The sequence below is a fragment of the Mus caroli genome, chromosome 7, assembly GCF_900094665.2.
Source record: "Mus caroli chromosome 7, CAROLI_EIJ_v1.1, whole genome shotgun sequence".
Lineage (NCBI taxonomy): Eukaryota > Metazoa > Chordata > Mammalia > Rodentia > Muridae > Mus > Mus caroli.
In genome coordinates this window covers 139,490,901-139,555,662 of record NC_034576.1, presented here as the reverse complement: position 1 = coordinate 139,555,662, position 64,762 = coordinate 139,490,901, and the positions used below count along the sequence as shown (strand labels likewise).

The window sequence follows — 64,762 nt, the reverse complement described above, 5'->3', positions numbered from 1 at the left end:
CTCACTTTGTAGACCAGGCTGGCCTCGAACTCAGAAATCCGCCTGCCTCTGCCTCCCGAGTGCTGGGATTAAAGGCGTGCGCCACCACACCCGGCTTAATGATGGTTCTTAAACATTTTAACCTCCTTTCCCACCACCCACCAGAGATAATGGAAAAGAAACAACACCTGGCGGTGGGGGGTGGGAGATTAGGGTATAGGGGTCAGAGGGACGTGGACCTGTTTAGAAAGATTCTTTGAAGCAAGTCCTGTCCGTGTTGTCTGGAAATCAGCAGTTCAGTTCAAAGGTTAGCAGCAGCAGCTCGACCCACTCGCAAACACCTTACAGATAGGATACACCAGCAGTCCAGTTTGTTAGAGTTGGTATAGCAAACACGAATCAGGAGCAGTGGCACTACCTACCAGACAACCAGGCCTCAGCCTCCACACAAGTCAGCAGGAGGGACCTGGAAGGACAACAGAAGTTCTTGGCTGTGCCAATCTCAGGGAAGTGAAGATCAACAAAGATGAGAGAGACCCACAAGTGTTGCTCAGCTAGACCAATAAGCAAGCCAAGCTCAGTCCCTATCACTGTCTGTTGAGTCATAGATATACTCTCCAAACATCACATATCTCTCACGGGTCTCGCCTCAGCTGACGTCACTCTGCCAATCAACCCAAGTCTGTGGAAGCAGCAAGAAGCTGCAGTCAGGTCACCACCAGAAATTTTTTTAGAGTGTTTTTCCCTATGGAGTCCGGACAAATGCAGCTCAACTATGCACTGTAAGGCGTCCCAACAGATGTGTGTCGCTAGCAAAGAATCCTTCATTATGTGTCCTTTCACGTGCTTGCTTTAGCAGAACATTTTCTCTTCCTGTGTCGGCTTCAGCTAAACATTCCTTCATATGTTTGCCCCAGCAAAACACCCACCATCCAGCCAGCTTTCCACAGAACCCTTAAGTTTCCACTTCAGGGTACTTGTCAGCAAGAGTACCAAGCATCAGATGATAAATGAAGAAATGAAATGTTTGTGCTTTGTTGGTGGGAATGTTACAGCTACAATTGACATGTGGTTCCATTAGACTGACAGACAGAAAGACAGAGCAGTTACACGCTAGCCAGCAATTCTTTTTCTAGAAACACACATCAGATACTTGAAGGCAGAGACCAGTGTTTCTAGCAGCACTTTCCCACAATACAGAAAAAATGAAAGCAAGCCAGGGACTAGTGACAGATGGATGCATGCACAACGCATGGTTGACCCCTAAGATGAATGTGGTTCTGCCTCAGGAAGGAGGAAATGTTGACAGTGCTACAGTGCTGATGAACTTGAAGGCGTTTGTATTTAGCAGAACCACTCCAAAAATCCAGGTACTCTAACTCAATTCATAGAGGTTATAAAGGCTGGTCAGCTTTACAGACAGCTTGGCACGGTGGTACACAACTAATGTCTATACTCAATGAGGTAGAGGCAAGAGAATCACTCTTCAGTTTGAAGCTAGCCTGGTCTACATAGTCAGGCAGTCAGGCTTCTTTCTCTCTTTTCCTCTTCCTTCCTTCCTTCCTTCCTTCCTTCCTTTCTTTCTTTCTTTCTTTCTTTCTTTCTTTCTTTCTGTCTGTCTGTTTGTCTGTCTGTCTTTTTTCCTTCTTCCTCTTCCTCCTCTTCTTCTTTTGGTTCTCTATGTAGCTCTGACTGTCTAGGAACTCATCCTATAGACCAGACTGGCCTTGAACTCAGAGATCCATCTGCTTCTGCCCCCAAGCTCTGAGATTAAAGGTGTGCTCCACCACTGACTGGCATTATCATTTGTTTTTAAGACCCTGCTTCAAACCAAGTGAACAGGCCCAAGCTTATAAAGGCAGTGGAAAGGAGGGTAGGAACAAGAGTCAGTTTTTACAGGAACATTTTTAGCTGGGGAAGATGAGTTATTTTGGAGATGGGAAGAAATTATATTTGCCTACACTGTGAGTGTGTTTATCTACTGTGCATCTCAAAATGGCTAAGATGAACCAAGTTTGATGACAAATTCAGCATTATGAGGTGGGTACAGGAAGCTCTCTGTGATTTTTGTGGCCAGCCTACTCTATACAGAGAATTCCTGACCAGCTAGAACTATAGAGACTTGGTCTCAAACACCATCAATAACAAAAACTTAAGATAGAGCTATTTAACAGAAATCTGATACACATCTTGTGGTCAGTTCTGAAATGACTAGTGTTTGGGAAATACCATCTGAGCTAAAGCTCATCTTCTACAGCACTGGGGATCTACCCTGGGCTACTACCACTGAGCACATCTCCAATCCAAACTATACCTTCCTACAAATACCCACTGCTGTACCCAGTTCATGGGCTAAGGATGTGGGGAAATGGTTCTGGAGTTAGCTCAAGCATCTTTTAAAGAAAAAAGCGCAGTCTCAAAGTGGAGCTGCTCCTGAAACAGTCCAGGATTCCAGACACTTAAGTAACTTATCTGTAGACCCGACCCTCTGAGAGATCAGCAGAAAGTCAAACTGCAGTGAGCTGACAAGATTTACAGCCTACAGGGAAGGGATCTTGATCAACTTGGTATTCTCCCATGCTGCTTTTCTTATTTTTTATAGAAAGATATATCTTAACTCTAAATTTTTGAGGGGCATGTATGTGAGTGCCAGCCCAAGATGTTGAATCCCCTGGAGTTTTAGGCAATGAGTCAGGTGGCATAGGTTCGGGGAACTGAACACATGTACTCTGCAGGAGCAATAGATGCTCGTAACCAAAAAACCATCTCTCCAGGCCATAGGTTTTTTGTTTGTTTATTTTGTTTTGAAACAATGTCTTTCTCCTTAACCCTGGTTGGCTAGAACTCTCTATGCAGACCAAGCTGGCCTGGAACTCACAGAGATCTGCCTGTCTCTACATCCCAAATGCTGGAATTAAAGGTGTACACCAACAAACCCAGCCCTGTTTTGTTTTGTTTTGAAGATTTATTTATTTTTATTTATACAAGTACACTGCAGCTGTCTTTAGACACACACCAGAAGAGTGCATTGGACTCCATGACAGATGGTTGTGAGCTACCATGTGGTTGCTGGGAATTGAACTCAGTTCCTCTGGAAGAGCAGTCAGTGCTCTTAACTGCTGAGCCATCTCTCCAGCCCCTGTTTTGTTTTTAGGACAGTTTCTAGTAGCCCAGACTAACCTCCATCTCACTCTGATGATGACTTTTGAATTTCTGATCCTCCTTCCTCCATCTACCTTCCTGTTTTTTTGTTTGTTTGTTTGTTTTTGTTTTGTTTTGAAGACAGGGTTTCTCTGTGTAGCCCTGGCTNTCCTGGNACTNACTNTGTAGACCAGGCTGGCCTCGAACTCAGAAATCCGCCTGCCTCTGCCTCTGCCTCCCGAGTGCTGGGACTAAAGGCGTGCGCCACCACGCCCGGCTCCTGTTTGGTTTTCTAGACAACACCAATGAACACACTAGGGAAGCACTCCAACACCAAGACACACTGCCAAGCCTTGTAAAAAATTCAATAGATTCATAATTCCAAAGATACACCAGGTAGGAAGGGTGTGTGACACGAGATTGCAACAATCCATCTCGTGTTAAACTTCACTTCCCACTAGCATTGCCACTAGCTGTCCTCGTGATGTGAAGGCTGCCATCGTCCCAGGAAGCTAACACTACACTGGAACTGGAAAAGGGGATCTTACTGTCTCTGCTCCAAGCAACGTCTCTCCTTCCCACTGGTTCAAACCAGTTCACAGGCCCACGGCTAGACAATCACTGCCAAAGAACTGGCTCTAATTTAATTCGTCAATAAAGCATGGGGGTCTGGGAGCTTTGGTAGAGAACAGTTCAGAACTTTGCGGTGGGCCCTGGAGGGAGGGAGGGAGGAGAGGGAGAGCCTATTCAAGCTGCAGCAGGAACCCTGGCATAGCTTCTGAGAAGTCAAGTGTGTAGTTTTCCGTAAAGCCAGGCCGAGAGCCACTCCGTAACCCCGACGCCTGTGGCTGTCCCTGCCCCAGGTCACCGTGTTCCTGTGTATGCTCTCGACCCGCCAGCAAAATCACAGCAGGGCTCTGCCCACTAGGCCAGGTTGAGAATTCGAGTTCTCTTGTACCATAGAGCAAAACTGATAGCTGTCAGACTGCAACTCCCAAAGACAACGCCCAGCGCAGCCTCAGGCGTGCCGATTGGTCCGTGGATCTACTTATCAGGACTCAGTAACCAATCACAAGGAAGGAGAGGAGGGCGTGCCTCCCGCGGACCAAGGGTTGCAGAAGGGTGGCAAATCCTAAACAAACGTCCTTTGGGACTGACTTTGTGAACCGAGAATCGACAAGCCACTCACGGCTTGGGCTTGCGAGGCATCGACCTGTGGCTGCTGGAAGAATTCCCCGCACTTCAGCCCGTAGGAGACTCGGGTTTCGGCTACTCCTGCCTGCAGCCCCTCTGCGAGGGCAGTCAGTGGATTCTAGGCTACGCCCCACGCTTCCTCATTGGCTTCTTCAGACACGTGGTCGAGTGGTTCCCGCCTCGGAGTGGCCTGAGAGGCGGTACGCGAAGCCGCATGGACAGCCTGGCGCCGGGCCGCTGGAGACGGCGGAGGACAGAGGAGCTGCCAGCGGCAGGGGACGCGGTAAGCTCCGGGCAGGGCGTAGGCAGAGGGAGGTGGCGTCCTAGCTGGCGCGCGGCGCCCGGGGCGTGGTCCTTCCGGATGACCGGCCGGCTGGACGGCGGAAGCCTGCTGCCGAGGCGGGGCCAGGGGCGGGGTCTGGGTGGAGCTAGGCAGAGGACAGTCCCGCCTCTCCCGCTGCGCTTGCGCAAAGATGAAGAGCTGTCTGCTCCCTTGACTTAAGCTGTAGTATTCTGAGTGTTTATGGAGTTTATGGATCACAACTTGTGCCACAAGTCCGCTCTGGCGATCTATCCTCATAAACAAACTGAAAGAGCCAAGTTAAAATTGGAAAGCGGGAAAAGATTTAAAACAGCTAGTCGGAAGAGGAACAAAGAGATTGAGGAAATCACTCCTAGTCTGACTCAGGAGTCCCGAAGTGAGACTAAAATTGAAATAGAGAGCCAAGAATATCTAAGAAGTCCGTGTCAAAAGTATAGTCTAGCCAGCATTGTCTAGGCTTCAGTGTCTTTTTTTTTTTTGGTCTTTTCTCTGTGTAGCCCTGGCTGTCTTGGAACTTACTCTGTAGACCAGCCTGGCCTCAAACTCAGAAATTCTCCTGCTTCTGCCTCCCAAGTGCCGGGATTAAAGGCGTGAGCCCCAATGCCCCGCACCTTCAGTGTCTTCTTGTGAAGGGGTCTGACAGAACTGTGTGAAATCTTTCTTTGAGACAAGTACCCCACCCCCACACCCCCACTCCCCACTCCCACCCCCATCCTGCTTTGGGACGCAGGTGTGAGATTCCTGGAGAAATTACCATTTCTTTGGAATCCATTGTTTGAATAGTCTGATAGTTGGCTAAGAGAAGGATCTCTGTAGAATGGCCTCATTTCTGCCAAGCCTATAAATGGAGCACTTTGAAAGCCCAGGTGCTCAGTCTGTCGCAGATACCTAACTTCCTGCCCCAAACCTCGGGAGAAGGCAAGGGGAAGTTAAGCATTCCTTTAAGGGGAGGTGGAAGTCTTTGGGTAGGCTAAGCTGGCTGTGCCAGGTGCTGCCCAGGAGCTGAGCATGCAAGGCATGTGACATGCAACAACCTCTAGAGTTCTCACTAGGTACCTGCACAGTTGAGTTACAAAAAAAATTACCAATAAAACAAAACAAAAGAACCCTCAATTGTTGCAGGATATTTGATCACACTCTTAAACCCCCAGATTCTGTTATTTACTGGGAAAACAGCCCAAGCACACACCTTTCATGCAAACGTTTTCAGCTTGACTGTTGTAAACAGGATAAAACAAAGTCAGCCATGGTCAATAGGCAGAACAAGCAACCGGTTGACAGGAAGTGAACATAGAAGTATTAAAACATCATAGAGAGTAAGGAGGAAGGCAGGAAGATGGACAGAGAGATACACAGGAAGTAGAAGAGAAGGACACGCAGTTAAAGGGTATCTTTGATGAAGGTGTGGGAGAAGGGGCATGGCTTTTGGGACATCGACTGAGGAGGAAGGTCAGCTGGGTGTTTTCTCTGTTTCTGAACAAGGAGACTTTCGTGCCAGCATCTGGCTCCCGAGTCTTCATTGGTAAAATGTAAGGATTGATTTCCTTACAAAGACTTAAATGTACTTAAACCGTAAACTTACTTCAAACTGCACTCAATGTTTTTTTTTTTAATATTTTTTTTATTACGTATTTTCCTCAATTACATTTCCAATGCTATCCCAAAAGTCCCCCATACCCCCCCCCCACTTCCCTACCCACTCATTCCCATTCTTTTGGCCCTGGCATTCCCCTGTATTGGGGCATATAAAGTTTGCAAGTCCAATGGGCCTCTCTTTCCAGTGATGGCCGACTAGGCCATCTTCCGATACATATGCAGCTAGAGACAAGAGCTCCAGGGTACTGGTTAGTTCATCATGTTGTTCCCCCTATAGGGTTGCAGATCCCTTTAACTCCTTGGGTACTTTCTCTAGCTTCTCCATTGGGAGCCCTGTGATCCATCCGATAGCTGACTGTGAGCATCCACTTCTGTGTTTGCTAGACCCCGGCATAGTCTCACAAGAGACAGCTATATCTGGGTCCTTTCAGCAAAATCTTGCTAGAGTATGCAATGGTGTCAGCGTTTGGAAGCTGATTATGGGATGGATCTCTGGATATGGCAGTCTCTAGATGGTCCATCCTTTCATCACAGCTCCAAACTTTGTAACTCCTTCCATGGGTGTTTTGTTCCCAATTCTAAGAAGGGGCATAGTGTCCACACTTTGGTCTTCATTCTTCTTGAGTTTCATGTGTTTAGCAAATTGTATCTTATATCTTGGGTATCCTAAGTTTTGGGCTAATATCCATTTATCAGTGAATACATATTGTGTGAGTTCCTTTGTGATTGTGTTACCTCACTCAAGATGATGCTCTCCAGGTCCATCCATTTGGTTAGGAATTTCATAAATTCATTCTTTTTAATAGCTGAGTAGTAGCACTCAATGTTTTAAGTAAGTTTATGGTTCTGTGTTGAGGCTTATGCATGGAAGAGGTTAGGAGTAGGCAGTTTGTTAGCAGAACGGTGCTACCTCTACTCCTTGCACATTGACCAGTTCATACTCAGTTTTCACCTTCATTTACTACCTCTTAGTAGTTTTTTGAGATAGAGTCTTCTCTAGTTGAGGCTGTCCTCAAATTCTGTTACATAACCCAGAATGGCCTTTCCTGAACCTGCTGCCTCCTCTCAGAGCTGAGATGACAGGTATGCAGCATTTAATTTTCCTTGCTGCTACAAGGCTGTAGACATAATGCATGCTGCTGCGTCTTTCCAGTCAGCACAACAAAGTGTTACTTTTACTTTAGGTTTCACTTTTGGAGACAGGATCTTTCTACCTATCCCACAGTGGCTTGGAACTTCCTCCCTTTGTAGCCCAGGCTGGTTTGGAACTCTCAATTGTTCCTATTTTAGCCTCCCCAGTGCTGGGATTACAGACATAGCCACCATTTCACCAGCAGGTAACTTTGAGGTTTTTGTTTTGTTTTGTTTCCTTTTTTTTTTTAAGATTTATTTATTACTATACATAAGTACACTGTAGCTGACTTCAGACGCACCGGAAGAGGGCATCAGATCTCATTACGGATGGTTGTGAGCCACCATGTGGTTGCTGGGATTTGGACTCAGGACCTTCAGAAGAGCAGTCAGTGCTCTTACCTGCTGAGCCATCTCACCAGCCCTTACTTTTGTTTTTTACCATAAGAAAGACTAGGGTAGGCGTGGCTCAGTGGCAAAGCAGGTACTTAATATGCACAAGGCCCTGGGTTCAATCTCCAGCAGCACTCACAAGAGAAAAGATGGAGCTGGGGAGATTAGCCAAGGAAATTCTTGTGAGTTCAATCCCCGGAGGTCAAATGAAAAAACCACGTTTGTAACCGCAAATGTCTCTGGGGAGTCAGAGACAGGCAGGTCCCTGGGGCTAGTTGATCAAAGCAGCCTAGTTTACTTGGTTAGCTGTAGGCCAGTGAGAGACTTTGTCTCAAAAAACAAGATGGATGGTGCCTGATAAATGATACCCAAGGTGGTCCCCTGGCTGCTTCTTAGCCTTTTATCTAATAATCCAGAGTGGCTTAGTTAAGTAGCTTCTTGTGCAGGGGCTTTCTGTCCTCTCCCTCCCTCACCTCTGGTGCTCACATGCAAATGCTTTTGTTTGGTTCCTGTAGAGCTGAGAATGGTCTCCAGCTTCTGCCCACAGCTCTGTGCACTGTGTACTTCTGCACTTTGTGCAGCTGTGCTGGCTAGTATCATGTCAACTTGACACAAGCTAAAGTCATCTGAAAGGATGGAATCTCAACTGAGAAAATGCCTTCATAAGACCAGGCTGTAGGCAAGCCTGTAGGACATTTTCTTGATTAGTGGTTGAAGGGGGAGGGCCTGGCCTATTGTAGGTGATGCCATTTCTGTGCTGGTGGTCCTACATTTTGTAAGAAAGGAGACTGAACAAGCCATGGGGAGCAAGTCGGTAAGCAGCACCCCTTCATGGCCTCTGCATCGGCTCCCACATCTAGGTTCCTGCCCTGTTTGAGTTCCTATCCTGACTTCCTTTGATGATGAACTGTTAGGTAGAAAGGTAAGTTGGATAAATCCACTCCTCTGCAACTTGCTTTGGTCATGATATTTTATCATAGCAATGATAACCTTAACTAAGACAGTAGCCACCAGCAGAGCTGAGAAAACACTTTGGCCAGAATCAGCATTTGGCAAGTGGTTCTTAGGCAGAGCAGAGCCAGTTGGATACCAACTTCTCATAGTACTCAGTATCCTGGCCTTGTAAGAGAAGTTTCTAGCACTGAGAATAGCTACCGTGGTAGCAAGTGTGGCAAATGGATAGCCACAGTGTCCCTCTGTTCCACTGGGCACCTGCTATATTCCATGCATTGCTGTGGGCATTGGTGATGTGACAGCCTTGGTTAGGTTAGGTTTCCTCTACAGAAACCCTGTGCCATTTGCACGGCATTGTAATTATTTTTCTATTGCTGTGAAGAGATACCATGATTAAGGCAACTTATAAAAGAAAGCATTTAATTGGGGGCTTGCTTGCAGCTTTGAGGGGTAAGTCCATGACTGCCATAGTAGGGAGCACGACAGGAATGGCACTGGAGCAGTAGCTGAGAGCATACATGATGAGATGACAACCACCAGACAGAGAGAGACAGAGACTGGAAAATGGTATGGGCTCTTGAAACCTCAAAGGTTGCCCCCCAGTGACACACCTCCTCCCAAGGCCCCACACCTCCTAATCCTTCCCAAACAGCTCTACCAACTTGTTCAAATATGTGAGTTTATGGGGGCCATTCTCATTTAAACCACCACACTCAGTCACAGGGATTAAGCTGGTCTGGCTGCTCACCTGTTGAGGCAGGAGAGACAAATTTAGGAGAGAGTCTGGCCCTATGGAAAGGAAGGAGTCACAGAGGTCTTTACTTGGTTTAGAAATGTGCAGGGCTTCCGTAGGGAAGAAAGGGAGCAGTAGGGCAGGGAGCCACCAGGGGTGTCTCCTCTTTCTCTGGACTGAAGTTTACCAAGGAGCGGTGTTGCGAAGGCCATGTCAAGTTGTGTGTGTGCGACTCTGAAAGATTTAGCAGTTCACATCAGACCATTTGGGGTTGAGTGCAGAGGAAGGGTTACAGGAATGACAGCAGCCTTGCAGAGTTCTGTTAAAGACAATCCCTTGAAGAGCTGCTCTGTGACAGACAGCACCACATAGGTTTATTAGTCACGTTGCCTGCCCACAGCATATGAATGTGCTTGCCACCAAGTTTTCTGTCCTTGAGTCCTCTCAAGACAGCTCAGTTCTGGGCAAGACAGTGGGGCAGAGCCAAACCTGTGATGCCCTAGTGAACCAAAACATGCTTCTCTAGCTCGTGAGTTCCAGGGAGAAATGACTGCTTCCTCTTGTAATTTTTCCATTTGTTCTTTAGAAACAGATTCGAAGAATATGTTGACTTCATAGTCTTCTGCTTCTCACTTTTACTTTTTTTTAAATTTAGTTTTAAATATCATGATTAAATTATTATCAGCATATGACCAACTCACATTAGGAAGGCATAGCTGGGTTTTGTGCCCCCCACAAATGCTAAGTACAAATATGAATGCACATGTTTTCCTTCCTTCTGGATGTAGGATGAGATTGAGATTTATAGGGGCTATGGTAAATATTTGCTTAGTCATCTAAAGAGCTTCCAGATTCCAACACCAAATGGTTTTAACACTGTCTGTCTCCCCAGCTGGGAGCTAGCTCCCAAGTCCTCCTCACCCCTGTCTTTTTGAGGAGAGCCTCCTAGCTTGGCGCGAAGTGTGATCTCATTGCTTTTAATATGCATTTCCTGGGCAGTGACCTGCTGTCTCCATTACTTCCTGGTCATTTGTCTGTCTTTTTAAGGACTTCCTCTGCCCAAACCTTGGTCCTCTGCAAGAGCAGCAGATACGCTGAACCACGGGTCTATCTCTCCACCACTATTCCTCTTTTTTATATATGCTTATAGAAGTTCCTTACCAGATTCATGGTTTGCAGAAACCCTCTCCCACCTTGAACCTTTGTGTTTTCTTGTAAGGAAGTTAGTTTTGACTCCTTCATTTAGATCTGTGTTCCATATCCACCAGCATGGCACAGAACAGGCTCAAAACAACTGGGTTGTGTTGCACTCAGTACTAAGTTCTCAGCACCCTTTGTAGACCAGCTTATTTTCCTCCTCCCAGGAATCACCTTGGCAGCCCTGTCAGAAATCAGTTCTTTGTAGATGGGAGAGTTTTTCGTGGACTTTCAGTTGATGCGTGCATTCATCTTTATGTTCGGACAGTACAGGCTTAGGCAGTACAGTATGAAAGGGAGTTCCCTGAAAAGGGCACGCCCGCGCTAAAGCTTCCCCACATTGATTGAACTTCTGTGACTGGGGAGAAGTACAGTGTTGCAGATCGACAGCTAAGATTCTCTTCAGCTGTCCTGAATAGCCACTTATCACCTACCTCTTTATCCTATGTGACACTCTTTTGCTATCAGATTAATGCGTTAATTTGGGAGACCGTTAGCTTCCATGAGCCCTCAGAACTCTAGAGGCTTCTTTACCTGCCTGCAGCATGCCTACCTGATACACCAGCGTGTTTAGTAAAAGCCTTGAGCTATGACTGTCTCTGCTCCCACGATGGACACATCATTCAGAGTCCATGGAGTCACCCAGAATAAACCATTTTTTCCCCCTCTGAAGTCAAAGTTGTGTTTTGCAGATCCTTTACGTAAAGTCAGTGTTGAGATCTGTAAATTGCAATTTTATTTTCACTTTGTTCTTTTTGTAGACTATGTCTGCTATTCTGGGTGCCTTGAATTCCCATATGAATTTTAGGGTCAGCCTTTTAATGCCTGCAGACAAGCTAGCCAGTGTTCTGCTGTGCTGAGGAGTGAGCTCAGGGCCTTGGTATGCTAGGTAGGTGGTCTGTAATCGTGGTCAGCTTGGAATTCACTATGGGGAACAGGTTGGCCTCAGACTTGTAGAGCTCTTCCTGGCTTTGCCTCCCGAGGGATTTTCTGTTGTGGTTTGCTTTTTGAGGCAGGATCTCATATGGCTTGGGCTGCCCTTGAATTCAGGATCTAGTCAAGGATGACCTTGGGTTTCTAATGCCACCCCACTGCTTCTGCTGAGCTGGGGTTACAGGCATGTGGCCTACTGTTTGTTTTCCACTTAGGTGTTCTTTGCTTATTTTGCCTGTTTTCCTCCTTTGTTTAATGGAGCATTCTTGTTTGATTGTGTGCTAATTCCCTCACTGGTTGGTTAGTTGTGGTTTTGCCGGTTGCTTGTGATCTAGTGTGCATCTTCAGTTTACACCACCATTGTGATCTAGTGTGCATCTTCAGTTTACACCACCGTTGTGATCTAGTGTGCATCTTCAGTTTACACCACCGTTGTAGGCGTCATCGGATCACCTCATGGCGAAGAAGCTCCCATCTCTTTCCTCTCTGTCTGTTCTTCTCAGTTGTAGTCCTGCGTTTTACACTGACCTACGCTCTCTGTGCTGTTCCTGTTTTACTCACCCTGGTCTTAATCCAATTGGACCCTGTTTATCTGTCTGGATTAGAAGAGATCTGATTATTGAAGGTGCCAGCTCATAGACTTTGGTTCAAGCCACTATACTTTAAAGAGGTTTCCATGGCAAGAATCAAGAGACCATAGATTTACTCACAAAATTCCATCATAGTTGAATTCTTCTTTTAGTCCATATTTCCTTCTGGATGTTGAGGGTCAGGGATTGGTTTGCATGTCTGTGTTGGTGATTGGACCCTCACATCCTTGAATGGGTGGTTGTATCCTTGGTACTCTAATACTGAGCAGAAATATATAATCCATTTCCTCCTGATTATTTTTTTGTCTGTGTTAGGAAATCAAACACTAGGTCTTGTACATGTTAGACAAGAACTCTACACTGGCTTTCATCCCTGGATTACTTTGAAAACTTCTGGAGGACAGTTGCTAGGGACCATATACAAGGCCTCATTTGTGGCAGACAAACGTTCTATTGCTAAGCTACATCGCCAGCTTTCTTTTTGAGACAGGGTCTCACTACGTTACCCAGACTGACCTTTAATCTGTCTGTAGCCAAAGCAGGCTTTGAACTTGTAATGTTCCTGCATAGCCTCCCAAGTGGCTAGGGTTAGAGGCCCATGCCAACAGGCATAGCTTGGTGTCTCAAACTTGATGGCATCTATAACCCTAGAGGTCAGCGAATCTCAATAATTCCAAGCATGGACATCATGAAGAAAATGGTGGCAGAGACAGCTAGTGAGGAAATTGCTCAAAGGTACTGATAGAAAAATTTAGAAGTAGCCAGAGACAAAAAGACACACTGTGTACTGAGACACAAACATACAGCTGCAACTTCACACTGGAAATGCTCCTGCAGGACAGTAGAGTTTCATCAATGACAGAAAAAATCCTGTCTATTTAGAATTCTGTACCCAGTGAAAGTTATCTTTTGTGTTCAGTTTCTGAACTTCTATTGCTTTTTTTTTTAAAGCTCACCAACCTTTTCTTTGAAAGTGTCTAATTTGCCACTAATTGCATATAGTGCATTTTTCATCCCAGGAATGATAACTTTTGATTTGGATCATGTACACACACATAACTCATGTCTAACATTTTGAGCATATGCAGCTATAGGAACTCTTTGAGTGTTCTCTGTGGGTAGAGAGGAGGGGACTGAGGATGAGATGAAGGCTTTAAGGCATACCCCATGACTTACTGTCAGCCCATGCATCCTGTTAGCTCATCAGGCTGTGATTCCACTAATGAGGTTAATACCCTCACTGTCCATCTCTTGGAACATGGTCCAAGTACATAGTCATGTGAGGAGAATTCTTAGTGCTTGTGAGAAAACTCTAAGAAAACAAGACAAGAGTCTTGTGACTTCAGTTTCTAAAAACAGTGGACTTATTCTTGGAATGTGTTTTCAGGCTCCTCCCAGGTATAGCAGATAGGAGTGAGTTGACTTCAGATTACTCATTATTGCTGCTGCTGTTAATCCTTTTATGCCTCTATGGAAAAACATGTTTTTGCCACGTGCAGATTGTCCTTGTGATTCTATACCACTGGAGAGAACTTAGGTTATTTTTAACCCTCAGAGTATAAATTGTCTGATGCTCTGGATAAAGTTGACTATTGCATGGGACTTTAGTCTGCCTCATTTATGGGCTCCATTCTTCCAGGTCCCACCACTGCTACAGTGGTAAACACCCATCACTCCTGGGATCCCATCTCAGAATACTGCTGCACTGGGATCAAGCCTTCAGTTCATGAGACCCTGGGGGACACCTAATAACCAAACCATTACAAATTATTATACCTAGTAATTTTTTATTAGTCATACATTGCCAATTAGAGATGTGGTGGTTTAAATAAGAATAGTTCCCCCATAGGCTTACATGTCTCAACACTTAGTTACCTGGGACAGGCACTATTTGAAAGGATTAGAAGGATTAGGAGGTATGGCCTTGTTGAAGGAAGTTTGTCACTGGGGTGGGTTTTGACATTTTAAAAGCCCATGCCAAGCCCAGTGTCTTTTGTTATCTCTGCTGTGGATCAGGATATAGCTTTCAGGTACTGGACTAATCCTCTGATCCAATTAATGCTTTTTTAAAATAAGAATTGGTCGTTGTGTCTCTTCACAGCACTATAACAATGACTAGGACAAGAAACATGGGTGACATCTACATTAGATAAAGCTCACCCCAGTCTGGTAGTGACTCTTGAAAGCTGCATTCCTGGAGCTCCCTGAACAGTAAGCAGGCAGTCCACAGAGTCTCTTGTTCCCAGCAATTATTTGCTGCTTATATAAACTCAGGGAGGGGCCTTGTGTATCTTGTAATTTTCTGAGCTTCCCAAGTCTTATAAAGTTGAGCTTCCTGTTTTCTTAGGTTTCTTTTTTTTTTCTAAGATTTATTTATTTATTATATGTAAGTACACTGTAGCTGTCTTCAGACACTCCAGAAGAGATTTCATTACAGATGGTTGTGAGCCACCATGTGGTTGCCGGGATTTGAACTCGGGACCTTCGGAAGAGCAGTCAGCCCTCTTAACTGCTGAGCCATCTCACCAACCCCTTTCTTAGGTTTCTAAAAAAGAGCTTCTCTCCAGGAGATATATTTCAATTCATAGGAAATGGCTACACCACACAGTTGTATCCAGTAAAGCTTATTCTGAAGGACTTTTTAAAAGTTTGCGCTGGACTGGAGAGCGATGGCACACCATGGTTAGGAGCATTGGCTGCTCTTTCAGAAGATTCCCAGCACCCATTTATCAATCAGTTCATGACTGTAACTTCAGTTCCGGAGTATCTAATGCCTTCTTCTGGCCTCAGTGGCCACCAGGGGCAAGCAAATGGCACATAGACACATATGCCGGCAAAAACACCCATATATGTGAATGAATGAATGAATGAACGAAAACATCCATATATGTGAATGAATGAATGAATAAAAACATCCATATATGTGAATGAATGAATGAATAAAAACATCCATATATGTGAATGAATGAATGAATAAAGACATCCATATATGTGAATGAATGAATGAATAAATAAATAACATTTAAGAGCTCTTAGCCCTAGAGTTTGCTTCTTCAGAACTCTTGAGCCATGGGGTCCAGGTGGATGAAGAAGCCAATATGGGGGTTGAAGTGCAAAGATGAAAGATAAAGTGTAGGTCTGAGTCTGCTATATGTACCCATGGAAGCTGAAGGAGCAGATATAAGGGATGCTGGGGCCAGGAACCATGTTGCGAGTTTTTAGGCTACCTGCTGCTGTCAACAGCTTGTCATCAGTAAATCTGGAACTTTTGTCACCATCTGATCACCAAGACCAGGATCACCAACATCTGCCTAGTTCATGACCAGAGCAGCCCCTACCCACCTTTGTGCTGAATCCGTAGCATTCTAGCCACCTCTATTCTCAGGTATGCCTAAATGTAACATAGATAATAAGAAATCACCTCTTCTGCTAAAAGCACAAAGGCTGGAGACTGCCAATTTTAAATGATTTCTACTTTTTTTGACTGGAAATATTTTAAAGATTGCCTTAGAAGTTCAGCTGCAGGTACTTCACAGCTGGCTAAAAGCACCAGGAGCCTGACTTGCTCCCCATCTGGCCAGGTTAGCCTAGTGACACTTAACCCTTGCTGTGGTCTCCTCTCTGAATTCTCCCGTGGGCAAGAGCAGCAGCGTGGAGAGCAGAATAGCCTCTCCTTTCATCTGCATCCCTAGCTCGGCAGGCCAGGTTCTTGGTCCAGAGATCCCAGACGTAAGGATCCGGAGAGGTCAGATAATTTTCAGTTCCAACCTGGAGGATTTTTAATGCAGTTTCACAGACTGATGTGAATGAACTGGAAGGCTTCAGTCTGCCACGTTCACCGATTCTTACCATCATGGACTGGTTTTAAAAGGGTGGGAAGGGGGAGTAGGTGGGTGAGAGGGGGGACTGTTTTTTCTTTTCTTTTCTTTTCTTTTCTTTTCTTTCCTTTTCTTTTTTTTTTTTTTATCCATTCATTCAGTCTGTGGGTGACTTCAGGACCTACCTTTGCTAACACTTGGGAAATTATCCAATAAAGCCAGTAGTCCTTGTCAGCAAAACCACTTAAATGTATTGATGGCTTGAACACCATCCGAGAAACCCTAAGGGGTCTAACTTAAAAGTGCGAAGATGGAGAGCTGAATCTGCCCGTTTCACTCCGTAGGATGCAGATTTGATAGCTCATCTGCTGAGTGCCGTCCCCAGTGGAAGCCTAATGAGCACTCGCTGATGAGGCCGAGCCCCTCCAGCAGAACCCTTTGCTTTGCCCTTTGGTGGTCATTAAGACTTTCTTTCTCAGTCATTATAGCCCACTCCTCAAGAAACAAGCTACTGAGCCGTCAGCCTGCTTCTTTCTCTTAGAAAGAATCTGCTGAGCTGAGGACCATGCCTTACTGGGTTTAGTTTTGTTTGGCCGTGCTTCTCCTTGGTACAAGAAATGGGTCAGTGGTTCATCTTTGATTGTGACCTAAGTTAACACTTAACTGATGGAGGTTGTGTGTTCTCCTGCAGAGAACAGAGTTCTCTACAGTTACAGCGTGTCAGTACTTACCAGGTGGAGACAGATGTTGTTATAGATGCACAGAAAAGCAGAGGGGAGCTAAGGGCCCACAGGAAGACGGCTTTCCCCTGCTAGGGTACCTCCTGCATGGACGCTGTGTCCAGCAGCCACCCTGGAAGGAGTGTGGGTTGGCTTCTTGAGCAGGTACTCAGCATCAAGAGAGGTATGTAGTAGGTGTTCTGGGAAAACCACTTGTTTGCATGACTTGGGAGGGCACATGCGTTTAACAGAAAAGAAACGGAGGAGGCCTAGGTAGATGTGTCAAGTCGCTGATATTTTCAAAACATCATCTATTTAGAAAAAACTAGAATTCAGGTGTGTCGTAATGAAATGCAGTATCTTGTACACTTAATACACACTGGTGAAAAAGACAAAAAAAGCAGCCCGTGATGCCAGCAGCTGGGAAACCAAGGCAGAGGGATCACCATGAGTTCAAGGCTAGCCTGTGGAACATAGTGAGTTCAGGTCAGTCAACACAAACAAAAGACTGTCAGTGCTGGGTATGTGCTTTCCTATCTGGACTGTAGAGTGCATCTTAGAGTTTTCAAGACCATGATGTTAGATAAGCATGGAGTCTTTTCCTCTCCTCTCCTCTCCTCTCCTCTCCTCTCCTCTCCTCTCCTCTCCTCTCCTCTCCTCTCCTCTCCTCTCCTCTCCTCTCCTGTCCTTTCCTTCTCTTTCCTTCTCTTTTCTTTCCTTTTTTAGGGCTGTGGCTCCAATAAGCTGACTCTTCCCCTTCCAGAAGCTATCACATGTCCTCAAGTAGCATTAGGGCTGCACGAACCCTTTCCTACCCCATGCTAAAGCATTGACTGACTGGACCTTCTGTAGCAATTCTGTGAATTCATGAGTACAATGGACCTGTCATGTCCAGAGGACACGGTTTCACTCTGCTCTTCCTGGACTTTTGACTCTTACATCCATTCATTTTCCCACAGTGACCCTTAAGCCTTGGTGAGAGGGTGTGTCCCATCTGTGGCTGAGCTTTGACCATATGCGAGTCAACCAGAATCCACTACACAAAGACAGTTCTCTGCTGAAGCTTGAGAGCATACAGATGTAGGAATGTTAGGAATAAGAATTTAGAGAAATTGGATATTCATGTCCTCGTTTCTTTTTTCACCCATAACATCCTATTTAAGTTATTAAAAAAAACTTACCTAAAAATATATTTTTATTTTATATTCATGATTATTTTACTGAATGTATGCTTGGTATCTGCTGAGGTCAGAAGAAGGCATTGGATCCCCTGAAACTGAGCCTCTAGGTAGGTGCTGGGAATCAAACCCAGTGTCTTAGTCAATGTCCTATTGTGAAGAGACACCATGAAACTGGCAGTGCTCTTTTGTTTTTGTTTTTGTTTTTGTTTTTGTTTTTGTTTTTGAGACAGGGTTTCTCTGTGCAGCTCTGGCTGTTCTGGTACTTGCATTGTAGACCAGGCTGGCCTCTGAACTCACAGAGATTCCCCTGCCTCTGCCTCCTGAGTGCTGAGATTAAAGGACGCCCTACCACACCCTGCCTCACAGCCTCACAGCATCTCTTCTAAAGGGAAGTATCCGCTGGGGCTGGCTCACAAGTTTCACTGGTTTAGGTCACTGTCACCATGGTGAGTAACATGTTGACACGCAGGCAGATGGCCACTAGGCCTGGCTTGCATCCTTGAAACCTCAAAGCTCATCTCCAGTGAACAGTGACACACTTTCTGCAACAAGGCCATACCTACTCCAACAAGGCCATACCTCCTAATAGTGGCACTCCCTGTTGATTCAGCATTCAAATACATGAGCCAGTGGGGGCCATACTTATTTAAACCACCACATGCAGGCACGCTTGGGGAGCGCTCTAGAAGAGTCTTTTGAATAATGCTCTTGGCAAGTGCTTTCAACTTCTGATTGTTACCATGTTTGCATGCCACAAATACCTGGCTTTACTATTAATTCTTATATGTGTAGGGTCTTATCTATATTGGGTTAGTTTCTGTATGTGTCAACTACCCAGTCCTCAGTCTATCTTTTCACATTTGAGAGTGAATCCTCTTAGAGTCCTTTTCTCCTAAAGACGGTCACCCCAGGAATTTTCTTGACTCCGTTGTCAAGCATCACTTAGTTGTAATGATTTTAATGTCAAGTGATAAATGTGAATGCTTATTTCCCAGCTGTCAGTATCCTTCCATTGATGGTATGCTTGCTCTTAGACCAGTAGTGTACACTCTTGACAGGGATAATTGTATGTTGAGGTTCTCTTAGGCTTTGCTATCTCCCCAATACAGTGTTTCATCTTTTAGGGCTCTGACAGTTGTATTTTTCAGTTCTGTCTCCAGCTAGTTTAAAAACACAGGGACAGCCTAGGTCTGTCAATTCAGACCCTCAGCCTTCAGCCAAGTCAGGCAAGACCTTTGTGCTTTATTTTCTCATTCCAAGACACAAGTGGACTTCTTAGCCTTCTCAGTGGTGTGAGGATGAAATGAAGTCTCCTTTTCTTTAAGTACAGGGTGTTTATTAGGTTCTGCTTGCTGTCCGTAGATGTAGATTATTGCTTTCCTTAAGATCTTTAGAGTTGGGGCTTGAGATGTCCTCAGTAGTAGAGTGTCCCATCCTTAACACTGGGAAAGTGATCTTTAATGTCTTAGTCCAAAGTGACTTAGGCTTCTTGTGTGCTGGGTAAACTCACAAACCAATCATCAACAAGTCTGTGGGGGTAATACCTGTCCTTCCTGCTCCTACCCCTACCTTCAGCTTTCTATCGCACATGTGTCAAAAGAGGGCTGATCTGTGCCTGAGTCCTCCTGACTCCTCAGGCCCCTCATTTGTTTCTGATGTCCTTTCAGCCCTGGGCAGCAGTGGCAGGGTTGCAGGATCTCCCTCCAGTGCTGCTCAGCTGTTGGACCAGGCCCCAGAAGATCCAAATGTATAACAGCACTTTAATGAGTACTCCAACGTTGCCCTTGGTGATGGTCACCTCATTATCCATGCAGCTCAAGGCAGAATAATTTAGGCAGCCTCAGAGATGGCTGCCAAGCATGGGAATAGACATTGCAGGAAAGGAGAAAGGACCTCTCCTCAGTCTATTCTCAGTCCCTACAAGGATGGAGCACCTTGGCAGCTGAAGGCCTGTGTCCTTCCTTTCTGTGGAAGGCCTCAAACTTACGGTGGTCCTCCTGTCTCTGTCTATCCTTTTTTTGAAAAAAAGAAATTAAATTATTATTTTTAATTATGTGTAGGTATCTGTGTCTACATGTGGGTATGTGCATATGTGTTTAGTTCCTGGGAGGTCAGAGACTTTGAATCCTTTGGAGTGGCTGGTGTGGGTCCTCTGTTTTTTTGTTTTGTTTTGTTTCTCGAGACAGGGTTTCTCTATAGCCCTGGCTGTCCTGGAACTCACTCTGTAGACCAGGCTGGCCTCGAACTCAGAAATCCGCCTGTCTCTGCCTCCCAAGTGCTGGGATTAAAGGCGTGCGCCACCACTGCCCGGCTGGTGTGGGTCCTCTGAAGAGCAGCAAGTGCTCTTAATTTCTGGGCCATCTCTCCGAAGCCAAGGAATAGATTTTTCCTTTATTCTTCTCTATTGCTTCCTCAAGGTAACCATGTATCCTCGTGTTGGTTGGCCTGTGGTTTTGACCGTGGCTTGCTGATGCTGTAACTCACTCTCTCTTTGGCAAGCTGGAGTCGGTTGGGAAGTACTGGAAGATCTTGCCTATTCAGTTGAGAGTCTTTTGAATAACACTCATGGCTGAATGGGGCTGCAGCATTAAGATGTCACAGTCTATTTGGCAAGAGCCCTTAATTCCTTGTAAGGTAGAGGCCAAGAGTGAGAGTGAGAGGCCTAACCTCCAGCCCTTTTCTGCTTGACATTCAGCCAGATTCAATGTGCTGGAGGAAGCAAACCTCTCAAGAGTGCAAGGTCATTTTCCAAATGAAAATGTCATCATGAAGGAGTCTTTGCTTGATGGGAACCATGCTTTCGCTCTAAACGGCAATCTGTGGGGCCTTATTAATCTCGATTCCCCAGCAGTCCCTGCTCCCTGTGCAGACTGATGGCCTTCCAACTGCAGCACAAAGAAACTTCTTTATTATAGCAGACAGAATGGAGTGAAGCAGGGGAAACCTTCAGCCGTGTTTCCTGTAGCAGGATGGGAGCGATGGTGTACGCTCAGGGTGTGTACCGACTCCAGGATAAGGCCTTTAGAAAAGCTTCCCAGAATACCTTGACAATGAAGGACTAGATCAGTGTTCCTACTGTTTTTATTATCAGTATTATTTTCATAACATGTCACTGTGTAGTCAGGTTGGTCTCAGACTTGCAATCTTCCTGCTTTCCCTTCCCAAGTGCTGGGATTACATGGGTACATCCCCATGCCTAGAAAATTAGTTTATTTCTTTTATGTTCATTTTTATATAAAATATGTTTTCTTGTGTACTTGGCATCAGTGCATAACTGATATCTAATGACTCTTCCTGGTTTTCTAATTTTCTAACTTTAATTTTAATTATCTTTTTTTTTTTTGAGACTGCCTCACTTATGTAGACCAAGCTGGCCTTGAACTCACAGAAGCCCACCTGCCTCTGCCTCTGAGGTGCTAGGATTAAAGGTGTGTGCCACTACGCCTGGCTTGGTTTTCTGATTTGTGCTGTGCACAGATCAAGTAGGCTGAGTCAGGTTAACACAAGCACTGTAAGGGCTTCACTTGGAGCGGGGTTGATATGCCATCTCGTTGCTCTGCCGACTGTGGAGACTGGGCAGTGCTTTCCTGTTCTCAGTTTATATGTACTCCGCTCTTATTAGCAATGGTTTTCAACAGGGCTATGACCCTTTAGTACAGTTCCTCATATTGTGGTGACCCCAACCATACAATTATTTTCATCACTACTTCATAATTGTAATTTTGCTACTATTCAGAATCATACTGTAAATGTCTGACATGCAGGATGGTCTTGACCCTGTGAAAGGAGTCCTGACCCACTGATTGAGAGCCTCTGGTCTAAAGTTTAGAGTAGTAGGAAAGGAAGATGGACTTTGGAAGGTGCCTTAGAATCCAGAGCCATCCCCACAGTGGAGCTGCTGTTTGGTCTCCTGGATATTCAGTCCCCTGTGTATTTACAGGGGTATCAGGGTCAGGCACGTCCTGCCTGGTTTCTGGAAGGGCTCATCTTGTCAACAAAGAAGCTATGCCTTTGAATCTCATTTCTGGCAAATTGCTAAGTCTTAACCCCCTCCTCCCTCTGGACTCTTCATTCATTAAGGTCATTTGGGTCCATCACTTCCAATAAAGGAAGCATCCACATCAACAAAGAGGTGACCTCCTTCCTCCTGGGAGGGCAGCCAGACATTCTGAAGCCTGTCCCAACTTTGTCCCATCACTGACGCAGCAGTGGATTTCTGAGTTCCAGGACAGCCTGGTCTACAGAGTGAGCTCCAGGACAGCCAGGGCTACACAGAGAAACCCTGTCTCAAAAAAAACAAAAACAAAACAAAACAAACTTTCCCTGTACTGTGGTTACGGAGCAAGCCACTCTGATTTTTTTTCTTTTTCCCTAGCGACTGTACAATTCTTCACACTTGACATTTTTTTTATATTTACATCTCTGATCCATTTGATTTTTAATTTTTAAACCTTTGTTTATGTAGTGTATATCGAGATTTTGCCTGCATGTATGAATACAGACCGTGTGCATATCTGGTACAGAGATCAGAAGAAGGTATAGGGTCCCCTGGAGCTGCAGATGGTTGTGAGCTGCCTTCTGAGTGCTGGGGGTTGACTTGGGTCCTCTAGAAGAACAGCCAGTGCTCTTACCCAATGATCTATCTCTCTAGCTCCATTGGTTTCTTTTTAAATATGATATCAAAGCCAGGTATGGTAGTTATATACCTTTAATCTCAGCACTTGTAAGGCAGAGGCTGGTGGATCCATGAGAGTTGAAGGATAGCCTGCTTTATATAATGAGTTCCAGGATAGCCAGAGGTACACAGTGAGACTGTCTCAAACAAACAAACAAACAAACAAACAATAAACAAACAAACAAACAAATGGCATCAGATAGAGCTATCCACATCAGATAAAGCTTTAGTTGTTTTGTTTGCTTCTTTGTTTTTTGTTTCCTTTTTCCAAATGGTTGCCCAGTTATCCAAATAACTTATACTGTATTTAAAAGTCAACCAGGTATAAGAGGCTAAGGCAGGAGGATTGCTATGAGTTAAGGCCAGCTTAGGATGCATAGCAAAACCTTGTCCTTAAGAAGAAGGGGTGGCTGGAGAGGTAGCTCAGTGGTTGAGGTATTTGTTTTTGCAGAGGACCCAGATTCAGTTCCCATCACCCACATGGCAGCTCACAAGCACCCTAACTCTAGTTCCAGGCGACCTGAAGACCCCTTCTGAACTCCACAGGCACTGGGGACACGAACAGTGCAGATGCACGCATCTAGGCAAATCAGCATTTTCATAAAATAAATGAAAAATTTTAAAGCCTTTATTTATTTATTTATTTATTTATTTATTTATTTATTTATGGCACAAGTCCCCACCTGATATTATACAGTCATGGTGTGTTTTAATGTCCAGAGTGCTTTTCTCCGGGTGCTTCTGGCTCTGCCCTTCTGCCTTCTGGCTGTGTGCTTCTTCCCTGTGCCCTTTACTGTCTATTTGTGTTACTCATGAAATATTTATAGCTTGTTGGTACTTTTGCTGGGATTATGCAGAATTTTCAAGTTAACTTGAGAGAATTCTCATTTTTGTAGTCTCAGGTCATTCTATCTAAGAATAGAAGACTTTCAAAATTAGTTCTTATGTGCTTTGTGCTTTGAAAAGTGTTTTAAGCTGGGATGGGGACTTACCTGTATTCTCAGCACTGCTGAGGCATGGGCAGGAAGATCAGTTCAAAGGAACCCTTGGCTACATAGCAAGTTCAAGGCTATCCACATAAGCCTTTATTTTAAAAAACAAACAAACAAACAACACTTCCCCAAGAATGTTAAATTCTCTAAGCCAGGTTTGATAGTGGATGCCTATAAGCCCACCCCTTAGGAGCTTCAGCTAGCTCTAGCTTCAGGGGATCTCCTGGCACCTGCATGCATGTGGGTGCCATATAAACTCACACAGGCACACAATTACAGACACATAAATAAGAAATAAATTAAAATTGAAAGAAGACCTCAAACATGTACATCCTTGCTTCCTGTTTTAGCTTAGGTTTTTCTTTATTTTTTAATTTTTTATTTATTCATCTCTCATATATTGCATCCTGAGTTTCCCCTCCCTCCTCCCCTCCCTTTCCTCTCCCTCCCTCTCCTCACCAACCACTTCTTCCCCTTTCTCTTCTAAAAAGAGATTGCAGGCCTCCCATGGATATCAACAAATCATGGCATATCAAGTGTCAGTAAGACGAGGCACCTCCCTTTGTATTAAGCCTGGAGGAGGCCACCCAGTAGGAGGAAAAGGATCCCAAAAGCAGGCAACAGAGTCAGAGACAGCTCTGGCTCCTACTTTTATGATTCCCACAAGGCCAAGCTACACAACTCTTTTACTATATGGGCTGTCATCCGCTGTCCCACCAGCTTCCCTCAGGTGTCAGAGGCCTCAGTGCCAAACCAGACCAACGAAGGTGAGGCAGAGCCAGGGACAAATAAGTTCCACAGGGCTCTGGTCTGGCTGGGAGTGCAGGGAGTGAAGAGAGGAGGTTTGGGTGGCCTGTGGGCCAGGCAGCCAGGGTCCAAGGTCTCATCAGCTACCAGGGAGGCAACAGCCAGGTGGGTCCAAGATCCAGCAATGAAGGCTTTGGGAGATAGAACTTTTCCCAAGGGTTACTTGGGAAATAGCCACTCGCAAATGATCTTTGATGAAATGACTTGTGTGTTTTATTCAGTATGGACAGGGACTATATAAACCTTGAGGAGTAGGGTGGGGTGTAGGGGGGTAGGTGTTTCCCATTGGCTGAGTTTGAGATGTTAGTGATACTCTGTTTGCATGGGGAAAGACTCCAGGTGTGACTTCCCAGTGACTGTCTATCTGCCCGTGGTCCTCTCAGTGGGCTGTTGTGGCCATGAATTGGAATGTGGTGGTTCAAATGAGAAATGTTCCCCAGAGGCTTATATGTTTGAATACCTGGTCCCCAGCTGGTGGAACTCTCTGGGAAGGGTTGGAAGGTGTGGCCTTGGAGGAGGTGTGGTCCTGGCTCAGGCTTTGAGAGTTACACCATTCCAAGTTTCATGCTTGTGGTAAAGAATATGAAAGCTGGGTATGGTAACACACACCATTTTTTTTTCTTTTTTCTTCGATAGTTTACTTACATTTCAAATGCTTTCCCCTTTCCAGGTCTCCCCTTCAGAAATCCCCTATCCCATCAGTCCTCCCCCTGCCTCTATGAGGGTGCTCAGCCACCCACCCACCTACTCCCATCTTCCCACCCTGGCATTCCCCTATATTGGGGCATCAAACACCCTCAGGCCCAAGGGCTGCTCCTCCCACTGATGTCCAACAAGGCCATCCACAGATGGGGCCAGAGCCATGGGTCCCTCCATATGTACTCTTTGGTTGGTGGTCCAGTCCCTGGGAGCTCCAGGGGGTCTGGCCATTTGACACAGTGGTAGCACACACCTTTAATCCCAGCATTATAAGTTTGAGATTAGACCCTGTCTTGAAAAAAAGAAACCAAAAAAACAAAAAGCAATTTGCCCTTTCAGCTTCCCACCGCCATCCATTTGCTGCACCATCATGACCTCGAAACGTCTGCAACTGTAAGCCCAAATAAACGCTTTCTTCTCTGAGTTGCCTTAGCCATGGTGTTTTATCATAGCAAAAATAGAAATATAGAAAATGTATTATTTTATTATTTTATCATAGCAAAAATAACTAGTATATATTGATGATAATGACTAAGACTCACTATGTATTTGAAACTTTCAATGAATAAATAAAATATAAAAGCCACTGGGAATTATTAAATAAATAATACCTTAGATAATAAACACAGTTGGGGAAACTCATTCTTGGCAGGGACGGTGATTTACAACTGAGTATAGGCGCTGGTGAGCAGCAGACCAGAGTAGGAAATGTTTCCTGACTTGGGAGGTGGCCAGGAATAGGCCTTTCTGGGTGGCTACAAGGGGGGCACGTTGGCCCTGGGCTGAGGGCAGGTTGGTGAGTGTTGTCCTCCTGACTGTCGCCCAGGGCATGATGACTCTAGGGATGTGTCTTGGGGTGTTAAGACGTGATACTTTCTTCTGAAGTATTGAAGGACCAACTACCTTTGTAAGTAACCTTCTTTACTTCGTTTGGATGCAAAAACCAAATGTTACCTTCCCCAAAATTACCTGGTTACGGGCTTTGTGTGCAGACTCTGAGATCAATAAAAGTAATTTGTTCTTCCCTGCCAGGAAGAGGATTATTCACAAGTGAGCCATGTGTACTGTGTTAAGAACGAATGCAGCTCGATGCTAAGCAAGATGTGTTGAAGCATATAAGGAGTTTCTTGAACAGAATTTATAGGTTTGGTACATTTTCAATAAACCAGTCACAATAGTTTATTACCAGAATTTCAGCCAAAATTGTTTAAAATGACTATTTTAAATCTATCAAGGCAAGTAACTACAGACAGTGCTTGAACTAACAAGGTTAAGCGTAAGTGATGGCTGCTAGCCCTGAAAGGCACCCCATACATGGTCTATAAAGTTTCCCACCTTCTCAGGGCTCTGGTTTTGGAGCTGAAGTTTTCCGAAAGTAAATTCAGTCAGTGCTCTATGTAGCCTGAGGTCATCTGAAGTGAAACCTTGTTTTTCAGAAACGGGCGTGCAGGAGGTCAGAACCAGGTGGATATGAGTGCAGCGGCCACATGCTAACCACCTGTGGCCTGCTGTCCTGGAGCACAGAGGACCAGGAGCCCAGGCCACGAGGCCTGCCTGCATCTCAACCAGAGTGTACCCAGGAGAGGCTGAGTTCAATGGTAGGTCCCTCTTGCCAGCAAACCTGCTGTGAGCCCATAGAATTTATTGAGTAAAACTGTGACTCTGTCTGGGCTGATGCACATATGCCTGTGATTCGTTTCCTAGGTTCTGCAGAACGGAGGAAGGAGTTCAGCCCAGCCTTGCCTGAGGTGTATCTCGGGGGAGTCTGTAAGTGTGGCCTCACTGAGACCTAAGTGATAGAGTTCTTAAGCATCAGATCTGGAAAGCAGCCACGAAAGTCTGCACCTACATACATAAGGAATGAGAGATGTAAATAAAACTAAAGGTTGGTTTGAGCTAGTCTTCATATTCTGCTGAGGTTAAAAAAAAGTTCCAGCTTCATATCCCGAAGTAGACATTATAAATACTTTTAAAATTCCTACGAAAAAGCAACATTCGTGTAGTGTGCGTGTGTGAGGGTACTGATGACCAGAAAGCAGCCTTGAGGAAAAGACGTTGACTCTCTGCTAGGATGAAATACAGACCTCGAAGGTCATCTTGGAGAAGAGGCGTGATCTTATTTAAATGATCTCAATGGCAATCAGCATTGGGTTTTCCCTCTTCTGCTTAAACTTTTCCAGTGTGTTTCCATAAACTTTGCATAAGCTGTAGATTTCTGAAGGGAGCAGAGCGTTCACACCATCAGTTCAAAGTAAAGGGAGGTCAAAGACCGCCAGTCAGTTCTCAGCCTCTGCTGTAGGGCGGAATATCATAAAGTATATATTAGCATAATAATGCCTTTGTTATTAATATTGAACTCACTCTAAGAACAAGTTAATATGTTTTTGATAACCTCTGTAATTCTTGGGTTTTTTATTTTAAATTTGAAATCTCAATATTGCAATAAAATAGAACTGTATTTAAATTCCACATAGAAACCAGGAGAGTGAGTTTGCGTCTGAGTCTGAGTATCAGAGATTGCCCCCTAAAGAGCTTCAGAGAAGTGAATTGCTGTTTCTGATGAGCAAGAGATTGAGTCCGTAACTTACAAGTGTCTTCAGCTGACTGGCTGCTGGGTTTTACAGTGACAGGCGCTGATTTTTGCACTAGACAGACCTGGCACCCTGGTAGCTGCCATTCACGGGAATCCGAGTAGCTGAAGACATCAGAGCCGATGCAGAAGCAAACATGAGCGCTGCACTTTTTCCATGGAGGTGTGCTTTGCTACTCTGTTGTCAGTTGGCAGAGCATCGTGTCGCATGCGTGCTGTAGTTCTGATCGAGATGCAGTAATTTGAATTTAGTATATTTAGGTAGGTTCCCATGGCTGCCAAATATACCCTAGGATGCAGATAGGTCATACTTTTCTTGAGAATTGTCCCCCCTCTGTATTTAAATCACCTCTCTCGTTGCGAGTGGCTGGTTCTGTTTCTTGCCCCTAACCTCATATACATGGGATATAGCTTTCAACTCCTCCTGTCTGTCAGAGGCACATTTGGAATTCGTGTGAATTCCTAACACTCATAGAGCTTGTGTTCTGGAATGAATGGCTTAAAGGAGAAAAAAATTAGCTCAAACTCCTGATTGGATCATTTTGGCTAATATTCTGTTTGAACAACAGTACCTGTTTGCCTAGGGTTTTCTGTTCCTTTCTAATTCCCCAAGCTCGCCTCCTTTAGTTTCATAGGAAATGAATCTATGAGCAGAAAACCTACATTGATATGTAAATATCATTTTTTTATAGTTAATGCTCAATATTCTTTTCATCTAAATTTCAGAATCTGACTTTAAAAAATCAGTTTCCTTTTATTTGTAGTTACTCTCAATAAAATTTGACTCAGGCTCAGGCAGTTTAATATTTACACCCACTGTTTCTAAAAGTCTTATGTAAATAAAGACTGAAATGTGAATTTGGAAAGTCACACCTCCTGCTATTTGAACAGACTGCTCTGCCTATATCTTCTTTCTCTCATAATGCGGCTAGTTGCTCTCCTAAGCTTTTAAAATAATAAGACACTTACTATTCTTATATTCTAAAACATCAAAAGGTTCAGTGTTAAATAAAAAGCAAATAGTATTTTTAGAGAGGTAAGATCCCAGGGAGCAGTACTTAGGAGTAAATCACTGGTGGGCAGCAACTGCAAACTTCAGAGGACTTTATTACACTCAGGCTCATTCATAGCCACTTGCCCGCATGCACAGGAGTGCTTCCCTGCCTGCTCACCATTCCCAGCCTGACTCAGGATGGCTCCCCTGTCTCTGTTGGGGACAGAGGCTATGTCAGTTTAGTTCAGTGGAATCCCTAACAGCAGTCTCACGTGTCCCTCTCAGCTTGTTTGGTGGCTTTGCCCTGAAGCCGCTGTGTGACCTGAGCCTCTTTCTGTGTTTCTGTAGTGTGCGGATCCAACTGACTCATTCCTGCTCTGAATCCTAGGCAGAGCAGAGCGGTCTCTGTAGGACCCGAGCTCCTTGCTCTTCAGCTGCCTTACATCTGTTTATTTGCATGTGTTTATATTTATGTGTGTTGTGTGCTCTCTCGAGTATGGACATAAATATGTATTTGACCATGTGTGGAAGTCCAAACTTGATATTGAGTGCTTTCCATGGTCACTTTCTGCTTGCTGAGACCACACCTCCCGCTGGAATGGAAGCTCACTAAATCTGGCTAGCCCAGCTGGCCGGTTTGCCCCCGGGATCCCCCATCTCTGCCTCCCATGTACTGGGATCACCAGTGGCCTTCCAGGACTGCTTGTCTTTTTCATGGATTCCTGGGATTAGAATTGAAGTCCTCGTGCATGCACACATGCAAGTTTTTTTTTTCTGTCAAGCTATCTTTTAGTCCTCTGTCATGGTTTTTGGTTTTCTGAGACAGGGTTTCTTGATAAACTCTTGGCTGTCCTGGAACTAACTCTGTAGACCAGGCTGGCCTTAAACTCATAGAGATCCACCTGCCTCTGCCTCCCAAGGGCTGGGGTCTAAGGTGTGCGCCACCATTGTCCAGCCTCTGTCGAGTTTTAATCAATGAGTTGTTTCTCATGAAGGCATGGACCATTTCTCAATATATCTTGAGTCTCACTCTCTACATTTGCACTTAATCTTTCCATCGATCTAAGTCACTCATACGGTGCCTTCTGTTCCAGTAACTGATGACTGAGTTCTTTTGTTTGCTTGCTTGTTTGATTGACAAAGTCTCAGGGCATAGCATAGGCTGGCCTTGACCTTATCATGTGGCCTGGACTGACCTAGATTAGTTGTAATCCTCCTGCCTCAGCCTCTGAGTGCTAAGATTATAGACAGGAGCAATTGCGGACAGTTTTCTCTGTAATTGTCCCTGTTGAGTTTGTGTTATACGTCATCACCCAGGCCATCTCCCCTCAGCCCCATATTATCTGTTCCGCTCCTGAGGATTTAAATGCGTATGGGAACAGTGTGGATGTGAGACACTTAAGAGTCTGTCCCCACAGTTGTCAGGCTGCTGCTTTTCCTGCTTTGCACTGTCTTGTCTTACACTTCAGGCACAATGGGTGAGGACTGTTTGTTACCAGCAGATTTCCTTTCTTCCCACAAATGACCGGGTGCTGACTTCTCTGCAGTCAGCTCGGCTATGGGAACGCTGCTGCTTCTTGTCAGTTCAGACCAATTAAGTGAGGTGTGATGCTGCTGCCAGGGGGCTACAAAATAAACACAAGAGGACCTGTGAGGGGATGGGGCTTATAATGTAGACATGAAGAAGGGTGGAGGATTATAAGCAAGACCCATGAAATGTGGGGAGCAGAGGAAGTCCTCTCACGAGTCCTCAGAGAGTTAGAAGGAAATGAAGTCCTGAGTGAATGAGTATTAGTGACAGGGACACAGGAATGTCACGGATCCTAGAACCTTAGACCCATGGAGAAAATGGCAGAATCTCCCAGGGAGTGAGGCTCAGAGGGCAAATGGCAAAAGCCTTCCTTTTGGTCCATGTGTGGATGTTGATAGTGAGTACAGAAAATATCCACTATAGCTTTCTCCCCAGCCGGATATTTAGGGCCTGAACACTGCTCCTCCCAAGATCAGCTAAACCTGCCTCCTCGATCCAGCTGTATACTATAAATAAATCCAGCTTCTCCCTATGTACTAATCCAACATCTTTGTCGAGTTGTATACAATATAGAGTTGTATGCAATAACCCCACCTCCATGGTCAACTCTATGTAATAAACATGCTGTACTCTTGGGGTGCTGTGGTTTCTCTATCAGAGAGTGCAGACCATCCAACCCCAGTTTCCTGTCCGTTTACCTGCTTGTCATTCTCTATTCTCTCTGCTCCAGTCAAGTCCAAGTCCCTGGAGCTGTGAGTGGACATGGCAATGGGGATGAGAAGTTAGGGTCATATTCTATCCAAGAAGGTAGGGGAGTTACAGTGGACATCTGTGACAGGTGAGATTTGTACAGGAGAGTCACGAAGAGTGGGATTTATAAGAGACATCTGTGAAGGTGGTTTTAAGGGAGAGTCACAACGGGGAGGTTCTAAGGGAAAGAGCCATGATATGTGAGGAGGTCTATAAGGGAGAGGCATTACAAGTGGGGGTTATAAAGGAGATCCATGAAGGGCCAGAGAGTTATAAGGGAGAAAACTATGAGAAGAAAGTCCTTTATGGGAGAGGGAGGGAGAGGGAGAGGGAGAGGGGGAAGGAAAAGAAAAAAAAAAAGAAAAGAACAGAAAAGGAAAAGAAAAAAGAAAAGAAAAGAAAAGAAAAGAAAAGAAAAGAAAAGAAAAGAAAAACTGGTGACTTAATTAAGCTCGCCATGAGCAGAGTTTATCCTGCTAAAAGTTGAACACAATACTTCCTGGAAGTGTTTCCATTGTCTAGGAGGAAGAGCAGGACACTTGCTGTGTCAGTTTATGCTCTGTGTTCTAGAGTTTCTAACTGGCACAGTAAGACAAGAACAAAGGAGCAATGAGTAGAAGAAGTGACAAGGACAACCAGAAACATTTAAGTTTTTGTTTCCAGATTATATAGCCACCTACATAAAATATCCAGGGAAGCCTGCAGGTCAACTACTAAGCCAGATGGCAGAGCAAACAGATATGCAAAACCATAGTCTTATTCACTAATAGTCCTGAAAAGAAGCCCCACCAGCGGCTTCCCACTCACACAGGTGCTTGCTGTCAACTGTGCTTTGTGGATTTCAGCATTTCAGTAGGCCCACCGCAGGGGCTTTCTGTGTTTGTTTGTCTAAGAATGTCTTAATTTCTAAGTCACTTTTGAAAGATAGTTTTGTTGGAAATAAAATTCTTGATTGGTAGGACTAAGAAGGACTAGGAAGCAGTGAGCACATCTGGAAACCACTGGACATGAAGAGAGTCCATTTCCATCCCAGTAGTAGAAGCAAATAAGAACCTGAGGCCCATGGCATGGTTCAGCAGGGAAAGGTGTTTGCTGTTGGTCCTGACGACCTGATTTCCATCCCCAAGGTCCCCAAAAGCTGTCCTCTGACTTCCACATATATCATACACATACATGCAAAATAAATAGTATCTTGGTTAGTGAGAAGAGACTGGGCTTTTGCCATATTTTCCACCGTTGCTTTATTTTCCCTATGTAAGTCTTTCCAACAGAAGCAGGCTTTCTATTGTCTGTGGTAAGATGTACTGCCAAGACACAGCAAGCTTTGCTCTTTACCCTTAACTTCACCAAAGCTTAGCTCTGCTGAGCAGACCATCCGTGTCAGACATGCTTCTGGTGTTGGGTGTATGTTATCTTTGAATCCCAACATCTCAGGGCTTCAGCCCCTTCACACCCTAGCCTGTCCTGTGTAGATCAGGCTTCTCTGTATGTCACTGTGGGCCTTGTGGCCTGAAAGGCCTAACAAACTGGAACAAGTATGGAAGACTCAGGAGCCAAAACTGGGCATGGTAACATATGCCTGCAATTGTATCTCTTTGGATATGGAGGCAGGAGGTCTAGGAGTTTAAGACTAGCTTTGGCTACTCGTGGAGTTGGAAAACAGACTGGTTTACATGAAACCCTGTGTCAAAAAACAAAAATATTTAAAAGAGGGGAAAAGAAATCAGGAGTAAGTTGGTGGTGAGTGGAGAGTTAGGGATGGTGTGAGGGAAGTCTAACCGATCGGCTTCTGAGGACTGCAGGTCACTGTGCTCATGTCGATGTGACCTGTCTTGAAGCTTGAGTCCATATGATCTGCTTTCCATCTGTCTTCTAAGTGGGTGCAGAAGGGAAATAAATGTCTCAGTGAATACTTTTTTAATAAGAGGGAAAAACAATTTGCTTTTCAAGCTTTGTGGCAGTGATGGCATGATTGGAACTGAATTGATTAAGAAGTATCCACCCAATTCCATCCCCAGGTCCTGGACTTTCCTGTAGGGGAGGCCCCCACACTCTGCAGTAACTCCCCAAACTCCCCTGACCTAATCCATAGCACACCAGAGCCCCAGGAAGAAGAGTCCTGTGGAGAAATGGGGGCATACTGCATTCTCTTTCTCGAGAGCTGTTGTCCTGGACCCTGCAAGACCTTAAGGACCACAGTAGGGACTTCATTTCTAAAGGGGTACCTGTCCTGTATGTCATTCTTCTAGCTTGTGGGCACACGACCTGTGTGTCCTTTATAATCTTTTATGTTCTCATATGATGATCTTCTATGGAAGTTCTTATATGATATTTTTCTGTGGTCTTGTATGCATTTATGTGATCTTAGATATTCTATGATCTTGTATGTTTTTATATAACATTCTTAGATTCTATGATTTCATGTTTTGTGTATGTTCTTACATGTTTATCAGTGATCTTGTATGTGCTTATATGATTGTGTGTATTCTTTTTTTGATTAAAAAAATTTTATTAGATATTTTCTTTAATTACATTTCAAATGTTATCCCTTTTCCTAGTTTCCCCTCCAAAAACCCCCTATCCTCTCTCCCCTCCCCTTGCTCCCCAACCTATCCACTCCCATTCCTGGTCCTGGCATTTCCCTATACTGGGGCATAGAACCTTCACAGGACCAAGGGCTTCTCCTCCCATTGATGGCTGACTAGGCCATCCTCTGCTACATATATAGCTAGAGTCACAAGTTCCACCATGTGTTTTCTTTTATTGGTGGTATAGTTCCAAGGAGCTCTGGGGGGGTACTGGTTAGTTCATATTGATGTTCCTTCCATAGGGCTTCAATCCCCTTCAGCTCCCCGGGTATTTCTCTGGCTCCTTCATTGGGACCTTGTGCTCTGTCCAATGGATGACTGTGAGCATCCACTTCTGTATCTGCCAGGCACTGGCAGAGCCTCGCAGGAGACAGGTATATCAGGTTCCTGTCAGCAGGATCTTGTTGGCATCTGCCTAGTGTCTGGGTTTGGTGGTTGTTTATGGGGTGGATCCCCAAGTGGGGCAGTCTCTGGATGGTCGTTTCTTCAGGCTCTGCTCCGAACTTTGTCTCTATAACTCCTTCCATGGGTATTTTGCTCCCCATTCTAAGAGGGAACGAAGTATCCACACTTGGTGTTCCTTCTTCTTGAGTTTCACGTGTGTGTTCTTATATGATGTTCTTTTATGATCTTACATGAAGTTGTCTATGATCTTATATTCTGTGCTCTTCTGACTTTTATATGATCCTTATATTGTGTGATGTTCTGAGATGTTTTTCTATGATCTTATATGTTCTCATGTGTGTTTATATGAATATCTTCTATGATGATGTATGTTCTTATATAATATTCTTAGATGGATATTCTTGTGTGGTCTTTGGATTTACTTATGATCTATGTTCTTATATGATATTCTTATATGTTCTTCTATGATCTTTTATGTTGTATGTCCATAAACAATGATCTTCTGTGATCTTGTACGTCATATGTTTATGCATGTTCTTTGGTTGGTTGGTTGGTTGGTTGGTTGGTTTTTGTTGTGGTTGTTGCTTTTTGAGACAGGGTTTCTCTGCGTAACCCTGGATGTCCCAGAACTTGCTTTGTAGACCAGGCTGGCCTTGAACTCACAGAGAACCACCTGCCTCTGCCTTCCAAGTGCTGAGATTAAAGGCATGTACCACTCCACCTGGCTATATATATTCTTTAGACCGTGTGTATAAGTTTTCACATGTCCTTACATGTGCTCACATGTTCTTGAGAAACACTCCACCATTCTCTGTCATGGTCTGTGGTGTCCTCTTGACCTCAATGAGCTTGAGCTTCCAGACGGATACTCTAATCCTGCCCATGTACCACGTGCATACCAAGCTTCTGTTGTTACTGGTTCTAGAACATTCTGACCTTAACGTTGTCGTCTTCATTTCCTAAAACGCCTCTGCCTTATAAGGTAGACACACATGTGCCTTTCCTGGCTTTCATAGCATTTTCTCTCATGGTCCAGGTGTGACGTGGATTTGGCCTAATGTTGTGTGTATTATAATGTTAATTTTAGTCTCTAAAACTGTTTACATGAGTGCATTGGTACAGAATTTATAGATTGATACAGATTTAAGTTTTTCTTTGATATAAATTGCTACATTGATACAAAATTTAAAATTAATATTGTTACTCTTAAATAGACATTGTGCCTATACAACCCATTTAAGAATACAAGGCTTAGACCCAGTCTTTCTGACAGCTGCTGTTACAGACTATTTAGTATGATTAAATAGCACAAGTTAAGGGCCAGATGTAAACTCATGGTTATACTAGATTCTGATTTAGTTATAATAAGGTGTTTTCAACTTACTCAAATAAAAATGATTAAGAATAGTTAAGCTTTAACAGTTCAGATATAATATATATATATATATATATATATATATATATATATATACACACACACATAAATATGTAGTCTTCAAAGACATCAGAAATCCACAAAATCTGACATTTAATCATTTAATGATTATTTGAAATTTGACTAGAGACATGTCTGCTCCTGGCAATACCCCCTTCATGGTTCAAAGAAGAAATTAAACATCAAAACCTCCACATACAGTTACTCCAATAATGACAAGATAGCCACTAGACAAAAATTGCCCTATTCATTTATAGACAAAATACTGTCTAAAGAAGACAACCAGATGTGGGATAGTTGACTACTAAGCTCTACCAAGACAGGGTAAGCTAGTCCTTCATATTCCTGCTTCACTTAAGATCTGTCAGATGGTTCTGGGCCAGAGGGCTGAAGACGGATGCTCCAACATTAGGACAACATCCAGCAAATTAGGGGCTGTCCGTGGAGTCAGTTGTCTCTATAATTTTTTTTTAAGTTTTAGAAGCTATGTTTTTGTGCTTCCTATATATTCAGGTTATATTTGTTTCATTCTTGGGTTTCTGACAGGATTGAAGACTAGTTATAGTCTCATAATCAAACTCAAGTTGTTTAGCATTGAGAGAGATGATATAGATTTAAAAGAATGGTTTTCAGATGGTAATGCAAGCTAAAATCAAAACATAATTCAAATATAACATTATAAGCTCATTAAGTTAAGATAGATAATAAAATACTTTAACTAATTGACAAATATAATAAACTAGATATTAATTATATATCATACTTTATAATTTACATAATTGTTATGGTTATACTCAATTTATGTCTGAGAGAAAAAGGCCTTTTTCATTGGACAAGAGGGGAGAAATGAAGTGGGTTTGGCTTAATGCTGCTTGTGTTATAATGTTAATTTTTGTCCCCAAACTGCTTACAGAAGTGTCTGCACATAAGACACTGAGGGCCCTGACCCCAGTTGATTCCAATTGGTAAATAAAGGTGCTAACAGCCAATGGCTGGGCAAACAGACAGAGGCGGGACTTTTAGGATTCCCAGGCTTGGAGAGAAAAGAGAGGAAGAAAAGAATCATTATGAGAGGGGTGTAGGACAGACCAGCCATATAAGAATTTAAGTGAATGACTCTAATGGCCACTTCCCCGATTGGGTCTGGAGGAACAGAGATGAGATATAGATTTTAAAGATATTACCTCTGGAATACCAGAGGGGAGTGTTTACAGGAAGAATTAGAGGTGCCCAGCCTTTGAGCTACTGAAGACATATCAAAATTAGCTGACATATATGTCTGTCTTTCTTTCTCTTCCTTCCTTCTCTCTTTCCTTCCTTTCTTTCTTCCTTCCTTTCTTTCGTTCTTTCTTTTTTTTTCTTTTTTTTTTTTTGAGACAGGGTTTCTCTGTATAGCCCTGGCTGTCCTAGAACTCACTCTATAGACCAGGCTGGCCTCAAACTCAGAAATCTGCCTGCCTCTGCCTCCCAAGTGCTGGGATTAAGGCATGTGCCACCCCTGCCCGGCTATATATGTATGTCTTTCATTCACAGTCCAAATAACTCTTGGGCGGGTGTGCACATGCGACCCGTCAGGAACAAAGAGCAGGCTAACCAAATACTACTACACAGGTGAACCACAGAGCCATTGGCATAAAATGGATACATGGCCACCTGCCAGTCTTCTCCAGGCAAGGCCTGAGTCTCTTCCCCTTGGCAGCACCTCCTTTCTGGAGAGTGGATGAGACCTTTGGCTGGATGTTCATCTCCTCATTTCCTAGTCACCCAAACATTTCTGTATCTTAGCCCCCTCAGGAAATCAATTAGTGTCTTAGGATAGGCCTTGTAGGCTGGGATGCCAGCCTTCTTTTGCCTCTAGCCAAAAGTTCCTCTGATGGGACTTCTCGTTGCAGGTAGTGCAGTGCCTGGCCAGCTGTCATCCCCAGGCATCTGGTTCTCCCGGTTACTGCTGAGGGGCCATGAGAGGCCTGCTTCAGAAGCATGGTGAGGTGCCCTGGTGGGAACCGCTACGATCCTGGGGAGCTTCCAGACATCCACAGGACCATCAAGCCACACTGCTAGTGTTTTGAATCCTGATTTGGTATTCTGACAGCATATTTAAAAATTTTATTTTATGACAGGCTGAGTGATATTTTCATTGTTTTTCTCCAAGTAATAGAGGATGTACCATTTGTTTAGACTGTTCTTTGTGGGAGTAGGGATACTTTAATACCTTAGTTACAGTGTAGGGAATATTAATAAATATATAAGTTATGACTTAGAAGCCATTATTTATAAGTGCAAGCCGGGCCTATACAGAAGTATCATTTATGTAACTCCAGTACTCTAGAGGTGGCATACAGCAGCTAGCCTGTTTACTGTGTGTATGTGTGTGTGTTTCTCTCTCCCTCCCCTGTTAATATATTATTATTACTATTATTTTTGAGACAGGGTCTCACTGTGAAGGCCAGGCTGGCCTGGAACTTATTCTGTAGCACAGGCTGGCTATGCTCTTGTGTGCGGATGCTTCACATGTGTGGGGATTATAAGCGTATGTCATCACACCCAAGCTAGCCCAGTTATTATAGTGTTCTCTGTGTTGGTGAATATCTAACTGAAGCCTGTTATTGAATGTAGAGTGAATTAATGCTCACAGTGTGTTCTTTTACCATTGCAGGGCCATTTTAACCATACAGACAATCATTAGAAGATGCAAATGGGGCTGGTGAGATGGCTCAGCGGTTAAGAGTGCCGACTGTTCTTCCTAAGGTCCTGAGTTCAAATCCCAGCAACCACATGGTGGCTCACAACCATCTGTAATGAGATCTGACGCCCTCTTCTGGAGTGCCTGAAGACAGCTACAATGTACTTACGTATAATAAATAAATAAATATTAAAAATAAAATAAAATAAAAAAGAAGATGCAAATGGGACGAAGGAAGATGCCAGTTGAATTTGAATCCTCACTTGATGGCCAGTGCACATCCCTTATAGCTTGCCTGGGTACCCACCTGTTCAAATGACAGTCAGGGCTCCCTGCAGAGATTTTCTGCCTCTTAGGTAATCCCACTGTCCTCTGCAGAAGGCCAGGAACATCCTGAGTGGGATGGCTCATTGCAGCCTCTTTTGTAATGTCTTCTGCTGGACAGGAAATTATCTAGAAGTCAGAACATTCTGTACCAAGCTGCCTGGAGGTTCTGGATCCTCATAGCTCATGTAGTCATTGGGCGCAGCCGGAGATCTCCCTGCCTGTGGACTATGGGTTGCTTCTGGACATTGCTGGGCTGTTCAGTGCTCTTTTTAATTAAAATACTTATTTTTGTATTTTAAATGCTCTATGATCTTGATGTGAATTTTATTAAATGCTGATGTCCAATCAAGCTATGTAATTCTCCAACTGAAGTAATCAGGGCAGAACCCCATTTATATTAAAATGGAAACTGTGGACAGCTGTCTGGCTTTGGTGTGTTGTGTAACTCTGGAGACTGGCCTTGTTTTCCCCGGGTCAGGAAGCTTCCTGAGTGGAGGTCCTACAGAAATGACTGGATTCTAGAACTGATTTCATGGTCTTTAACTGGAAACTGGAAGTGGACCCCAGCCCTGTCTTCCATGTGTCCATAATGCTCTTTACAGGGCTGTGGTCCCTGCCAGGAACACATGGAAGAACCCAGTCTATACTAACCCTGATGTGTGGCCATGATGAAGCCCACACTGCAGAACTGAGACAGGGGAAATCAAGCTGCTGGAACGACTATGATGCTGTGTGTGAGGGAGACGCTCCAACATCACAGGACATAGCTGTTAAACCACGGAAGAAGCTAGCATTGCAGCTGACTTAGACACGACAGCCCATGCCCAAGCAGCCAAGACAGAGACAGGCTGTGGTTTGTGGCCTTAAAATAGTGGGTGAAGGTGGTTGTTGTTTAGTTTTTCTCAAAAATGACACTAATTTTTATAAACAAATGGAAACCTCCTAAGCTCCCATTTATTTTCATCTGTAAACTCTGCCTCCATATTCATTAAAAGTGATGTTCATACTTTTGTGCTTGGAGAAGCACACAGATCACCCAGGCTGTGAACCCAGCAGCCCCTCTGACCATCATCTAGCCCATGAGACACATTGCTGCTCCATGCTAGATAGAACCCAGCAGAATCTGATTCTGTCTACTGAAAGTGTCATGAGTGACCTTAAAAGTTTAAAAAAATTAAATTCAGTGTGTGTGTGTGTGTGCATGTTTGTGTGTCTGCATGTATATGTGTATGTGTGTCCCCAGAATATGTGTGGAAGTCAGAAGACAACTTGCTGGAGCCAGTTCTCTCTTTCCACCATGTGGGACCTGGAGATCAAACTCCAGGCTTGGCAGCGAGCACCTTCACCCACTGAATCATCTCTCCAGCCCAAGAAGTTCTTTAAGCCTCTTTCTTCTCATCTGTGTTGGATGGTGGTGGCACATGGGATTTTCCCATCAGCATGGAAAGCAACACGTTCAGACGGCCTGGGGAATCTCCTGTGAGAGCCATTTTCCCTGCTGCATGTCCCTCTATATCCCTTTTCTTCTATGAAGCCAAGCCAGGGGAGATTATCAAGAGAAAAGAGCCAGAGGGTAGGTGAGGTGAGCCAGCTTGTGGAACCAATCGTTTCATCTGAGATGCCTGGAATTCTAGACTGCATGGAGCAAGAACACTGAGGAGGTGGCACTGGGCAGCACACGGGCTCTCCTGGCTTCTTCCCTTTAGAAACAAGCGGGGCTCTGACATCCCAGACTTTCTGCTTTCCCTGTTGACAGCAGGAATCCACCTGTGGCTGTGCTAGCCTCGGGGAGTAGCAGAGCTTGGCATTGCTTCTTCCACTGACTCTGCCACCTTCACCATCCTCGCCCTCACCTGGACCCCACTTGCCCAGATCTATCAGTCTATCTCTTCATGACTGGGACCACTGGTCCTTGGGCCCAACCTCTCTCCTGTAGACCATGCAGCTGTGAGGGTGTAGGGATAGAGAACATTTAAGTAATATCTTGTTTAAAAAAGTCTCTGTATGAGTATAAAACAATTCATGGCAGAGGGATAGGGAGATCACGGGTGTCAGTGGCCTGTAGCAGCTTGGGGTCTAACAAAATGTCACCTAGGTGTCGTTGATATCATCAGAATCATTATCATTTTTTTGTAGGGAAAAGATGGTTTGATACATGGGATGAAACTATAAATTTAGAACATACAGATCATGGTTAGCTCTATAACTCATCTTTAAAAAGTTATATGGCTGGGTGGCACATGCCTTTAATTCCACATACAGAAGGCAGAGGCAGGTTGGTCTCTGAGTTAGGGGCCAGCCTGGTCTTTAGATTGGGTTCCTGGACAGTTCAACCCTGCCTTGAACAAATCACAAAAGATTTTATCAATATCCAGTCAAAACCAACGGTGTCTCTCTTGAGATGTTATCTATATAGATTCCAAGTTAGAATATACAGTTGTGTCCTTACTGTCTTGGAATAGCCTCACAAGGCTCCATCATTGAACAGGAAACAGCAAACACCCCCCAGAGTTCTTTCTTTCAAATGAAGAAAGGAAGATGAGAATAGAAGTAATTTTTAAATTTTGTCTTCTGGTTTTGTGGCTTGAATTCTGTCATCTGGCACCTCAGGAAGCCTCTGGCACCTCCAAAACCTCCCTAGCCTTTGCCACCAAGTTCACTTCTTCCTCCTCCATTCCCATCTCAGCCACTTTTACCTGTAGGCTTGAACTAGCCCAAGGTACCTTTCTTCCCATCACTTTTACCATCTTCCATGGCCTTATTGGCAACGTTGGCATCTTTCCCACTGTTGAAGTCTACAAAACCAAACCCTCTGGAAGACCCAGTCTCCTCATCGTGACTATTCTTGCATGAATGGAGCCCTCTAATGATTCTTTTAAGGTCTCTTCAGGGCTTTCCTCAGACAGACCTTAGCCAGAGTTTTGGATGGCCGACTTCTTGTATTAGGCGATCCCCTGGGTCCTTATAACTTCAGCCTGATTGTTCTGCCCTCAATCTCCATTTTCCTACAGAAGTTTAAAGCTTCAACATCTTCAAATGAAGCAAATTCTATAGACGCATGCCCTTTAGATTTGCCATTTGGATTCTGGGGCAATTTGATACAAGTTCCTTAGTGAAATACTTCCTGAAGAGTTTCTTGGGTTGTACTGTAGGAAAGTTACTTTAACCAAAGCTTTTGCTCCCCAGTCTGACCACTTTCCCAGCTCTCTCTTGCCTTGCCCTTTCTTTACCCATCCGGCTCTGCCCCCTGCTTTTCCTAAACTTTTTCTCTGGGTTGACTTCTGCCTTGAACTCATGAGCGATCAATCCCACCCTTGCTGACCGATCTGACCTCTGTGGCATCTTCATCACCTCATCCTCAGTAATATTGAAAGACGATTTTGGCAAAAAGTGTTCTTGCAGCCCACACTTTCTTACTGTCTCTTTCTTTTCTTTTCTTTTCTTTTTTTTCCTCCTTTAATTGTATTGCCAAACACTTGTTAAGCCGGTGAGTTCTAAGGCCTTTGCTAGGTTTTTAGCAGACTTAAAATTCACATAGCCAAAGTTTGTAACTGTCTTAATTATCTAATATTTATACCAATAAAGACATGGGAGGTGATATAAACCGAAGTAAATTTGGTCATTTCTTTTGTTTTCCAGGTGCTGCTATAACAGGCTGCTCTTCTTTGTCCTCCTCCTCCTCCTCTTCATCTTCCTCTTCATCTTCATGGCCACACTCTTGGCTTTCACAAGAACAACTTTTACAGAAGCACTCTCCCGTTTGGCCAGTATGATCTTTGTAGAGTCTTCTTCAGAGTCATCTTCCTCCTCACCTCCGTCCTCCTCTTCCTCACCTCCCTCCTCCTCCTCATCTCCTTCGTCCTCCATCCTCTGAAGCAGGAGTAGCAGCTGCTGCTTTCTCTGCTTTCACTGCTTTCACAAGTGTCAGCCCAAAGGACTCCTCCTCCTCACCTTCATCTTAATCCCCATCATCCCCATCTTCATCTTCATCACTGTCTTCCTCCTTAGCGTCCTAACTGCACTTAGTCCCCTTCAGCTGGAGTGGCAGCCTTCCTTTTTTAATAGAGGTTGCTACCAATGCTTTTACGTGTGTGGCCACTTTAACCTTTCTTGTCTGTGAAGTGATTACCTTCCTTACTTGTTTTTCCTTTGCCTGTTTTCTGAGGGATGACTACCTCTTCATCATCTTCTTCATCATCTTCACTGTCTTCCACCTTTCGGGGAGGAGCCATTTTCTTGGAGTCACTGTGATTTTGACCTTTGGCCTTTTTGAGTTTCATAATGATGGCAGGTTATGACAACAGCATGTACGGTGAGAGAGAGGGCAGCACAGAAGAGCCTGGGGAAGCCCAGGCAACTCCTATGGCAAACTCAGCTGAGGACAGTGAGGACACTGGGGCACATGCAACTGAATGCCAGCTACAGCTAGCACCTGAGGCAAAAGGTGCCAATGCCATCTTAAAAGGAATCAGAAAGTTCCGTCTTAACCAGGCCTCACTTGGCCAGTCCTATGCTGCGTAGCTCCGGGTGTGTCCTGCTACCAGTGGGTATATGTGGAGTCAGCAAAGAGATGAGCTGATAGATGCTTCTTCAGCTGTGGAAGTCCCTCAGGGTGGGGCATGTAGCCTGCTGGGGGTGTCCAGGTCATCTGTCCTTACACAGTTTGCTCTCCCTGTCAGGCCCCTTGTCAGCACCACAGGTACTAAGCACAGCCCATTAGCCAATAGGCAGAACCTGCACAGATTTCACTAAACTGGCTTTCCAGCCACCCCATGTGGAGCGTGAAATGGGATTGCCCCTTCCCAGTGCTTCCTTGTCACTCTGTCAAGAAGAGGAGAGAGACATTTCCTTCCACCCATGGAAACACTGGGCATTTATGTGTGTGTCATTTAGATAAGTTCTCATTTGTCCCTTTAATTTGCCACTGTTGGGTTTTATATTAGGGTAAAGGTATGAAAGTGTATAAACCTTTAAGGATGCCTGAAAATAAATTGATGGCAACTTCTAAAGCAACAACTTGAAAACATTGACCTCAGAACATTTGAGCATGTTAAATCCCTAACAGAGAAGGACGTGCGAACACCATTCAAGCTGCTTCACCTGAAACACAACTCTTTCCACCTCTTTTATGTGTACATGTGTGCACATGCTTGCCCATGGTGACTGGAGGTCAAGCTCAGGTGTCATTCCTCAGGAGGCCACTGAGCCTGGAGCTTGCTGTGTTAGCTAGCCTGGCTGGACAAAGAGCCCCCGAGATTCATCTGTCCTCACTCCCCACACACTAGGTTATAGACACGTGCTGCCAACCCAACTTTTACATAGACACTGGGCATAGGAACTCAGGTCTTCACGCCTGCTCAGTGTGGTATTAGTTTGAATAGTAATGGCCCCATAGGTTCATGTGTGACTGCTTGGCTCATAGGGAGTGGCACTATTAGGAGGCAAGGCCTTGTTGGAAGAGGTCTGTCACTGTGGAGGAGGGTTTTGAGGTCTTATAAGCTTAAGTCTGGCCGGTGTGAAGCAGTCTCCTCCGGCTGCCTGCAGATCAAGATGGAGAATTCTTTCGTTGTCTTGTTTCTTGCTCTTTCTTTCTTTTTCTTTAGAGGTACCATAAAATCCAGTTGTTTCCTTTACTATGTGTGCATCCAGTTTTCCTGATTTCATTTCTTGACAAGGTTGGTGTGGTAGTTTGAATATGCTTTGTTGCGCTCACCTTGTCCAGCAAGAAAAAAACGCAACACGGTCGGGTTCTTCTCAACAGCCTTTATTTCCGGAACACCTCAATGCTACGGGGGAACTCTGAAAACCCCGGGAGGACTGCTTATATCCACCCCAGCACTGGGGACAGCTATGTGTCCTCCTGGGATTCGTCAGTCTGTTGGCCCTTTGATATGTAACACCCGCTCGGGAGGGGTTGGCGCCAGATTCAGGCTGGCGCCTGCACAATGGCACCGGTGTACCGGAGGTCGGCGCCATCTTTTGGGCGTGCGGCTGCCTACAATGCTTGGCTGGTGGGAATGTCACTATTAGGAGATATGGCCTTGTTGGAGTAGGTGCAGCCTTATTAGAGGAGGTTTATCACTGTGGGGGCGGGCTTTGAGGTCTCCTAGTGCTCAAGCTCTGCCCAGTGTGGAAGAGGAGCCCAAGATGTAGAACTCTCAGCAACTTCCCTAGCACCATGTCAGCCTGGACACTGCCAGACTTCCTGCCGTGATGATAGTGGACTTCATCTCTGAACCTGTAAGCCAGTTTCAATTAAGTACTCTCCTTATAAAAGTTGCCCTGGTCATGGTGTCTCTTCACAGCAATGGAACCCTAACTAAGACAGCTGGCCTTTCTACATTTTAAAAATATGTCCTCTTTGTTTGTCCTGCTGTTTCAACAATGTGGGTAAACCTGGGTAACATTATTCTAAGTGAAAGAAGTCACTCTCTGGCAAATGCTCCATGTTCTCGGGCACATGTAGAATCTAAAAAGGTTGAGTTCATAGAGGCAAGGTGTAGAATGAGGGCTGCCACTGGCTGGGGCTGTGTGGGATGGTGGTTCAAGTCCATAGTTTCCATTATGGAAGATGAGTGAAGTCTAATGTTCTGGTGGGCAGCATCATGCCCGTGGGTAACAAATCATATCACATGGGGAGCAACCAGAGCAGAGGGTAGATGTTCAGACAAGTGCGCTCATCATGGAGTAAGTATTGCCTGGCAAGCAGAGGGACCTTGCTTCCATCCTGAACATGGAAACGCAAGGGAAGGAGGGAGTACTTCAACAAAGGATCCTCAGATGCAGGAGATCTGGCCTTCCCAGGGGCACCCTGGCCTGCAGCACACCAAGCTGGCCTCACCGTGGATGGATGGCTGGTACTGCCCTGGGTGGCGTGCTTGCTCTGAGATGAGTAAGTCAGTTGTGTTGGTTTCAGCAGGCCTCGTCATCTGGGGTACATCATCCATTTCTAACAGCTATATACACCACTGGTGTTCTCCCCCCTCCACACACACACCCCAGGATCACAGAGGGGCTGCCACACAGCCCTCGCTGCTTCAAAGTGCCTGTCTCTCCAGACCTCCTTACTGGATTATTTAACTGTGGGTTGGGACCAGATATGTGACATCCACTATTTAACTCCGGGCACACTACACCTGGCATTGCAAAGTGAAGCCACAGGCATAGGCTGGAGTTTGATCCACCCTGGCCTTACCCCGAGTGATACTTCTGGGACATCCAGTCCTTGGAAATCAGAAGTCTCCAGAGGCCATGTGTGGCCTTGCACATTCCTTCTCAGAAATGGGGTAGGTTAAGGTAATTCTTTAGAGCTGTTTCATCCTCTCAGGAGCTTTAAAGCTGGGTTGTGACTATAGGGCTAGGGAAATGGCCTTTGGAGACAGAAAATGGCCAAGATCTCTATGAAATTTTGCCTCCCTAGGCCCTTGTGAGTCTGAACTTTGTCTGATTTAAGGGTTTGCATTGCTGGCTGGCTGCTCTGGCCAGAGCAACTGAGAGGGGCCATGTTTTCCCAACTAAAGACCAAGATAATTACAGGGGCATTAGGGTGCCCAAGGGTGCTGGCTCTGGGAGCAGGGTCATCTGTTTCCACGCCATTTGCCTACCCCACCAGTAGGGGGAGGCAGGAGGTGCTGGGGCCATGCTGAAGGTGGAGACAACTAGAAGACTCAGGCTGACAGACTGAACACTCCATTTGTCTCTGGGTAGCTTTGACAGAGCCACTCTGCCAACTCTGGCCTGCAGAAGAGAAGCACACCTGTTCTCTGGGAAGTACCATGTGCCTTTCCTGGTCCTGAGCTGTGGGTGGTGGTGCTCATAGCATCTTTATATAAAAGACATGGATGGGGGCCATGCCATCCTTGGCATCCTGTCAAATGCTCAGCCCTCCCGATAGTCTCTCCGATGCCCTGCATTCAGATGCCAGGATGAGAGGGTGAGAGCATGGACGGCTTTTCTTCTTCCTAGCAACAACATAAATGGAAGGGTACATGCTAACACTTGTCCCCTGAGGCCAGCACTTCCACTCCTCCCCGCCATGAACTTTCTTCTTCCTCATCACAGTGTTGTAGGGGCTCCTGCCAGTCCCAACCCTGCTTCATTGATGATAGCTAGAAGGCCCGAGAAGTTGAAGGATGCACACCTTGCCCTCTAAGGTCACATTTGTGTAAGTAATATGAGTGTCAGCCTCCAGGATCCACATGTGTATCAGGAGGAGACTAGGTGAAGCTCAGAGCCATGGTATGACAGCTAGGTGACATGGTTAATAGAAGACATCAGCTCTGTGCAGGTACCTGGATAAAAAAGTACATGCCTTTCCTTGCAATGTTTAGAACATCCGATGACACAAAGTGACTCTGCTGGTGTGCTCACACACACCTGAGAGGGATTAAGACATTCCCCTGGCTAGTAAGGTAAGGGGGTCCTCTCTGGGGCATGTGACAGGCACTTTGTAGTTAGGTCGATCTGCACAGGTGCATTGATCTATGTGAAACAGGTGAGGGACCACAGCAGGTGCAGCCTGGGGTATGGGGGTGTCACTCTTCACAGACTGTGAGCTCAGCGGCAGTGTGGGGTGGCAGCAGAGGCATCCTCGCCTGCCCTCGTGACTCACAGGGAGATGGCAGCTTTACATATTTAAGAGGAGCATGGCCGGTTTCTTATCTGAAGTATGCTTCCCCGGAGAGACCACCACCATTTGATCTATTTTTGATTAAAATGTAAAAATTAAAAATTAAATCAAATGGTGGCATAAGTCCTTGGGGAGAACACACTTCAGTTATGAAGTATTCCCCGTAGCAACCTTGGCCCTCTCACGGCAACATTGTCTCATCTGTAGGTGGTCTTTTTATGTCACACGTAATTAAAATGAATTGCAATGAGATCCACCGACAACTGCCTTCCGTGTGACGACCTACGGCTGGTACTTCCCAAGCAGGTCCCCAGGGGTGTAGCCTCAGAGGTGAGCTTTGTGGTAGTGGCGGTGAATCCAAGGGTTCCAGGCTTGAGAGAGGAAGGGATGCCCTCAGCACACCGTAGTACCTTCACTTGTAACCAGTCTGCCAGAGATGGTATGGTCAGATCTAGGATATGCGCTACCAGAATCTAATCTGTAGCTGCTCTATGCCTAAACACTTGGTTGCCTCAGTATAGGGAAAGGATGAGGGGCTTGTGGGTAGGGCTACAGCTCCACCCCAGGACTGCATTTGTGTTGGTTTCACACCTAATTGACTAGGTAGATTCAAATATGGATCCCGAGCCACATGCGCAGTTGTGTGGTTGGACATGCTCTGGCCACCCAACACCTTCTTGGCTGCTTTTGTGTTTGGAAATCAGCTTTGCATGAGCTGCCAGAGAATCAGTTACTTCTGGGACACAAAACCCTTGCTCGCTCCACCACTACATACTGGTACATATCTCTAAGGCATTTCTTTATATATAAATGTGTGTGTGTGTGTGTGTGTGTGTGTGTGTGTGAGTGATATGCCTGTGCATGGATGTGTGTGTGCCACAGCGAGTGTGTTGAGATCAGAGGACAACTTTGTGGAGTCAGTTCTTTCTCTCTATGTAGGATCTGGGGATTGAACTCCGGTCATTAGCACTTTTACCCATTGATCTCTCTTGCTTAGGACCCCTAAGGCACTTCCGTTGGCCACATTTGCATGTACAAGCCATCCCTGGAATGTGAAGCTGACCAAGACACGCCTCCAGGAGAGCATGTGATTTTTTGAGGCAGATTTGTTGGCAGAAGGGCTAGATCTGACCTGGTTGTCTGCTTTAGGACCCTGCGGTCTGTCTGGCAGCAAGGATGTGTCCTTCCGTTCAAAGCCAAATTGGATTTTTAGAAGCCAAAGAATTCACATCCCTGCATTTGTGACTCTGCAGCTGGGTACAATTTGAAGCCCTGAGCAAGGCTTTGCCCAGAATTAGCAGGAGCCCAGCGTGCAGCTGAGCTCAGGGAAGCCCCTCCCTTCCTCTGTGTTGAGCTCCATCTTTAGGACCTGACCCATCTACCTGGCAGGTAGAAGGGAAAGAGAGGAAAGAGGAGGGGGTGAGGAAGTGGGGATCCCTCCATGTCAGATGGGGTTGTCATTGCAGGCTCCAGCCTTCACTCCAGTTCTGGAGATCACTGTGCCATTTCTCCAGTCTCTGTGGCAATTTTGCCCTCCTGTAATGGGTGGCCTGGCTCCCAGCCCATGACAGCTCAGTCACTCCACCTGGGATGGCCCACCTGCTCTCTCAGCATCCTCCTGCTGAAATCCCTGTGGCTAATTCTCAGTCATGTCCTCTGTCAAGGTGCCATGTTGGCTCTGTCTCAGGACGGTGTACTCCCTGTTTCTTGGTCTCCCCCTGACCCCAGCTTCCGCATCTTTCCTGTCTTCACATTGCTTTTGTGTCTCCACATTGCTCCCCTCTGCATTTCCCTCTCTCTGCCTCTCTCACTGACACAGACTGCCAAAACTTGTGGGTTCTGTCAAGGTCATATAGAAATTAGAAAGACCCCTTTGTTCTGCAAAGATGAGTTATGAACACCCCAAGGACATATGTGTGGAGACATGGTGACTTCTGGAAGACTAAGCCATGTTCAGGTTTTGGGCTTCAGGGGCCTGCCTAACACAGGCCATGTAATGGTGTGTAGGAGTGCAACTGTGGGAACACCCCATTCTTTTTCTTTTTCTTTTTCTTTTTCTTTTTCTTTTTCTTTTTCTTTTTCTTTTCTTTTCTTTTCTTTTCTTTTTTTGTTTTTTGTTTTTTGAGACAGGGTTTCTATGTGGAGTCCTGGCTGTCCTTGAACTTACTCTGTAGACCAGGCTGGCCTCGAACTCAGAAATCCGCCTACCTCAGCCTCCCAAGTGCTGAGATTAAAGGCGTGCGTCACCACCGCCCGGCTCCATCCTTTTTCTTGATCTAGGTATGTGCTGGGTTTGGAATGAAAGAATGGGGTTCTAAGTCAACAGGACTGTTTGGAGAGACTTTCTGATTCTTGTCTTAGTGTAGCACGGAGGAGCCTCAAAGCAGAGCTGTATAAATGATAGGGTTCCCAGTGGCTCCTAGGAGGCACACCAGTCTGAGTAGAGGGGGTATTAGAAGGTTCTCAATTTGGGTGGCTTATGGGTGGCCTTGGGGGGAGTTTTAGGGTTGATATGAAAGTTTCCTATTTGAAAACTCCTTCAATTTAGCTGTAAGATTTTAACAATTTTCTCAGAAGTACTAAAACTATCAATGTATTATAAATGTCAATAATCTGTTTTAAATATCTCAACGCCTAAACATCACTATTTTGAAAAAAAAAATTCACAATCAGTAGATGCTTTGAAAATCCAAACACACTCAAAACCAGGGTCCAGGGAGATGGCTTAGTAAGTAAAAGAATTTGCAGCCTGAGCGTCAGTCTCAGAATGGACATGGTAGGAGGGAAGCAACTCCTGTGAGCTGCCCTTTGACCTCCACACACAGCGAGCTGCCCTTTGACCTCCACACACATACCGTGGTGTGCAACCCTCTGCTCTTCTCACCCTTCATTCCCGGAAGAAAGAAAGAGAGACGGAGAGACAGAGAGAGAGAGAGAAAGAGAGAAAAGAAAGAAAGAAAGAAAGAAAGAAAGAAAGAAAGAAAGAAAGAAAGAAAGAAAGAAAGAAAGAAAGAGAAAGAATTTTTGTGTGTGTGTGTGTGGTGTTAAGCAACTAAGAAAATGAGCGCTCTCTCTCTCTCTCTCTCTCTCTCTCTCTCTCTCTCTCTCTCTCTCTCTCTCGTGTGTGTGTGTGTGTGTGTGTGTGTGTGTGTGTGTGTGTATGCATTCGTGGTATGTTAAGCAACTAAGAAAGTGAGTCATGGCCACCTTGCCAGGCTTCATGTGATCCTTCTGCTGGCCTGTACCCTCTCCTTCCTAGATTTTTCCTGGACTGTGCCAGGACAATAGTTTTGATCCATTCTAAAAGACTTTAGTATGTATCTCCAACAGCTACGAATATTTGACATATATTACTCATTATTACTTGTAACAAAACAAAAACCCACCACCACCAATAATTGATGGCTGCTTAGCATAACCCCATACCCAATTCATTTCCATTCTCAAGCTGTGCCCCCAACCCCTCCAGGAGTTGCTCTCCTGATCCTGTTGGCAGCAGGTGGACTTTCAGAAGAGTTGAGCCTGTGCCAAAGACAGCCAGTGGCTTTGAGCAGCTATGGGGTTCAGAATGAGAGATAGACACTCAATAGGCTCAGATTTGTACTGTGAGGAGCAGCTCCAGAAGGAAGACTGAGGGAGGGGGCTTGGGGCTGGGCTTGAGGCTTGAGCAGCACAGAGGGTTTCTAGGGTTCTGCTCAAATGCTGCCTAGCTGTGAAGAATTAAGGGTATTTTAGAAAACTCCCCTGCATCTCGAGCAAGCTGAAGGAATTTGTATAGAACCACCTGTGAACATTTCTAGGAATGTGAATGTAATCAAATCAGCATAATTTTTATTATCTAATGTATTTTTTTCATTAGATGGCTTGTTCGAGGAAGTGGTCACTGGGGGCAGGCTTTGAGGTCTCAGATGCTCGAGCCACACCCAGTGTGACTTCATCTTTTCCTGCTGCCTGTGGATCAAGATGTAGATCTCTCAGCTCCTACTCCAGCGCCATATCTGCCTGTACACTGCCAGGCTTCAGGCCATGACAATAATGGACTAAACCTCTGAACTGTAAGCCAGCCCCAATTAAGTATTTTCTTTTATAAGAGTTGCCTTGGTCATGGCGTCTATTCATAGCAATAAACTTAACTAAGACACTGTCTTATTATTGACTATAATCCAGTCCTGAAAGCCAGAAGGTACTAGCCACATCCACCCAGAGAGGCACAGCCTGCATCTTCCCACTGTATACCTGTGGTACTCAGCCTACAGATATGTGCATGAGTGTATACCCGAGTATGTTCATGTGTGTGTACACACATGTATACATGCATATGTCTGTCTTTATATGCATTATTTGTGTTTGTGTCCATTTATGAGTGTGTATATGATTTCATATTTGTTATATGTCTGTGATATGTATGTGTGTACATCTATGGTTGTGGAAGTGAGTGCATGAATGTTTGTGCATGTGTATGCACACAACATGTTAAAATTATAAATAATGTCCTACATTTTCCCACTTCTATCTTAGAGGTAGTGGGTTATCCCAAGCCATGTATGATTACACCGAACAGATGCACTTAGTCCACGTGCCTGGCATCTTACTAAGAGATACTTGCGTTGCTCTTAGGTTAGGGTTTTTTGTTTTATGTTGTTTTGTTTGTTTGTTTGTTTGTTTGTTTTCTAAATCAAAAGATGTTAAACCTCTTAGGCTAAAATTCAAGTCAAATCTACAGGATTTGAACACCTTCCTGTTAAGGTGGCCAATTTTGGATACACACAGTACTGGGTGAAGATATTAGCAAACAGATTCTCTGCTGCTATTCATCAACATGAAACAGATCGACAAAATACCCACTACAATAGTGCCTTTTTCTTTTTTCTTTTTCTTTTTTGAGACATGGTCTTATCATGCAACCTCACAATCTATTATACAAACCAGGCTAACCTCAAACTCATAGCGCTCTGCCTTTCAAATGTTGGAATTCAAAGTGTGTGCTGTTATGCATGGCAAAATCCCTGCCCTTGAAATATCCTGCTGTCTGGTCCATCTGTTGCCCTACTAAGCACTAATTCTGAGCTCAGGCTTAAGTTCAGAGCTGCCTCCTGAGACTTATTCCCAAGACCTACCCCAGGGACCACTGACTTCTTTTTAGGGGACACATCAGCAGTCATTGCCAGTGTGCTTGAAACTGATATTTGCAGAAGGTGCCTAGATTCAGACCCAGAGTGTCAGAAGAAAGGAACTCACCACTTGTAGTTTATCTTTGGAGAAACGTCAGCCTGACATCTATAAAGGTAAAGCGAATCACGTGGAACCTTGGGTAGAAGGACAAGGAGTCTAATGTGATCTATCCCATCAAGGTTTGCAGGGGTTCAGGGGTGGAGCCTCGGCACAACCCAAGCTTCCCATTGCAGGCTAGCTCGTGCCCAGGACTGCCCCTGAACAAGAAGGCCAATACAGTTTCTGAACCAATCCATGGCCATTGGTACCCCTCTCTACTGGGCCTGGCCCACCTCCCTGCTCTATTCATTTTAGTCTGCTAAGCCAGGTGCTTGCCATCGAGAGGCAGGCATGTGTCTTAGTTTCTTTTCTATTGCTGTGTTAAAACACTATGACCAAAGCAGCTTATAAAAGAAAGAATTCAGTTGGGCTCACATAACCAGAGTGTTAGAGTCCATGATGGCAGTGTGAAGGCATGGTGGCAGGCAGCTGGAGCAGTAGCTAAGGGCTCATATCTCAATCCATGAGCAAGAGGCAGAAAGAGCTAAATCAAAATGGCTAGTGTCTTTTGAAAGCTCAAAATCTGTCCCAGGAATGCATCTCCATCAAGGCCACACCCCCTAGTCCTTCCCAAACAGTTCTACCAACTGGAAACTAAGTATTCAAATACATAAGCCTGTGGAGGCCATTCTCATCCAGACCATCACACAGGGTGTGGCAGTGCGGGGGACAGCCACGGAATAGTTCTTCAGCTTGAAGGAAGGGATTCATGCCAAAACCCAAATGACCCTCTTCCTAGGTTCTTCTGCAAGAAAAGCCTTGCTTGGAACTTTCCCTTGGAAAGATCCATAAAGCACCAACCCATTTCCCATGCAACCCAGCTTTCCATTCAAGGCTGGGGAGCGGGGCTGATTTGTCTTTGCACAGAGATTAGCATGTTCAATAGCATAATCCTAGGGCTTTTTCTGGACTGTTTATCCACAGACCCTCTAGGACAGAGTCCTTCAGCCCAATAGGGAGTGGAGATTAGAGTCACAGGCCTCAGGCTGCCTCATGCTGTGTTCTCATGAGGCAGTAGCACTAAACCCAACTTGCCCTGCCCAGCTGCTCATGTTCCTCTTATGGTTACCCCATGAAAGGGAGCATGCCAGCAGATGAGGACTCTATCCTGGGTCCTCACAGATCAAAAAGCAAGAGACTGGAGTTTCCCAGGCAAAGCTGCTTCTCAGCCTCAATCTTGTGTTATGATTGTGCAGTTCACCACGTCTCCAAATGTAACATCCTCGACGCTAAGGCAACAGGACATCACTGGTCACCCACCATGCTTTCTTTAGCGGTCTCTAAAATCTCAAGAGGAGGACAAAGGTTTCCAGGAGTGGGGATCCATCCCTATCGTTTGTGACATGCATAGGAGGAGACAAAGCCAGGGACCAAGATGACTCATGATGGTGAACTTTGTGTCAATTAGACTGGGCTAAGCGCTATCCAGGTAGCTTAGGAAATGTTATGGGGATGGGTGTAGAGAGCATAGCAATATCTCTTGAAGAGATATTTGAATCGGTCGTCTAAGAGGGTCCGCTGTCCAATGAAGACAGGCACCATCCAGATTGCTGGGGCCCTGCTTGGTACAGAATGGTGGGAAGGGAACCCTTGCTCTCTGCTGAAGCTGAGATGTCTGTCTCTCTGGTTCCGCTCACTGATGCTTGTCCTTCCACCTTTAATTCAGACTGAGCCCTCTCTACTGGCTTGCTGAGTCTCAGGCCTTGAGCAGGATTAACCTCAGACCGGTGCTAGGGCCTCTAGCTCAGAGACCTGGGGAAGCATCCCAGGCTTCCTAATCTCAGACCAAGCTCTTGTATTAGTCAGCCTCTTGCTGTGGTCTGTACATCTCTTCTTGGTTCAGTTTCTTTGGGCCCAAGCACCCAGAGCATTGTGATGCCGGGTCCATGCTAACTTTTGACGTCTGTAGAGTCAGTCACCTGTCCCAGTTTTTCTGAAATGGAGAATTTCTCGGGATGTAGGCAGTTGAGTTGGTCACATTGCACAATTTTTCCATGACTCTGTTTCCTTGCAGCTGGGACCCGACCCAGGTCCCTGTGCCCCTGCACGCGGTTTAGAGCCCACCGCTTCTTTATTCATGACCAGTTGCCCTTCTTTCTTTAACCCCGTCGTAGAACATCAAGGAAGAGTGCATATAGTCAGCACTTAATGGGTGTGTGTCCTATTACCCTGAAGTGGCTGGAGTTGAGACCCACAGATAATAATTGTGAGGACTGTCACAGTCCTAAATACATCAGCTGAATAGTCCAAGGCCAGGGCTAGTACCATACCTTCCTTGGCTAAGATGGGGGGATCAGGAGGACTCGGCACAACTGGACACCCGCTAGGCAGCCCTGCCCATACCTCTCCATCAATCCTGCTGGTGCCTCTGCAGCCCATCATTTAAAATGAACAAATACCAATTAAGAAAATGATCTCCGAAATAATTCTCTCCAAAGCAGGGCTGTGAGCCTGTACCCAATAGGCAAGGCCTGGAGTCAATGTCAGCCCAGGGTTGAAAAGCCCATAATGTGAAGCCAATGCTATCCTGGCCCAGGGCACCACCACACAGGGGCAGGCTGATCACTGAGATGCCTGGATCAAATGAAGCAGGGAAGTGGCCACAACAGGGACCAGGCAGGCAAAGGTCTTTCTGGAGGAGAGAACTGAGCCCCAGGTACCCCATTTCTCTCCCAGGAGACGAATATGACTAAAGATCTATTCCTCAGGAGCGAGTGGAAAGTCCTGAATGGAAACTTGCAGACCCACCTGCTACCCTCTGGTCCAGCCACAGTGAGATCCACACTGCTCTGGGCACCCGAACCTGCTGGAAGCAGCCTACTCACGTTTCTCCCTGTCGTGAGAGAATTAAAGACAACATCTTGAGTAGGAAAGCAATCGCGGAGGGTGGAAGTTTCTGGCCAGGCAAATAAATTGGATTTAAGTATATTACAGTCATAATCTTTCCTGCCCCTCTCCAGACGGTCTCTGTACATGGAAAAATGAGAATATATTCGCAGACAAAGCTTGACCTGAGGGAGAAGCCTGCCGGAATCTGGATTTCCAATAACGTAAGACAATAAAGCTTAGACTTCTAACCTGCCGCAATATAGTAAAAGTATAAAGAGCTTAGCTGCTAATAAAAGGGAAGGGTCTCCCCTCGTATTTGAAGATCCGGACCCCCCAGAAGGACACTTCATAAAGATCATGACGGGTTAGCTGGGATCATGCAGACATGAGGACCCTTGTTGACCGATTGTCTGACAGTTGTCACCTATGGGTCCTATATTAATAAGTCCCGTGTTGATTTCCTTGGGGTATTTTTGTCCCTGTAATTGCACATCTTCCTGTTGTGACTGTACCCTATGCTACACGCTGAGCTACATAGAGTTTCCTGATGCCAAGAGGTTCACCTGTCTCTCTATTCACCCAGGAGGGTGCACACCTATCAATGACACCTCTTTCGATGATGAGGTGGCAGGACCAAGGGTCAGCCATTTCTCACGGAGTGTGTGTGTGCTGCAGTCCAATCCCCTTACAACATGGGGTTGCAGTGAGGGATGGAGTGGCGAGGGCAACCATGGGTGATGCAGCAGTGCTCAGCTCAAATGTCCCTTAGCGTGTAACTGCTACCAAATCACCTCTCACACTGGTGAACTTGAATGTCATGAGTTGTCTTTGCTCACCCACCTGCCCATGTGCAGAGGTCATGGCTCTGGTCTCATGGGTCGACCTCTGGGTCTGGTGATGACAGGGGTTCTCTTTGATACCATCTACACACTAACACAGAAGTCAAACTTTCTAGAATGTTCCAGTTTGGCTTCTTGCAGGCATCCCCTCATCCCCGTGTCTGCACTTCGGAAGGTCTACTCCTGTTCCATATGGGACACTGCTCCATAGAGGATTTTATTTCAGGAAGGCAGGGTGGGGGTTGTGGTAGGAGGTACTGCAGCTCCAGCCCAGGCCAAGGCATAGTCTGAAACCCTGCTGAAAACTGGTCAGTGTCCTGCTCACATATACTAATGGGAACACTTTGTGCAAAGGACTGTCACAGGACCACATTGGCTTCTCCCTTTGGCTGTCAGTATAGACAGATAGACCCACAGTCTCAGGACACTCAGAAACCATTCAGCAGCCCATGAAGGGTGATTTTCTCAGAGTGATATGGTGACAGACAGACAGCAGCCAAGACTGAGGAGCTGCCACCTGACTTCTACAACACAAATCATGAGGCAACTCTTCTATCTTCAGCCTGTGGGTTGACCTGTGACCCCCTAGATTTCCTGTAAAAGTCCTAATCCTAAATTAACCAGGCCGTGGCCATTTTGAGATAAGGCCTTTGGAAGTTAAATGAGATTGGTGGTGAGGGCCCCGACTCAGTATGAATGATAGCATTTTCAGAAAGGGTGTTACGACAGAAAATAGAACCAGGGATGACCTTACGAGGACACAGCAGGAAAATGGCCACCTACAAACAAATCGGAAACCTCTGCCTGGACCGTGACAGATGTCCCACCTTCAGAGCCCTGTGAGTTAGTTCAGATGGTTAACCACCTAGTGAGCGTGTGTTAACTACAGTTTTCCTGACGGTTTCATGGGACAAGTTTGCCCACAGCTGTCTCTACTCTTCACATAGAGTTGGCTGTGTATTCTCCAACCTCTTCAAAGGCTTTCCTCTCTTACAGTCCATATTCCTACTCAAAGTCCTCCCAGCCCCGAGACAATTGAGAAGACATCATGTGGACACAGACAAGTCAGTTCTTACTGCAAATGAGAGCCTCAAATCCTGGACAGAGATCAAACTCTCCCCAAGTTCTGGCTGACCTTCAACTATACACACCTCACTTCAGCCAAGGAAAAGCATTCTGAACCGTGATGCAGGCTGGTGCTTAAGGTATTTGCAGTGAAGAGTGGGGGACCCCTCAAAGCACCCAGAGAAACAGACACATTCCATACTGCTGACAAGGACAGTGACTACAGACTTCTCATCAAGACTGTGGCAGCCACAAGGCAGTGGGACCAGAGGCCTTAAATCCTGAAAGAGCACCTGCTGACTTCAAAGTTTGGAATAGCATCCTTCTGGAATGGAGGCAAGATTGAGATGAGAGAAAGCTGAGCCAATGTGTTGCACTTATGGAAAAACAGTGAGGGAAGCCCTTGGGAGGGGTGTTTTTCTTGTTGGAATTTCCAAGTTAAGGAAGTAATGGAGGGGGCTGGAGAGATGGCTCAGCGGTTAAAAGCACCAACTGCTCTTCTAAAGGTCCTGAGTTCAATTCCCAGCAACCACATGGTGGCTCACAACCATCTGCAATGTGATCTGACGCCCTCTTCTGGTGTATCTGAATACAATGACAGTGTACTTGCATACATAAAATAAATTTAAAAAAATAAATAGAATAACAAAAAAGCAGCCATCAGTATAGTGTCATAGAAAGAGGAATGGCTGAAGCACAATGGACTAGCAAGATGGAAAAATTACAAGTATCAAAATAATCCAAAATATGGCAGACCATGAAGACCACAAAAAGGAAGGAAATAGAAAATTAATAAATTAGCAGTCTGCTCAACTGTATTAAAAATTATGCTAAATGTTAGTGGTCAAAGCCCAGTAACTCAATGACAGAGGTCAACAGAATTGATTAAAAGACAGGCCAATAATAAACCCATTTTTTACATAATTAATGTGTGTTAATAAAAGGGGGAGTGTGGTGGTTTTAATGACAGTGGACCCACTAAGCTCATAGGCTTGAATAATTGATCCCTAAATATGTCCCTAAGGGCAGGCTTTGAGGCCTCAAAAGACTCATGCCATTCCCAATGTGATCTCTTTCTCTGCCTCCTACTTGTGTATCAAGATGTGAACTCTCAGCTGTTCCTGCGCCCGCCTTCGCTCCATCACCATGGCCTCTAACCCTCTGAAACCATAAGCTCAGCTAAATGCTGTCTCTTATAAGCTGCCTTGGTCACAGTGTTTTACCACAGCAATAGAAAAGAAACAGATGGACTGGGACAGCCATGAAAATGGCCATTGGAAAGGAAGGGAGGTGGGGAGAGGCAAAGAAAGCAGTGATTTCGTAATATAGTGAGGAGGAGGATTTGGAGACATTGGAAGCCTTAGACTTAGTCAGTAGAAATGTAAACAGGCACAGCCTCTATGGAAGATCGCATCGTAGTTCATTAAACATCAAACATAGAACTGCTCTACAATCCAGCAACCCTGGGTGATTCTACGAGTGACCCGAAGGCAGCATTGCTCACAGTGGCTGAGAGATGGAAGGGGCCCACTTGCCCACGGACAGTGGAGCGGGTGAGATGCAGCAGACACACAGTGCTGTATTTGTTACTGTTCTGTTGCTGTGAGCAAACACCAAGGCAGCTTCTATCAGAAGGAATTTACCACGGCTTATGGTTTCAGAGGGAGAAGAGGCCACCATGGGCAGGGAGGCATAGAGCAAGCACCAGGCATGGCGGAGAAGCAGGAAACCGAGAACTCACTTGCAAAGATACAAATGTGGATCAGAGACAGACAACTGTAGTAGTTTGAGAATTTAAAGTCTCAAGGCCTTCTCCTCTGAAAGGCTTCACCCAGCAGCAGTGACCCACAGCCAAATATGAGGCAGAGCTTGGGGAATCTTGTGGAAGAATGGGAGGAAGCCCTGAAAAAGTCTGAAGGGTCAAGGGTACCCACCGCAAGAAAACCCACAGAGTAGAACTATTCGACTAACATGAATAGTCAAACATGAATAGACTAACATGGGCCCACAGGGGCTCCCAGAGACTGACCTGACAACCAGAGAGCCTGCACGAGACTGACTTAGGCTCTCTACACATTACACATATGTACTAGATATACAGCTTGTTCTTCATGTGGGACCCCTAACAACTGGAAGAGGGGCTGTGTCTGACTCTGTGGCCTGCCTTTGAATCCCTTTCCCCTAACTGAGGTGCCTTGTCTAGCCTCAACAGATGATGTGCCTAGTCATACTGCAAGCCATGGGAGGCCTCCCTTTCTCTGAGAAGAAAGGGAGAGGAAATGGGGGAGGGGAGGAGGAAGGGGGAACACTGGGAGGAGAGGAGGGGAACCTGAGAGCAGGATGTAAAGTAAATAAGTAAATTTATATATAATATACATGTTCAAAGCCTGCCCCTGGTGACATACCTCCTTCCTCCAGCAAGAGTGACTCCACCAACTGGGGACCGAATATGCAAAAACCAGGTAGTTCTATGGTTAATTTATGGGGGGGGGCACTTCTCACTTAAACCACCACAAATGGAGTAGCGTTGAAGCCTTTGTAAGGAAGGTGATCCTGACACAGCTACAATGCAGGTGAAGCTGGAGGCTGTGTTACCGAGCGGAATAATCCACGGACGGACTGGTGCCAAGTGATACCACTTTCCCAAGGCAGCCACTGCAGCTAGATTGCTGCAGACAGAAAGTAGGATCCTGGCTGCCAAGGCTGGGAGAAGGGAGAAGTCCACTGTTATTTTATTTCGAGTTACTTTTTGAGCCAGAACCTGGCTACGCAGCCCTGGCTGAATTGGAGCTGGCAAAGGTCCTCCCACCTCTGACTTCTGAGTGCTGGGGCTGTGGACATCGGCCACGCCGAGCTCAGGGGTTGTTTTTCTGCTGTGTGTAGAATCTCAGCTCCGTGAGACGAACTCATTCTCAAGATTCCTTGCACAACCATGTAAACAGAGTTGGAATTGCTGGCCCGTGCAATTGGAAATGGTGAAGCCGGCTGCGTGAGGTGGTCCACACATGCAATCCCATCACTCAGGAGGTGTAGGCAGGAGGATCAGGAGCTGAAGACAGTCTTGGCTATAGAGTGAGTCAGAGTCAACCTGAGTTCCATGAGACCCTGCCTCAACCCAACCCCTGTCCCCCAAATGGCCAAGGAAGTAAGTGCTGTACCATATGTGCTTCACCTCAAGGAGAAGTAAAACCTTGGAAGTTGCAGAGCTGCCTGTGATTATGACTCCAAGTGTGCTGCTTTGCATGTGAAGGTTGAGACCGATGGAACAGAAATGGTTGGACTCAGGTATGTAGAATGGTTACGTGAATATGAGACAGTGCACACGCCAAGACACAGGCATTTAAAGAGATAAAGGAGAACACTTCATAAAGACAAAAGGGTCCATTTATCAGGAAGGCATAATAATAAATATGGATGTGCCTGATAAAAGAAGTACTGGGCGGTCAGATATCTGCCAGCTCAGGGATCTTAAAAACATTTCAGTGACTGTGCGCAGGGGATATGACACAGCACCACTGTGACCTAGCTGGTGCTTACACTGCTTGCTGCAACTTCCCTCCAAGGGCGTGAAGGGGGTTCTTTGAGGCACAGCCCCACATGCTGGGCTACACAGAGAATGGAAATGAATGTATGGGCCTGGGATAATGCACAAGGTATCATCTAATAAAAGTGGAATTAAGTGAGAGAGCAATAACAAGATGATAGCCAGGAAGCCCTCGTGGTAGACAGAATAAGCGTCCCACCCCCAAGTTAGCCACATCCTAATCCCTGGGCCTGTATGTTACCTTATATAGCAGAGGGACTTAAGATTATAGACAGAATTAAAGCTGCTAACTGTCCAGCTTTAGGATGAAGCATCACCTTAGATCACGGTGATGTTAAGGTGAAAGAGAGAGGAGAGATAGTGGCCAGAGGACCGTATCCACTATCCACTGGCCATCACTAGCCTGCAGGACAGGGGAAGAGGTCACAAACTAAGGAAGAGAGGTAGCCAGAAGAGGCGAAAGGTAGTATTCTCGGAGGTGTATCTTTGCTTATATCTTAATGTGTATCTGACAAGACCTACCTTAGAATGTTCATCTATAGGACTGTAAAATATGACATTTATTTTCCACACAATAGAAAGTTTTCCTCCAATTTCAATTCATAAGGGTTGTTATAATACATGTAATTAAAAATTAATACCAGGTCTGGAGAGATGGCTCAGTGGTTAAGAGCACAGACTGCTCTTCTGAAGGTCCTGAGTTCAAATCCCAGCAACCACATGGTGGCTCACAACCATCCGTAATGAGATCTGATGCCCTCTTCTGATGCATCTGAAGACAGGTACAGTGTACTTAACTGTAATAATAAATAAATCTTAAAAAAAAAGTTAATACTAGGGACCTAGGGAAGCCAACTTGATTGGTAAAGTACTTGCATGCAAGCATGACGACCTGAATTTAACCCTCACAGCCCTTATGTGGTGGCATGCGCTTGTAATTTTCAACACCAGGAAGGCAGAGATGGTCAGGTCTCTGGGGCTCAGTGAGTTCTATGTCAATGAGAAACCCTGTCTCAAACAAACACTCCCCAAAACAAACTAAACAAACCAAAACATAACAAACCAAAACGCACATGCATGCACACACACACACACAGAGTCAAGGGTCAGGGATAGTGGCACATGCTTATAATCCCAGCATTTGAGAGGAGAGGCAGAGAGAGAGAGTGATTGAAGTCAAGGCCAGCCTGGGCTACATGACTTTGTAGGCTGTGAGACCAGTGCCTGTAATGGGAGACAGTACCTCTGGAGTGAGGACTTTACATCAGAGCTTACACCTTCACTATATTAGCCCTAGACATGGACTCTTGTCCTGCACACTGGGTTACCCAATCCAGAGCACTGCCCCTGCCTTTCCTTCTGTGGTTCTTTCTCAGGCCAGGTAGAGTTCCTTGAAGCAGACCCTGTCATCCTCAGATCCACTATCACTAGTAGGCAGTGATGCTAGGAACAGCCACTCAGCTTGTCCAAGAGATGCTCTGGAGGGTGGAAGGTGATGCTGCAATCCCACTGCCCAACCTTGCCCAAGCAAGGCTGATTGTGGCTCTCTCTCTCTCTCTCTCTCTCTCTCTCTCTCTCTCTCTCTCTCTCTCTCTCTCTCGGAGGCAAATGAAGGCTCTAAAGTCCCCATCTGCAGCCTGGGTCTTCAAGGTGACAGTGCATGGTATGTGACACCTATGTAAGACACAGTTGCTCGGTGTTAGTTGTTTTTCTATTGCCTGTTTATATGATATAACAACAGGACCAAGGCAACTTATAGAAGAAAGAATTTATTCGGGCTTATGGTTTCTGAGAGTTCATGATGGCAGGGGCTAGAGAGATGGCTCAGTGGTTAAGAACACTAACTGCTCTTCTGAAGGTCTTGAGTTCAAATCCCAGCAGCCACATGGTGGCTCACAACCATCTGTAAGGAGATCTGATGCCTTCTTCTGGAGTGTCTGAAGACAGCTACAGTGTACTTACATATAATCAATCAATCAATCAATCTTTTTTTAAAAAAAGTTTATGATGGCAGAGTAGAGGCAGCAGGCAGCTGAAGCCAGAAGCAGAGAGAGCCCACACCTTAAACAGCAAACAGGAAGCAGAGACAGTGAACTGAGCTCTTTAAACTACCTCCAGTGACATACTTCCTCCAACAAGGCCACACCCCTTAAGCCTTTCCTACAGCACCATCAACTGGGGACCAGGCATTCAAATACCCAAGTCTATGGAGGACATCTCATTAAGCCATCGTGTCTGCTAAGGTTTAGGTGTCCTGGAGGCAGCTCCCTTCCTCAGGACAAGCAGCTGGAGCAGCAGGCCTGGAGCCCCATCCTGAGAAGAACCCCCACCAGGGCCTCCTGCTGAGGCATCTGAAAGCGAATGTGTATGTTGAGCTTTGTATGTGGCTCCCCCAGGATTCTCACTAGCCAGGGAAATGTCCCTGAGAAATGCATAGTCATGGAAGTCTTTGTAGAACACCCCAGTTACTTTATTCAAGTAAAAACCACACAGTTTAGGGGCTCCTGTTGCCAGGGTATGCATGGCCCCTGCCCATAACAGGATCCGGGCCACCTCAGGATTTAAAGCTGAGTCTAATGAAGTCATGACTTTAACTATGACCCGTCCTCCCACACACACACAACTTTGTTTTTAAGATTTATTTTATGTGTATGAGTGCTTCACCTGTATGTATGTTTGTGTACCATGTGTGGGCCTGGTGTTAAGAGGCCAAAAGAGGTCACTAGATCCCTTGGAACTGGAGTTGTAGATAGTTGTGAACTACAATGTTGTTTCTGGGGACTGACCTAGATTCTCTGAAAGAGCACCAAGTGCTCTTAACCGCTGAGCCACTTCTCCAGCCCCCAATCCCTAACTCCAACTTGGATCCCATCTCAAGCATTGTCTATGGCTGGACTCCAGCCAATGTTTTGTTTATCCCCCAAAAGAACAGACTGTGGGTGAGAAGGCAGCGTGCCCTGCTCATCCTGATGTCATCAGTTATACATGTGGCCCTATAACCAGCTGACTTGGGGCATACAGATTTATGGTAGGGGTTCTGTCATGATGGGAGGTGCATGACCCTCCACTGAAACTGTAGGTTCTGCCATCTAGTTTGATCCCCCTTAATGGAACTGCAGAATGGGGCAGAAGCAGGGAGACATGATTAAAATAAGAACCCCAAAGGTAGTCCAGGTGGCAGCCTGCTCCCTTTCTCCAGCCTGGACACAGAGAGTGTGTTGGATAATACACCAGTGGCTATTCCTCAGCATTCACATAGGCCTACCCTGGCTGCAGCTCCTGCCTCAACTCAGCCTATCACAGGTTGATGCTCCCCACAGCACATCAGATACTATGCTCTGCTAACGGGCATTGTAACTCTGGTCATTTGGACTTCCCAAATGACCAAAGGGCCACAAACTCAGGGAACGGTCCACATCTTCAATGCCAAGGAGGAGAAGAAGTCCTATGGGCAGGGCTGTAGGGTTACTCACTGATCTAGGTCTGTCTCTGCTCCATGGTACCTCCATTTGACTATCAGGGCCTAGTTCTCATTGAGCCCACAAGAAAATGACTTCATGCTGCTGTCCCCCTGTCCCCTATTCCTTCATACATTTTATGTAGAGGTTCTTCTGGTCCTGGTATAGTGCCTAAATTACCTGTTCTACTTCTCCTGACACCCCAGAGAACTCTGAGCCAAAGCTGAACAGTAGCAGCATCTGAACAGAGCCTTCGTGAGTGTTAGGGGAAAGATGAAGAGTGGTCTAGAGACTTAGAGCATTTGCCATCCCAGGTCACCAGGGCAACCATTTTTAAATGCATATCAGAAATAAAAAAAAAAAATTACTCCCTGGGACTATCCCTTACAATGGTGACAAAGAGCCAAACACACTGTCTCCATCACAAACTAAATGTCCTAGTGAGCAAGCAACAAGAAAGACCCTGGCCTCAGATGAGACCAGGTCCTCTTGCATCCTGGACTCTCCTTCTTGGTCCTTTCTCATTTTGCCTGCACTCCATGCAGGCATTCACACATACACATGAAATAAAAACAAACCTTTTTAAAAAAAGAGTTCGGAAATCTAGCTGAGTTCCAGCCTGCATGCATGAATTCATCACTTGCTGCTCCTGACAGTGGCTGTGATGGGGCCAGCTGTTTGAACACACTGTCTTGCCTTCCCCACAGTGATGGACTGTAACTTGGAGTTGTGTGCTAAAATAAACCCTCTTTCTCATGTAGGCTGGTTTT

General features: G+C 45.5%; 1 protein-coding gene and 1 pseudogene across 5 annotated transcripts; one reads left to right on the top strand and one right to left on the bottom strand.

The window, feature by feature from the left end:
* Positions 1 to 4,185: 4,185 nt before the first annotated feature.
* C7H10orf143 (chromosome 7 C10orf143 homolog) lies at positions 4,186 to 38,777 on the top strand. 5 transcript variants are annotated; one of them, XR_002378413.2, is made up of 5 exons: positions 4,186 to 4,597; positions 26,491 to 26,652; positions 26,759 to 26,821; positions 37,240 to 37,427; positions 38,004 to 38,093. XR_002378413.2 is itself a non-coding variant. In XM_029479096.1 (5 exons), exons 1-4 carry the CDS (start codon positions 4,529 to 4,531, stop codon positions 37,297 to 37,299), a joined length of 354 nt encoding a protein of 117 aa, XP_029334956.1. In that variant the 5' UTR covers positions 4,186 to 4,528; the 3' UTR covers positions 37,300 to 37,330; positions 38,004 to 38,080. The 5 variants fall into 5 exon arrangements, 2 of the variants coding, with proteins under 2 accessions (XP_029334956.1, XP_021024079.1); XM_029479096.1 differs by having other exon boundaries at positions 37,240 to 37,330; positions 38,004 to 38,080; XR_003837098.1 differs by lacking the exon at positions 37,240 to 37,427 and having other exon boundaries at positions 4,190 to 4,597; positions 26,759 to 26,939; positions 38,004 to 38,086.
* Positions 38,778 to 41,649: 2,872 nt separating this feature from the next.
* LOC110298079 lies at positions 41,650 to 42,637 on the bottom strand (annotated as a pseudogene).
* Between the last annotated feature and the right edge of the window lie 22,125 nt (positions 42,638 to 64,762).

Coding starts and splice junctions, on each gene's coding strand:
- C7H10orf143 (XM_029479096.1), top strand. CDS start 4,529: ATGGACAGCCTGGCGCCGGGCCGCTGGAGACGGCGGAGGACAGAGGAG. Junction 4,598..26,490: donor TGCCAGCGGCAGGGGACGCG/GTAAGCTCCGGG, acceptor CTTGTTTTTCAG/AAACGGGCGTGCAGGAGGTC. Junction 26,822..37,239: donor GGTGTATCTCGGGGGAGTCT/GTAAGTGTGGCC, acceptor TTCTCGTTGCAG/GTAGTGCAGTGCCTGGCCAG.